This window comes from Phyllobates terribilis, unplaced genomic scaffold, assembly GCF_046119375.1.
Source record: "Phyllobates terribilis strain yellow unplaced genomic scaffold, ASM4611937v1 Scaffold_13__5_contigs__length_258822181, whole genome shotgun sequence".
In the NCBI taxonomy this organism is placed as follows: Eukaryota; Metazoa; Chordata; class Amphibia; order Anura; family Dendrobatidae; genus Phyllobates; species Phyllobates terribilis.
Genome location: NW_027362773.1, coordinates 20,242,526 through 20,314,614, shown reverse-complemented (window position 1 = coordinate 20,314,614; position 72,089 = coordinate 20,242,526).

Below are 72,089 nucleotides of genomic sequence, written 5' to 3'. Positions count from 1 at the left end.
TGAATAATGGCCCCTCCCAGGCTAGAAACACCAGCCGTCAGCCGCCCCAGAAATGGCACATCCATAGGATGCGCCAATTCTGGCACTTAGCCTCGCTCTTCCACGCTGCCCTGGTGCGGTGGCAGGGGGTAATAGTGGTGGGGTTCATGTCAGCGCCAGCTGCCATGAAGCCCAGGTTAGTAATGATGGCCGTCTATAAGACACCCCCATTACTAACCTACAAAGTGTTAAAAAGAAAAAACACACTACACCCAGAAAAAAATAATTTATTTGAAATAAAACACACCATTTTATTTAATTCTTAGTTTACTAAAAATAATAGTTACCTGTCCACGTTCCTGCGCTGATCTCCCATGCACAGCTGTCACATCTGGAAAAGGTGACAGCTGTGCATGGCTGCTGTAAGCTCACGCTGCCGGGAACACGTCCGCTCCCGGCAGCGGGAGCCACTGACTGAGGTCACCACAGTGCATTCAGTCAGCGCAGCTCCGGAGACCTCCTTTATGGCACTGCTGTACCGTGGGAATTTCTCAAGATACAGCAGGGCCGTAAAGGAGCTAACCGGAGCAGCGCTGCCTGAACTCCGGTGAACCCTTACGGCCCCGTCATTCTAGCGGCGGCAGCGGTTCAGAGCGGTCACATTCTATGTGGCTGCTCTGAACTGGAGATCTTCGTGGGACACTCGTGGACTACTCCGGAGGGGTAAGGATAAGGTTGTGGTTTATTATTTTATATTTAATTACAGGAGATCGATGGCTTCGGGGAATTAGGTGTCTAGGTGAGTATAGGTGTAGTTTTTTATTTTTTACTTTATTTTAGGTGGCGATCGGCGGGGACAGGTAATGTATGAACTAATTTCTTTTAGGTAACCACTGGCCACCAATGACATGTATCTAACATTTATTGGGGACACAGTAGGGCAATTTAAATAGCAGGATCAGGCTGATGGGAACTACTGCTCCCATCGAGCTGATCCTGCTGGCACGAGTGGACGGGGGACAGACATAGGCCGATGGGAGTAGTAGTGTCACATCGGCCTATGTCTGCCTGCACGCACAGACACCGCGCACACCCGCACAAACATCGCACAGACACCCCGCACACACACATCGAACACACACTCGCACACACACCCCGCACACACACCCCGCACACACACCCCGCACACACACCCCGCACACACACCCCGCACACACACCCGCACACACACCCCGCACACACACTAATCATGACGGGTCTGGGAGGTGAGGCTGATCTGTGCGGCCGTGGGAAAGTTCATGTGAGTTCATGCAGTCAAGCATGAACTCACATGAACCCTCTGAGGGCAACGCGGCGACTTCAAATGAACAGCTGATCGGCATCAGCTGATACCTCAGCTGTTCATTTGAAATAACCGGCGGGAAAGCGCAGCACAGAACGGGAAAGCCGGCGGTGAAGTCTTTTCACTGCCGGCTTCCCCGCCCGGGTCCTTCGCTCCTTGGTGCTGCGCTCCCCGCCCGGTCCTAATTTACGATTGGGATTGGAGGTGGCGAGGGGAGCGGAGGATCGGGGTGGGAGGCTACAGGGAAACAGTATGGGGCTGTGTGATTGTTTAAAAGACGGCGGCTTTTTACCGCGCGCCGGCTTTTAAACAATCAGGAGAATTCTCCCCCGCTGGGATGGCATTCTGATGACAGGCTGGATCGCGCTGCCATCCAACTTGTCATCCTTCACAGACACTGCAGAGCGCAGGCATTATGGGAACTTCCGATTCCGGTATTCGATATTGTAAAAGTATCGGAATTAAGTATCGGAATTCCGATACCGCGAATATCGGCCGATACCCGATATTACAGTATCGGAATGCTCAACACTACCGATGAGTCCTTCATATTTAGTCGTTTTCAGCCAATTGTCAGAATTTTTGAAAATTTCACTTTTTTGTGAAAATATCCACTAAATGAGGGAATAATATGTGTGAGGGTACCCCAGGAGAGTTCCAAATGTGTGTGGGTAGAAAATATATCCCACGAGGGTAAAATTGAAAAAAGATGAAAAACATTTTTTTTTGGACTTAGTCATTTTTCCGGCGTTTATCAGACTTTCATATAGGGGAAATGTCAGTGAGCATTCCGATTTCAGTTCCAGAGCGATTCGCCCGATGAGTCCTTCATATTTAGTCATTTTCAGCCAATTTTCAGAATTTTTGAAAATTTCACTTTTTTGTGAAAATATCCACTAAATGAGGGAATAATATGTGTGAGGGTACCCCAGGAGAGTTCCAAATGTGTGTGGGAAGAATATATATCCCACGGGGGTAAAATTGAAAAAAGTTTAAAAAAAATTTTTTTTAGACTTAGTCATTTTTCCGGCGTTTATCAAACTTTCAGATAGGGGAAATGTCAGTGAGCATTCCGATTTCAGTTCCAGAGCAATTTGCCTGATGAGTCCTTCATATTTTGTCGTTTTCAGCCAATTTTCAGAATTTTTGAAAATTTCACTTTTTTGTGAAAATATCCACTAAATGAGGGAATAATATGTGTGAGGGTACCCCAGGAGAGTTCCAAATGTGTGTGGGTAGAATATATATCCCACGGGGGTAAAATTGAAAAAAGATGAAAAAATTTTTTTTTTGGACTTAGTCATTTTTTCAGCGTTTATCAGACTTTCAGATAGGGGAAATGTCAGTGAGCGTTCCGATTTCAGTTCCAGAGCGATTCGCCCGATGAGTCCTTCATATTTAGTCGTTTTCAGCCAATTTTCTGAATATTTGAAAATTTCACTTTTTTGTGAAAATATCCACTAAATGAGGGAATAATATGTGTAAGGGTACCCCACGAGAGTTCCAAATGTGTGTGGGTAGAATATATATCCCACAGGGGTAAAATTGAAAAAAAGTTTTAAAAAAATTTTTTTTGGACTTAGTCATTTTTCCGGCGTTAATCAGACTTTCAATTAGGGCAAATGTCAGTGAGCGTTCCGATTTCAGTTCCAGAGCGATTTGCCCCATGAGTCCTTCATATTTAGTCGTTTTCAGCCAATTTTCTGAATATTTGAAAATTTCACTTTTTTGTGAAAATATCCACTAAATGAGGGAATAATATGTGTGAGGGTACCCCAGGAGAGTTCCAAATGTGTGTGGGTAGAATATATATCCCACGGGGGTAAAATTGAAAAAAGTTTAAAAAAAATTTTTTTTAGACTTGGTCATTTTTCCGGCATTTATCAGACTTTCAGATAGGGGAAATGTCAGTGAGCATGCCGATTTCAGTTCCAGAGCAATTCGCCCGATGAGTCCTTCATATTTAGTCGTTTTCAGCCAATTTTCAGAATTTTTGAAAATTTCACTTTTTTGTGAAAACATCCACTAAATGAGGGAATAATATGTGTGAGGGTACCCCAGGAGAGTTCCAAATGTGTGTGGGTAGAATATATATCCCACGGGGGTAAAATTGAAAAAAGATGAAAAAAAATTTTTTTTGGACTTAGTCATTTTTTCAGCGTTTATCAGACTTTCAGATAGGGGAAATGTCAGTGAGCGTTCCGATTTCAGTTCCAGAGCGATTCGCCCGATGAGTCCTTCATATTTAGTCGTTTTCAGCCAATTTTCTGAATATTTGAAAATTTCACTTTTTTGTGAAAATATCCACTAAATGAGGGAATAATATGTGTAAGGGTACCCCACGAGAGTTCCAAATGTGTGTGGGTAGAATATATATCCCACAGGGGTAAAATTGAAAAAAAGTTTTAAAAAAATTTTTTTTGGACTTAGTCATTTTTCCGGCGTTAATCAGACTTTCAATTAGGGCAAATGTCAGTGAGCGTTCCGATTTCAGTTCCAGAGCGATTTGCCCCATGAGTCCTTCATATTTAGTCGTTTTCAGCCAATTTTCTGAATATTTGAAAATTTCACTTTTTTGTGAAAATATCCACTAAATGAGGGAATAATATGTGTGAGGGTACCCCAGGAGAGTTCCAAATGTGTGTGGGTAGAATATATATCCCATGGGGGTAAAATTGAAAAAAGTTTAAAAATAATTTTTTTTGGACTTAGTCATTTTTCCGGCGTTAATCAGACTTTCAATTAGGGCAAATGTCAGTGAGCGTTCCGATTTCAGTTCCAGAGCGATTTGCCCGATGAGTCCTTCATATTTAGTCGTTTTCAGCCAATTTTCTGAATATTTGAAAATTTCACTTTTTTGTGAAAATATCCACTAAATGAGGGAATAATATGTGTGAGGGTACTCCAGGAGAGTTCCAAATGTGTGTGGGTAGAATATATATCCCACGGGGGTAAAATTGAAAAAAGATGAAAAACATTTTTTTTTGGACTTAGTCATTTTTTCAGCGTTTATCAGACTTTCAGATAAGGGAAATGTCAGTGAGCGTTCCGATTTCAGTTCCAGAGCGATTCGCCCGATGAGTCCTTCATATTTAGTCGTTTTCAGCCAATTTTCAGAATTTTTGAAAATTTCACTTTTTTGTGAAAATATCCACTAAATGAGGGAATAATATGTGTGAGGGTACCCCAGGAGAGTTCCAAATGTGTGTGGGTAGAATATATATCCCACGGGGGTAAAATTGAAAAAAGTTTACAAAAAATTTTTTTTAGACTTGGTCATTTTTCCGGCATTTATCAGACTTTCAGATAGGGGAAATGTCAGTGAGCATGCCGATTTCAGTTCCAGAGCAATTCGCCCGATGAGTCCTTCATATTTAGTCGTTTTCAGCCAATTTTCGAAAATTTCACTTTTTTGTGAAAATATCCACTAAATGAGGGAATAATATGTGTGAGGGTACCCCAGGAGAGTTCCAAATGTGTTTGGGTAGAATATATATCCCACGGGGGTAAAATTGAAAAAAGGTGAAAAAAATTTTTTTTTTGACTTTGTCATTTTTCCGGCGTTTATCAGACTTTCAGATAGGGGAAATGTCAGTGAGCGTTCCGATTTCAGTACCAGAGCAATTCGCTCGATGAGTCCTTCATATTTAGTCGTTTTCAGCCAATTTTCAGAATGTTTGAAAATTTCACTTTTTTGTGAAAATATCCACTAAATGAGGGAATAATATCTGTGAGGGTACCCCAGGAGAGTTCCAAATGTGTGTGGGTAGAATATATATCCCACGGGGTAAAATTGAAAAAAGGTGAAAAAATTTTTTTTTTTGACTTAGTGATTTTTCCGGCGTTTATCTGACTTTCAGATAGGGGAAATGTCAGTGAGCGTTCCGATTTCAGTTCCAGAGCGATTCACCCGATGAGTCCTTCATATTTAGTCGTTTTCAGCCAATTTTCGAAAATTTCACTTTTTTGTGAAAATATCCACTAAATGAGGGAATAATATGTGTGAGGGTACCCCAGGAGAGTTCCAAATGTGTGTGGGTAGAATATATATCCCACGGGGGTAAAATTGAAAAAAGGTGAAAAAAATTTTTTTTTTGACTTTGTCATTTTTCCGGCGTTTATCAGACTTTCAGATAGGGGAAATGTCAGTGAGCGTTCCGATTTCAGTACCAGAGCAATTCGCCCGATGAGTCCTTCATATTTAGTCGTTTTCAGCCAATTTTCTGAATTTTTGAAAATTTCACTTTTTTGTAAAAAAATATCCACTAAATGAGGGAATAATATGTGTGAGGGTACCCCAGGAGAGATCCAAATGTGTGTGGGTAGAATATATATCCCACGGGGGTAAAATTGAAAAAAGGTGAAAAATTTTTTTTTTTGGACTTAGTCATTTTTTCAGCGTTGATCAGACTTTCAGATAGGGTAAATGTCAGTGAGCATTCCAATTTCAGTTCCAGAGTGATTCGCTCGTTGAGTCCTTCATATTTAGTTGTTTTCAGCCAATTTTCAGAATTTTTGAAATTTTCACTTTTTTGTGAAAATATCCACGAAATGAGGGAATAATATGTGTGAGGGTACCCCGGGAGAGTTCCAAATGTGTGTGGGTAGAATATATATCCCACGGGGGTAAAATTGAAAAAAGGTGAAAAATTTTTTTTTTTGGACTTAGTCATTTTTTCAGCATTTATCAGACTTTCAGATAGGGTAAATGTCAGTGAGTGTTCCGATTTCAGTTCCAGAGCGATTCGCCCGATGAGTCCTTCATATTTAGTTGTTTTCAGCCAATTTTCTGAATTTTTGAAAATTTCACTATTTTGTGAAAATATCCACTAAATGAGGGAATAATATGTGTGAGGGTACCCCAGGAGAGTTCCAAATGTGTGTGGGTAGAATATATATCCCACGGGGGTAAAATTGAAAACAGGTGAAAAAATTTTTTTTTTGGACTTAGTCATTTTTTCAGCGTTTATCAGACTTTCAGATAGGGGAAATGTCAGTGAGCGTTCCGATTTCAGTTCCAGAGCGATTCGCCCGATGAGTCCTTCATATTTAGTTGTTTTCAGCCAATTTTCAGAATTTTTGAAAATGTCACTTTTTTGTGAAAATATCCACTAAATGAGGGAATAATATGTGTGAGGGTACCCCAGGAGAGTTCCATATGTTTGTGGGTAGAATATATATATCCATGGGGTTAAAATTGAAAAAAGGTGAAAAATTTTTTTGGGACTTAGTCATTTTTTCAGCGTTTATCAGACTTTCAGATAGGGGAAATGTCAGTGAGCATTCCGATTTAAGTTCCAGAGCAATTAGCCAGATGAGTCTTTCATATTTAGTCGTTTTCAGCCAATTTTCAGAATTTTTGAAAATTTCACTTTTTTGTGAAAATATCCACTAAATGAGGGAATAATATGTGTGAGGGTACCCCAGGAGAGTTCCAAATGTGTGTGGGTAGAATATATATCCCACGGGGGTAAAATTGAAAAAAGATGAAAAAAATTTTTTTTTGGACCTAGTCATTCTTTCAGCGTTTATCAGACTTTCAGATAGGGGAAATGTCAGTGAGCGTTCCGATTTCAGTTCCAGAGCGATTCGCCCGATGAGTCCTTCATATTTAGTCGTTTTCAGCCAATTTTCTGAATATTTGAAAATTTCACTTTTTTGTAAAAAAATATCCACTAAATGAGGGAATAATATGTGTGAGGGTACACCAGGAGAGTTCCAAATGTGTGTGGGTAGAATATATATCCCACGAGGGTAAAATTGAAAAAAGCTGAAAAAAATTTTTTTTGGAAATAGTCATTTTTTCAGCGTTTATCAGACTTTCAGATAGGGGAAATGTCAGTGAGCATTCCGATTTCAGTTCCAGAGCGATTCACCCGATGAGTCCTTCATATTTAGTCGTTTTCAGCCAATTTTCTGAATTTTTGAAAATTTCACTTTTTTGTAAAAAAATATCCACTAAATGAGGGAGTAATATGTGTGAGGGTACCCCAGGAGAGTTCCAAATGTGTGTGGGTAGAATATATATCCCACGGGGGTAAAATTGAAAAAAGTTGAAAAAAAATTTTTTTTAGACTTAGTCATTTTTCCGGCGTTAATCAGACTTTCAATTAGGGCAAATGTCAGTGAGCGTTCCGATTTCAGTTCCAGAGCGATTCGCCCAATGAGTCCTTCATACCTAGTCGTTTTCAGGCAATTTTCTGAATATTTAAAAATTTCACTTTTTTGTGAAAATATCCATTAAATGAGGGAATAATATGTGTGAGGGTACCCCAGGAGAGTTCCATATGTGTGTGGGTAGAATATATATCCCACGGGGGTAAAATTGAAAAAAGGTGAAAAATTTTTTTTTTTGGACTTAGTCATTTTTTCAGCGTTTATCAGACTTTCAGATAGGGTAAATGTCAGTGAGTGTTCCGATTTCAGTTCCAGAGCGATTCGCCCGATGAGTCCTTCATATTTAGTTGTTTTCAGCCAATTTTCTGAATTTTTGAAAATTTCACTATTTTGTGAAAATATCCACTAAATGAGGGAATAATATGTGTGAGGGTACCCCAGGAGAGTTCCAAATGTGTGTTGGGTAGAATATATATCCCACGGGGGTAAAATTGATAACAGGTGAAATAATATTTTTTTTCGACTTAGTCATTTTTTCAGCGTTTATCAGACTTTCAGATAGGGGAAATGTCAGTGAGCGTTCCGATTTCAGTTCCAGAGCGATTTGCCTGATGAGTCCTTCATATTTAGTCGTTTTCAGCCAATTTTCTGAATTTTTGAAAATTTCACTTTTTTGTGAAAATATCCACTAAATGAGGGAATAATATGTGTGTGGGTACCTCAGGAGAGTTCCAAATGTGTGTGGGTAGAATATATATCCCACGGGGGTAAAATTGAAAAAAGTTTAAAAAAAAATTTTTTTGGACTTAGTCATTTTTCCGGCGTTAATCAGACTTTCAATTAGGGCAAATGTCAGTGAGCGTTCCGATTTCAGTTCCAGAGTGATTTGCCCAATGATTCCTTCATATTTAGTCGTTTTCAGCCAATTTTCTGAATATTTGAAAATTTCACTTTTTTGTGAAAATATCCACTAAATGAGGGAATAATATGTGTGAGGGTACACCAGGAGAGTTCCAAATGTGTGTGGGTAGAATATATATCCCACGGGGGTAAAATTGAAAAAAGATGAAAAAAATTTTTTTTTGGACCTAGTCATTCTTTCAGCGTTTATCAGACTTTCAGATAGGGGAAATGTCAGTGAGCGTTCCGATTTCAGTTCCAGAGCGATTCGCCCGATGAGTCCTTCATATTTAGTCGTTTTCAGCCAATTTTCTGAATATTTGAAAATTTCACTTTTTTGTAAAAAAATATCCACTAAATGAGGGAATAATATGTGTGAGGGTACACCAGGAGAGTTCCAAATGTGTGTGGGTAGAATATATATCCCACGAGGGTAAAATTGAAAAAAGCTGAAAAAATTTTTTTTTGGAAATAGTCATTTTTTCAGCGTTTATCAGACTTTCAGATAGGGGAAATGTCAGTGAGCATTCCGATTTCAGTTCCAGAGCGATTCGCCCGATGAGTCCTTCATATTTAGTCGTTTTCAGCCAATTTTCTGAATTTTTGAAAATTTCACTTTTTTGTAAAAAAATATCCACTAAATGAGGGAGTAATATGTGTGAGGGTACCCCAGGAGAGTTCCAAATGTGTGTGGGTAGAATATATATCCCACGGGGGTAAAATTGAAAAAAGTTGAAAAAAAATTTTTTTTAGACTTAGTCATTTTTCCGGCGTTAATCAGACTTTCAATTAGGGCAAATGTCAGTGAGCGTTCCGATTTCAGTTCCAGAGCGATTCGCCCAATGAGTCCTTCATACCTAGTCGTTTTCAGGCAATTTTCTGAATATTTAAAAATTTCACTTTTTTGTGAAAATATCCATTAAATGAGGGAATAATATGTGTGAGGGTACCCCAGGAGAGTTCCATATGTGTGTGGGTAGAATATATATCCCACGGGGGTAAAATTGAAAAAAGGTGAAAAATTTTTTTTTTTGGACTTAGTCATTTTTTCAGCGTTTATCAGACTTTCAGATAGGGTAAATGTCAGTGAGTGTTCCGATTTCAGTTCCAGAGCGATTCGCCCGATGAGTCCTTCATATTTAGTTGTTTTCAGCCAATTTTCTGAATTTTTGAAAATTTCACTATTTTGTGAAAATATCCACTAAATGAGGGAATAATATGTGTGAGGGTACCCCAGGAGAGTTCCAAATGTGTGTTGGGTAGAATATATATCCCACGGGGGTAAAATTGATAACAGGTGAAATAATATTTTTTTTCGACTTAGTCATTTTTTCAGCGTTTATCAGACTTTCAGATAGGGGAAATGTCAGTGAGCGTTCCGATTTCAGTTCCAGAGCGATTTGCCTGATGAGTCCTTCATATTTAGTCGTTTTCAGCCAATTTTCTGAATTTTTGAAAATTTCACTTTTTTGTGAAAATATCCACTAAATGAGGGAATAATATGTGTGTGGGTACCTCAGGAGAGTTCCAAATGTGTGTGGGTAGAATATATATCCCACGGGGGTAAAATTGAAAAAAGTTTAAAAAAAAATTTTTTTGGACTTAGTCATTTTTCCGGCGTTAATCAGACTTTCAATTAGGGCAAATGTCAGTGAGCGTTCCGATTTCAGTTCCAGAGTGATTTGCCCAATGATTCCTTCATATTTAGTCGTTTTCAGCCAATTTTCTGAATATTTGAAAATTTCACTTTTTTGTGAAAATATCCACTAAATGAGGGAATAATATGTGTGAGGGTACACCAGGAGAGTTCCAAATGTGTGTGGGTAGAATATATATCCCACGGGGGTAAAATTGAAAAAAGATGAAAAAAATTTTTTTTTGGACTTAGTCATTTTTTCAGCGTTTATCAGACTTTCAGATAGGGGAAATGTCAGTGAGCGTTCCGATTTCAGTTCCAGAGCGATTCGCCCGATGAGTCCTTCATATTTAGTTGTTTTCAGCCAATTTTCAAAATTTTTGAAAATTTCACTTTTTTGTAAAAAAATATCCACTAAATGAGGGAGTAATATGTGTGAGGGTACCCCAGGAGAGTTCCAAATGTGTGTGGGTAGAATGTATATCCCACGGGGGTAAAATTGAAAAAAGTTGAAAAAAAATTTTTTTTAGACTTAGTCATTTTTCCGGCGTTAATCAGACTTTCAATTAGGGCAAATGTCAGTGAGCGTTCCGATTTCAGTTCCAGAGCGATTCGCCCGATGAGTCCTTCATATTTAGTCGTTTTCAGCCAATTTTCAGAATGTTTGAAAATTTCACATTTTTGTGAAAATATCCACTAAATGAGGGAATAATATCTGTGAGGGTACCCCAGGAGAGCTCCAAATGTGTGTGGGTAGAATATATATCCCACGGGGGTAAAATTGAAAAAAGGTTAAAACATTTTTTTTTTGGACTTAGTCATTTTTTCAGCGTTTATCAGACTTTCAGATAGGGTAAATGTCAGTGAGTGTTCCGATTTCAGTTCCAGAGCGATTCGCCCGATGAGTCCTTCATATTTAGTTGTTTTCAGACAATTTTCTGAATTTTTGAAAATTTCACTATTTTGTGAAAATATCCACTAAATGAGGGAATAATATGTGTGAGGGTTCTCCAGGAGAGTTCCAAATGTGTGTGGGTAGAATATATATCCCACGGGGGTAAAATTGAAAACAGGTGAAAAAATATTTTTTTTGGACTTAGTCATTTTTTCAGCGTTTATCAGACTTTCAGATAGGGGAAATGTCAGTGAGCGTTCCGATTTCAGTTCCAGAGCGATTTGTCTGATGAGTCCTTCATATTTAGTCGTTTTCAGCCAATTTTCTGAATTTTTGAAAATTTCACTTTTTTGTGAAAATATCCACTAAATGAGGGAATAATATGTGTGAGGGTACCCCAGGAGAGTTCCAAATGTTTGTGGGTAGAATATATATCCTACGGGGTAAAATTGAAAAAAGGTGAAAAAATTTTTTTTTGGACTTAGTCATTTTTTCAGCGTTTATCAGACTTTCAGATAGGGGAAATGTCAGTGAGCATTCCGATTTCAGTTCCAGAGCGATTCGCCCGATGAGTCCTTCATATTTAGTCGTTTTCAGCTAAATTTCTGAATTTTTGAAAATTTCACTTTTTTGTAAAAAAATATCCACTAAATGAGGGAATAATATGTGTGAGGGTACCCCAGGAGAGTTCCAAATGTGTGTGGGTAGAATATATATCCCACGGGGGTAAAATTGAAAAAAGTTTAAAAAAAATTTTTTTTGGACTTAGTCATTTTTCCGGCGTTAATCAGACTTTCAATTAGGGCAAATGTCAGTGAGCGTTCCGATTTCAGTTCCAGAGCGATTTGCCTGATGAGTCCTTCATATTTAGTCGTTTTCAGCCAATTTTCAGAATGTATGAAAATTTCACTTTTTTGTGAAAATATCCAGTAAATGAGGGAATAATATGTGTGAGGGTACACCAGGAGAGTTCCAAATGTGTGTGGGTAGAATATATATCCCACGGGGGTAAAATTGAAAAAAGATGAAAAAAATTTTTTTTTGGACTTAGTCATTTTTTCAGCGTTTATCAGACTTTCAGATAGGGGAAATGTCAGTGAGCATTCCGATTTCAGTTCCAGAGCGATTCGCCCGATGAGTCCTTCATATTTAGTCGTTTTCAGCCAATTTTCTGAATTTTTGAAAATTTCACTTTTTTGTAAAAAAATATCCACTAAATGAGGGAGTAATATGTGTGAGGGTACCCCAGGAGAGTTCCAAATGTGTGTGGGTAGAATATATATCCCACGGGGGTAAAATTGAAAAAAGGTGAAAATTTTTTTTGGGACTTAGTCATTTTTTCAGCGTTTATCAGACTTTCAGATAGGGGAAATGTCAGTGAGCGTTCCGATTTCAATTCCAGAGCGATTCGCTCGATGAGTCCTTCATAATTAGTTGTTTTCAGCCAATTTTCAGAATTTTTGAAAATTTCACTTTTTTGTGAAAATATCCAGTAAATGAGGGAGTAATATGTGTGAGGGTACCCCAGGAGAGTTCCAAATGTGTGTGGGTAGAATATATATCCCACGGGGGTAAAATTGAAAACAGGTGAAAAAATATTTTTTTTGGACTTAGTCATTTTTTCAGCGTTTATCAGACTTTCAGATAGGGGAAATGTCAGTGAGCGTTCCGATTTCAGTTCCAGAGCGATTTGCCTGATGAGTCCTTCATATTTAGTCGTTTTCAGCCAATTTTCTGAATTTTTGAAAATTTCACTTTTTTGTGAAAATATCCACTAAATGAGGGAATAATATGTGTGTGGGTACCCCAGGAGAGTTCCAAATGTGTGTGGGTAGAATATATATCCCACGGGGGTAAAATTGAAAAAAGTTTAAAAAAAATTTTTTTGGGACTTAGTCATTTTTCCGGCGTTAATCAGACTTTCAATTAGGGCAAATGTCAGTGAGCGTTCCGATTTCAGTTCCAGAGCGATTTGCCCGATGAGTCCTTCATATTTAGTCGTTTTCAGCCAATTTTCTGAATATTTGAAAATTTCACTTTTTTGTGACAATATCCACTAAATGAGGGAATAATATGTGTGAGGGTACCCCAGGAGAGTTCCAAATGTGTGTGGGTAGAATATATATCCCACGGGGGTAAAATTGAAAAAAGTTTAAAAAAAATTTTTTTTAGACTTAGTCATTTTTCCGGCGTTTATCAGACTTTCAGATAGGGGAAATGTCAGTGAGCATTCCGATTTCAGTTCCAGAGCGATTCGCCCGATGAGTCCTTCATATTTAGTCGCTTTCAGCCAATTTTCTGAATTTTTGAAAATGTCACTTTTTTGTGAAAATATCCACTAAATGAGGGAATAATATGTGTGAGGGTACCCCAGGAGAGTTCCATATGTGTGTGGGTAGAATATATATCCCACGGGGGTAAAATTGAAAAAAGGTGAAAAATTTTTTTGGGACTTAGTCATTTTTTCAGCGTTTATCAGACTTTCAGATAGGGTAAATGTCAGTGAGTGTTCCGATTTCAGTTCCAGAGCGATTCGCCCGATGAGTCCTTCATATTTAGTTGTTTTCAGCCAATTTTCTGAATTTTTGAAAATTTCACTATTTTGTGAAAATATCCACTAAATGAGGGAATAATATGTGTGAGGGTACCCCAGGAGAGTTCCAAATGTGTGTGGGTAGAATATATATCCCACGGGGGTAAAATTGAAAACAGGTGAAAAAATATTTTTTTTGTACTTAGTCATTTTTTCAGCGTTTATCAGACTTTCAGATAGGGAAAATGTCAGTGAGCGTTCCGATTTCAGTTCCAGAGCGATTTGCCTGATGAGTCCTTCATATTTAGTCGTTTTCAGTCAATTTTCTGAATTTTTGAAAATTTCACTTTTTTGTGAAAATATCCACTAAATGAGGGAGTAATATGTGTGAGGGTAGCCCAGGAGAGTTCCAAATGTGTGTGGGTAGAATATATATCCCACGGGGGTAAAATTGAAAAAAGTTGAAAAAAAATTTTTTTTAGACTTAGTCATTTTTCCGGCGTTAATCAGACTTTCAATTAGGGCAAATGTCAGTGAGCGTTCCGATGTCAGTTCCAGAGCGATTTGCCCGATGAGTCCTTCATATTTAGTCGTTTTCAGCCAATTTTCTGAATATTTGAAAATTTCACTTTTTTGTGAAAATATCCACTAAATGAGGGAATAATATGTGTGAGGGTACACCAGGAGAGTTCCAAATGTGTGTGGGTAGAATATATATCCCACGGGGGTAAAATTGAAAAAAGATGAAAAAAATTTTTTTTTGGACTTAGTCATTTTTTCAGTGTTTATCAGACTTTCAGATAGGGGAAATGTCAGTGAGCGTTCCGATTTCAGTTCCAGAGCGATTCGCCCGATGAGTCCTTCATATTTAGTCGTTTTCAGCCAATATTCAGAATTTTTGAAAATTTCACTTTTTTGTAAAAAAATATCCACTAAATGAGGGAGTAATATGTGTGAGGGTAGCCCAGGAGAGTTCCAAATGTGTGTGGGTAGAATATATATCCCACAGGGGTAAAATTGAAAAAAGGTTAAAACATTTTTTTTTTGGACTTAGTCATTTTTTCAGCGTTTATCAGACTTTCAGATAGGGGAAATGTCAGTGAGCGTTCCGATTTCAGTTCCAGAGCGATTTGCCTGATGAGTCCTTCATATTTAGTCGTTTTCAGCCAATTTTCAGAATGTTTGAAAATTTCACTTTTTTGTGAAAATATCCACTAAATAAGGGAATAATATGTGTGAGGGTACCCCAGGAGAGTTCCAAATGTGTGTGGGTAGAATATATATCCCACGGGGGTAAAATTGAAAAAAGGTGAAAATTTTTTTTGGGACTTAGTCATTTTTTCAGCGTTTATCAGACTTTCAGATAGGGGAAATGTCAGTGAGCGTTCCGATTGCAATTCCAGAGCGATTCGCTCGATGCGTCCTTCATATTTAGTTGTTTTCAGCCAATTTTCAGAATTTTTGAAAATTTCACTTTTTTGTGAAAATATCCACTAAATGAGGGAATAATATGTGTGAGGGTACCCCAGGAGAGTTCCATATGTGTGTGGGTAGAATATATATCCCACGGGGGTAAAATTGAAAAAAGGTGAAAAATTTTTTTGGGACTTAGATATTTTTTCAGCGTTTATCAGACTTTCAGATAGGGGAAATGTCAGTGAGCATTCCGATTTCAGTTCCAGAGCAATTAGCCCGATGAGTCCTTCATATTTAGTCGTTTTCAGTCACTTTTCAGAATTTTTGAAAATTTCACTTTTTTGTGAAAATATCCACGAAATGAGGGAATAATATGTGTGAGGGTACCCCAGGAGAGTTCCAAATGTTTGTGGGTAGAATATATATCCCACGGGGGTAAAATTGAAAACAGGTGAAAAAATATTTTTTTTGGACTTAGTCATTTTTTCAGCGTTTATCAGACTTTCAGATAGGGGAAATGTCAGTGAGTGTTTCGATTTCAGTTCCAGAGCGATTTACCTGATGAGTCCTTCATATTTAGTCGTTTTCAGCCAATTTTCTGAATTTTTGAAAATTTCACTTTTTTGTGAAAATATCCACTAAATGAGGGAATAATATGTGTGAGGGTACCCCAGGAGAGTTCCAAATGTGTGTGGGTAGAATATATATCCTACGGGGTAAAATTGAATAAAGGTGAAAAAAATTTTTTTTTTGACTTAGTCATTTTTCCGGCGTTTATCTGACTTTCAGATAGGGGAAATGTCAGTAAGCGTTCCGATTTCAGTTCCAGAGCGATTCGCCCGATGAGTCCTTCATATTTAGTTGTTTTCAGCCAATTTTCAGAATCTTTGAAAATGTCACTTTTTTGTGAAAATATCCACTAAATGAGGGAATAATATGTGTGAGGGTACCCCAGGAGAGTTCCATATGTTTGTGGGTAGAATATATATCCCATGGGGTTAAAATTGAAAAAAGGTGAAAAATTTTTTTGGGACTTAGTCATTTTTTCAACGTTTATCAGACTTTCAGATAGGGGAAATGTCAGTGAGCATTCCGATTTCAGTTCCAGAGCAATTAGCCCGATTAGTCTTTCATATTTAGTCGTTTTCAGCCAATTTTCAGAGTTTTTGAAAATTTCACTTTTTTGTGAAAATATCCACTAAATGAGGGATTAATATGTGTGAGGGTACCCCAGGAGAGTTCCAAATGTGTGTGGGTAGAATATATATCCCACGGGGGTAAAATTGAAAAAAGTTTAAAAAAAATTTTTTTTAGACTTAGTCATTTTTCCGGCGTTTATCAGACTTTCAGATAGGGGAAATGTCAGTGAGCGTTCCGATTTCAGTTCCAGAGCAATTCGCCCGATGAGTCCTTCATATTTAGTCGTTTTCAGCCAATTTTCAGAATGTTTGAAAATTTCACTTTTTTGTGAAAATATCCACTAAATGAGGGAATAATATCTGTGAGGGTACCCCAGGAGAGTTCCAAATGTGTGTGGGTAGAATATATATCCCACGGGGGTAAAATTGAAAAAAGGTTAAAACATTTTTTTTTTGGACTTAGTCATTTTTTCAGCGTTTATCAGACTTTCAGATAGGGGAAATGTCAGTGAGCATTCCGTTTTCAGTTCCAGAGCGATTTGCCTGATGAGTCCTTCATATTTAGTCGTTTTCAGCCAATTTTCAGAATGTTTGAAAATTTCACTTTTTTGTGAAAATATCCACTAAATAAGGGAATAATATGTGTGAGGGTACCCCAGGAGAGTTCCAAATGTGTGTGGGTAGAATATATATCCCACGGGGGTAAAATTGAAAAAAGATGAAAAATTATTTTTTTTGACTTAGTCATTTTTCCGGCGTTTATCAGACTTTCAGATAGGGGAAATGTCAGTGAGCATTCCGATTTCAGTTCCAGAGCAATTCGCCCGATGAGTCCTTCATATTTAGTCGTTTTCAGCCAATTTTCAGAATATTTGAAAATTTCACTTTTTTTGTGAAAATATCCACTAAATGAGGGAATAATATGTGTGAGGGTACACCAGGAGAGTTCCAAATGTGTGTGGGTAGAATATATATCCCACGGGGGTAAAATTGAAAAAAGATGAAAAAAATTTTTTTTTGGACTTAGTCATTTTTTCAGCGTTTATCAGACTTTCAGATAGGGGAAATGTCAGTGAGCATTCCGATTTCAGTTCCAGAGCGATTCGCCCGATGAGTCCTTCATATTTAGTCGTTTTCAGCCAATTTTCTGAATTTTTGAAAATGTCACTTTTTTGTGAAAATATCCACTAAATGAGGGAATAATATGTGTGAGGGTACCCCAGGAGAGTTCCATATGTGTGTGGGTAGAATATATATCCCACGGGGGTAAAATTGAAAAAAGGTGAAAAAATTTTTTGGGACTTAGTCATTTTTTCAGCGTTTATCAGACTATCAGATAGGGGAATGGTCAGTAAGCATTCCGATTTCAGTTCCAGAGCAATTAGCCCGATGAGTCCTGCATATTTAGTCGTTTTCAGCCACTTTTCAGAATTATTGAAAATTTCACTTTTTTGTGAAAATATCCACGAAATGAGGGAATAATATGTGTGAGGGTACCCCAGGAGAGTTCCAAATGTGTGTGGGTAGAATATATATCCCACGGGGGTAAAATTGAAAAAAGGTGAAAAATTTTTTTTTTTGGACTTAGTCATTTTTTCAGCGTTTATCAGACTTTCAGATAGGGTAAATGTCAGTGAGTGTTCCGATTTCAGTTCCAGAGCGATTCGCCCGATGAGTCCTTCATATTTAGTTGTTTTCAGCCAATTTTCTGAATTTTTGAAAATTTCACTATTTTGTGAAAATATCCACTAAATGAGGGAATAATATGTGTGAGGGTACCCCAGGAGAGTTCCAAATGTGTGTGGGTAGAATATATATCCCACGGGGGTAAAATTGAAAAAAGTTTAAAAAAAATTTTTTTTGGACTTAGTCATTTTTCCGGCGTTAATCAGACTTTCAATTAGGGCAAATGTCAGTGAGCGTTCCGATTTCAGTTCCTGAGCGATTTGCCCGATGAGTCCTTCATATTTAGTCGTTTTCAGCAAATTTTCTGAATATTTGAAAATTTCACTTTTTTGTGAAAATATCCACTAAATGAGGGAATAATATGTGTGAGGGTACACCAGGAGAGTTCCAAATGTGTGTGGGTAGAATATATATCCCACGGGGGTAAAATTGAAAAAAGATGAAAAAAATTTTTTTTTGGACTTAGTCATTTTTTCAGCGTTTATCAGACTTTCAGATAGGGGAAATGTCAGTGAGCATTCCGATTTCAGTTCCAGAGCGATTCGCCCGATGAGTCCTTCATATTTAGTCGTTTTCAGCCAATATTCAGAATTTTTGAAAATTTCACTTTTTTGTAAAAAAATATCCACTAAATGAGGGAGTAATATGTGTGAGGGTAGCCCAGGAGAGTTCCAAATGTGTGTGGGTAGAATATATATCCCACAGGGGTAAAATTGAAAAAAGGTTAAAACATTTTTTTTTTGGACTTAGTCATTTTTTCAGCGTTTATCAGACTTTCAGATAGGGGAAATGTCAGTGAGCGTTCCGATTTCAGTTCCAGAGCGATTTGCCTGATGAGTCCTTCATATTTAGTCGTTTTCAGCCAATTTTCAGAATGTTTGAAAATTTCACTTTTTTGTGAAAATATCCACTAAATAAGGGAATAATATGTGTGAGGGTACCCCAGGAGAGTTCCAAATGTGTGTGGGTAGAATATATATCCCACGGGGGTAAAATTGAAAAAAGGTGAAAATTTTTTTTGGGACTTAGTCATTTTTTCAGCGTTTATCAGACTTTCAGATAGGGGAAATGTCAGTGAGCGTTCCGATTGCAATTCCAGAGCGGAACGCTCGATGCGTCCTTCATATTTAGTTGTTTTCAGCCAATTTTCAGAATTTTTGAAAATTTCACTTTTTTGTGAAAATATCCACGAAATGAGGGAATAATATGTGTGAGGGTACCCCAGGAGAGTTCCAAATGTGTGTGGGTAGAATATATATCCCACGGGGGTAAAATTGAAAACAGGTGAAAAAATATTTTTTTTGGACTTAGTCATTTTTCCGGCGTTTATCTGACTTTCAGATAGGGGAAATGTCAGTAAGCGTTCCGATTTCAGTTCCAGAGCGATTCGCCCGATGAGTCCTTCATATTTAGTTGTTTTCAGCCAATTTTCAGAATCTTTGAAAATTTCACTTTTTTGTGAAAATATCCACTAAATGAGGGAATAATATGTGTGAGGGTACCCCAGGAGAGTTCCATATGTTTGTGGGTAGAATATATATCCCATGGGGTTAAAATTGAAAAAAGGTGAAAAATGTTTTTGGGACTTAGTCATTTTTTCAACGTTTATCAGACTTTCAGATAGGGGAAATGTCAGTGAGCATTCCGATTTCAGTTCCAGAGCAATTAGCCCGATTAGTCTTTCATATTTAGTCGTTTTCAGCCAATTTTCAGAGTTTTTGAAAATTTCACTTTTTTGTGAAAATATCCACTAAATGAGGGATTAATATGTGTGAGGGTACCCCAGGAGAGTTCCAAATGTGTGTGGGTAGAATATATATCCCACGGGGGTAAAATTGAAAAAAGGTGAAAAAATTTTTTGGGACTTAGTCATTTTTTCAGCGTTTATCAGACTATCAGATAGGGGAATGGTCAGTAAGCATTTCGATTTCAGTTCCAGAGCAATTAGCCCGATGAGTCCTGCATATTTAGTCGTTTTCAGCCACTTTTCAGAATTTTTGAAAATTTCACTTTTTTGTGAAAATATCCACGAAATGAGGGAATAATATGTGTGAGGGTACCCCAGGAGAGTTCCAAATGTGTGTGGGTAGAATATATATCCCACGGGGGTAAAATTGAAAAAAGGTGAAAAATTTTTTTTTTTGGACTTAGTCATTTTTTCAGCGTTTATCAGACTTTCAGATAGGGTAAATGTCAGTGAGTGTTCCGATTTCAGTTCCAGAGCGATTCGCCCGATGAGTCCTTCATATTTAGTTGTTTTCAGCCAATTTTCTGAATTTTTGAAAATTTCACTATTTTGTGAAAATATCCACTAAATGAGGGAATAATATGTGTGAGGGTACCCCAGGAGAGTTCCAAATGTGTGTGGGTAGAATATATATCCCACGGGGGTAAAATTGAAAAAAGTTTAAAAAAAATTTTTTTTGGACTTAGTCATTTTTCCGGCGTTAATCAGACTTTCAATTAGGGCAAAAGTCAGTGAGCGTTCCGATTTCAGTTCCTGAGCGATTTGCCCGATGAGTCCTTCATATTTAGTCGTTTTCAGCAAATTTTCTGAATATTTGAAAATTTCACTTTTTTGTGAAAATATCCACTAAATGAGGGAATAATATGTGTGAGGGTACACCAGGAGAGTTCCAAATGTGTGTGGGTAGAATATATATCCCACGGGGGTAAAATTGAAAAAAGATGAAAAAAATTTTTTTTTGGACTTAGTCATTTTTTCAGCGTTTATCAGACTTTCAGATAGGGGAAATGTCAGTGAGCATTCCGATTTCAGTTCCAGAGCGATTCGCCCGATGAGTCCTTCATATTTAGTCGTTTTCAGCCAATATTCAGAATTTTTGAAAATTTCACTTTTTTGTAAAAAAATATCCACTAAATGAGGGAGTAATATGTGTGAGGGTAGCCCAGGAGAGTTCCAAATGTGTGTGGGTAGAATATATATCCCACGGGGGTAAAATTGAAAAAAGTTGAAAAAAATTTTTTTTTAGACTTAGTCATTTTTCCGGCGTTAATCAGACTTTCAATTAGGGCAAATGTCAGTGAGCGTTCCGATTTCAGTTCCAGAGCAATTAGCCCGATGAGTCCTTCATATTTAGTCGTTTTCAGCCACTTTTCAGAATTTTTGAAAATTTCACTTTTTTGTGAAAATATCCACGAAATGAGGGAATAATATGTGTGAGGGTACCCCAGGAGAGTTCCAAATGTGTGTGGGTAGAATATATATCCCACGGGGGTAAAATTGAATAAAGGTGAAAAAAATTTTTTTTTTGACTTAGTCATTTTTCCGGCGTTTATCTGACTTTCAGATAGGGGAAATGTCAGTGAGCGTTCCGATTTCAGTTCCAGAGCGATTCGCCCGATGAGTCCTTCATATTTAGTTGTTTTCAGCCAATTTTCAGAATTTTTGAAAATTTCACTTTTTTGTGAAAATATCCACTAAATGAGGGAATAATATGTGTGAGGGTACCCCAGGAGAGTTCCATATGTTTGTGGGTAGAATATATATCCCATGGGGTTAAAATTGAAAAAAGGTGAAAAATTTTTTTAGGACTTAGTCATTTTTTCAGCGTTTATCAGACTTTCAGATAGGGGAAATGTCAGTGAGCATTCCGATTTCAGTTCCAGAGCAATTAGCCCGATTAGTCCTTCATATTTAGTCATTTTCAGCCAATTTTCAGAATTTTTGAAAATTTCACTTTTTTGTGAAAATATCCACTAAATGAGGGAATAATATGTGTGAGGGTACCCCAGGAGAGTTCCAAATGTGTGTGGGTAGAATATATATCCCACGGGGGTAAAATTGAAAAAAGTTTAAAAAAAAATTTTTTTAGACTTAGTCATTTTTCCGGCGTTTATCAGACTTTCAGATAGGGGAAATGTCAGTGAGCGTTCTGATTTCAGTTCCAGAGCAATTCGCCCGATGAGTCCTTCATATTTAGTCGTTTTCAGCCAATTTTCAGAATGTTTGAAAATTTCACTTTTTTGTGAAAATATCCACTAAATGAGGGAATAATATGTGTGAGGGTACCCCAGGAGAGTTCCAAATGTGTGTGGGTAGAATATATATCCCACGGGGGTAAAATTGAAAAAAGGTTAAAACATTAAAACATTTTTTTTTTGGACATAGTCATTTTTACAGTGTTTATCAGACTTTCAGATAGGGGAAATGACAGTGAGCGTTCCGATTTCAGTTCCAGAGCGATTTTCCTGATGAGTCCTTCATATTTAGTCGTTTTCAGCCAATTTTCACAATGTTTGAAAATTTCACTTTTTTGTGAAAATATCCACTAAATAAGGGAATAATATGTGTGAGGGTACCCCAGGAGAGTTCCAAATGTGTGTGGGTAGAATATATATCCCACGGGGGTAAAATTGAAAAAAGATGAAAAATTATTTTTTTTGACTTAGTCATTTTTCCGGCGTTTATCAGACTTTCAGATAGGGGAAATGTCAGTGAGCATTCCGATTTCAGTTCCAGAGCAATTCGCCCGATGAGTCCTTCATATTTAGTCGTTTTCAGCCAATTTTCAGAATTTTTGAAAATTTCACTTTTTTGTGAAAATATCCACTAAATGAGGGAATAATATGTGTGAGGGTACCCCAGGAGAGTTCCATATGTTTGTGGGTAGAATATATATCCCATGGGGTTAAAATTGAAAAAAGGTGAAAAATTTTTTTGGGACTTAGTCATTTTTTCAGCGTTTATCAGACTTTCAGATAGGGGAAATGTCAGTGAGCATTCCGATTTCAGTTCCAGAGCAATTAGCCCGATTAGTCCTTCATATTTAGTCATTTTCAGCCAATTTTCAGAATTTTTGAAAATTTCACTTTTTTGTGAAAATATCCACTAAATGAGGGAATAATATGTGTGAGGGTACCCCAGGAGAGTTCCAAATGTGTGTGGGTAGAATATATATCCCACGGGGGTAAAATTGAAAAAAGGTTAAAACATTAAAACATTTTTTTTTTGGACTTAGTCATTTTTACAGCGTTTATCAGACTTTCAGATAGGGGAAATGACAGTGAGCGTTCCGATTTCAGTTCCAGAGCGATTTTCCTGATGAGTCCTTCATATTTAGTCGTTTTCAGCCAATTTTCACAATGTTTGAAAATTTCACTTTTTTGTGAAAATATCCACTAAATAAGGGAATAATATGTGTGAGGGTACCCCAGGAGAGTTCCAAATGTGTGTGGGTAGAATATATATCCCACGGGGGTAAAATTGAAAAAAGATGAAAAATTATTTTTTTTGACTTAGTCATTTTTCCGGCGTTTATCAGACTTTCAGATAGGGGAAATGTCAGTGAGCATTCCGATTTCAGTTCCAGAGCAATTCTCCCGATGAGTCCTTCATATTTAGTCGTTTTCAGCCAATTTTCAGAATTTTTGAAAATTTCACTTTTTTGTGAAAATATCCACTAAATGAGGGAATAATATGTGTGAGGGTACCCCAGGAGAGTTCCATATGTTTGTGGGTAGAATATATATCCCATGGGGTTAAAATTGAAAAAAGGTGAAAAATTTTTTTGGGACTTAGTCATTTTTTCAGCGTTTATCAGACTTTCAGATAGGGGAAATGTCAGTGAGCATTCCGATTTCAGTTCCAGAGCAATTAGCCCGATTAGTCCTTCATATTTAGTCATTTTCAGCCAATTTTCAGAATTTTTGAAAATTTCACTTTTTTGTGAAAATATCCACTAAATGAGGGAATAATATGTGTGAGGGTACCCCAGGAGAGTTCCAAATGTGTGTGGGTAGAATATATATCCCACGGGGGTAAAATTGAAAAAAGTTTAAAAAAAAATTTTTTTAGACTTAGTCATTTTTCCGGCGTTTATCAGACTTTCAGATAGGGGAAATGTCAGTGAGCGTTCTGATTTCAGTTCCAGAGCAATTCGCCCGATGAGTCCTTCATATTTAGTCGTTTTCAGCCAATTTTCAGAATGTTTGAAAATTTCACTTTTTTGTGAAAATATCCACTAAATGAGGGAATAATATGTGTGAGGGTACCCCAGGAGAGTTCCAAATGTGTGTGGGTAGAATATATATCCCACGGGGGTAAAATTGAAAAAAGGTTAAAACATTAAAACATTTTTTTTTTGGACTTAGTCATTTTTACAGCGTTTATCAGACTTTCAGATAGGGGAAATGACAGTGAGCGTTCCGATTTCAGTTCCAGAGCGATTTTCCTGATGAGTCCTTCATATTTAGTCGTTTTCAGCCAATTTTCACAATGTTTGAAAATTTCACTTTTTTGTGAAAATATCCACTAAATAAGGGAATAATATGTGTGAGGGTACCCCAGGAGAGTTCCAAATGTGTGTGGGTAGAATATATATCCCACGGGGGTAAAATTGAAAAAAGATGAAAAATTATTTTTTTTGACTTAGTCATTTTTCCGGCGTTTATCAGACTTTCAGATAGGGGAAATGACAGTGAGCATTCCGATTTCAGTTCCAGAGCAATTCGCCCGATGAGTCCTTCATATTTAGTCGTTTTCAGCCAATTTTCAGAATTTTTGAAAATTTCACTTTTTTGTGAAAATATCCACTAAATGAGGGAATAATATGTGTGAGGGTACCCCAGGAGAGTTCCAAATGTGTGTGGGTAGAATATATACCCCACGGGGGTAAAATTGAAAAAAGGTGAAAAAATTTTTTTTTTGGACTTAGTCATTTTTTCAGCGTTTATCAGACTTTCAGATAGGGTAAATGTCCGTGAGTGTTCTTATTTCAGTTCCAGAGCGATTCGCCCGATGAGTCCTTCATATTTAGTTTTTTACAGCCAATTTTCTGAATTTTTGAAAATTTCACTATTTTGTGAAAATATCCACTAAATGAGGGAATAATATGTGTGAGGGTACCCCAGGAGAGTTCCAAATGTGTGTGGGTAGAATATATATCCCACGGGGGTAAAATTGAAAACAGGTGAAAAAATATTTTTTTTGGACTTAGTCATTTTTTCAGCGTTTATCAGACTTTCAGATAGGGGAAATGTCAGTGAGCGTTCCGATTTCAGTTCCAGAGCGATTCGCCCGATGAGTCCTTCATATTTAGTTGTTTTCAGCCAATTTTCAGAATTTTTGAAAATTTCACTTTTTTTGTGAAAATATCCACTAAATGAGGGAATAAGATGTGTGAGGGTACCCCAGGAGAGTTCCATATGTGTGTGGGTAGAATATATATCCCATGGGGTTAAAATTGAAAAAAGGTGAAAAAATTTTTTGGGACTTAGTCATTTTTTCAGCGTTTATCAGACTTTCAGATAGCGGAAATGTCAGTGAGCATTCCGATTTCAGTTCCAGAGCAATTAGCCCGATTAGTCCTTCATATTTAGTCGTTTTCAGCCAATTTTCAGAATTTTTGAAAATTTCACTTTTTTGTGAAAATATCCACTAAATGAGGGAATAATATGTGTGAGGGTACCCCAGGAGAGTTCCAAATGTGTGTGGGTAGAATATACATCCCACGGGGGTAAAATTGAAAAAAGATGAAAAAAATTTTTTTTTGGACCTAGTCATTTTTTCAGCGTTTATCAGACTTTCAGATAGGGGAAATGTCAGTGAGCATTCCGATTTCAGTTCCAGAGCGATTCGCCCGATGAGTCCTTCATATTTAGTCGTTTTCAGCCAATTTTCTGAATTTTTGAAAATTTCACTTTTTTGTAAAAAAATATCCACTAAATGAGGGAGTAATATGTGTGAGGGTACCCCTGGAGAGTTCCAAATGTGTGTGGGTAGAATATATATCCCACGGGGGTAAAATTGAAAAAAGTTTTAAAAAAATTTTTTTTAGACTTAGTCATTTTTCCGGCGTTAATCAGACTTTCAATTAGGGCAAATGTCAGTGAGCGTTCCGATTTCAGTTCCAGAGCGATTCGCCCGATGAGTCCTTAATATTTAGTCGTTTTCAGCCAATTTTCTGAATATTTAAAAATTTCACTTTTTTGTGAAAATATCCACTAAATGAGGGAATAATATGTGTGAGGGTACCCCAGGAGAGTTCCAAATGTGTGTGGGTAGAATATATATCCCACGGGGGTAAAATTGAAAAAAGTTTAGAAAAAAATTTTTTTAGACTTAGTCATTTTTCCGGCGTTTATCAGACTTTCAGATAGGGGAAATGTCAGTGAGCGTTCCGATTTCAGTTCCAGAGCAATTCGCCCGATGAGTCCTTCATATTTAGTAGTTTTCAGCCAATTTTCAGAATGTTTGAAAATTTCACTTTTTTGTGAAAATATCCACTAAATGAGGGAATAATATCTGTGAGGGTACCCCAGGAGAGTTCCAAATGTGTGTGGGTAGAATATATATCCCACGGGGGTAAAATTGAAAAAAGGTTAAAACATTTTTTTTTTGGACTTAGTCATTTTTTCAGCGTTTATCAGACTTTCAGATAGGGGAAATGACAGTGAGCGTTCCGATTTCAGTTCCAGAGCGATTTTCCTGATGAGTCCTTCATATTTAGTCGTTTTCAGCTAATTTTCAGAATGTTTGAAAATTTCACTTTTTTGTGAAAATATCCACTAAATAAGGGAATAATATGTGTGAGGGTACCCCAGGAGAGTTCCAAATGTGTGTGGGTAGAATATATATCCCACGGGGGTAAAATTGAAAAAAGATGATAAATTATTTTTTTTGACTTAGTCATTTTTCCGGCGTTTATCAGACTTTCAGATAGGGGAAATGTCAGTGAGCATTCCGATTTCAGTTCCAGAGCAATTCGCCCGATGAGTCCTTCATATTTAGTCGTTTTCAGCCAATTTTCAGAATTTTTGAAAATTTCACTTTTTTGTGAAAATATCCACTATAGGAGGGAATAATATGTGTGAGGGTACCCCAGGAGAGTTCCAAATGTGTGTGGGTAGAATATATATCCCATGGGGGTAAAATTGAAAAAAGGTGAAAAAATTTTTTTTTTGGACTTAGTCATTTTTTCAGCGTTTATCAGACTTTCAGATAGGGTAAATGTCCGTGAGTGTTCTTATTTCAGTTCCAGAGTGATTCGCCCGATGAGTCCTTCATATTTAGTTGTTTTCAGCCAATTTGCTGAATTTTTGAAAATTTCACTATTTTGTGAAAATATCCACTAAATGAGGGAATAATATGTGTGAGGGTACCCCAGGAGAGTTCCAAATGTGTGTGGGTAGAATATATATCCCACGGGGGTAAAATTGAAAAAAGATGAAAAAAATTTTTTTTTGGACTTAGTCATTTTTTCAGCGTTTATCAGACTTTCAGATAGGGGAAATGTCAGTGAGCGTTCCGATTTCAGTTCCAGAGCGATTCGCCTGATGAGTCGTTCATATTTAGTCGTTTTCAGCCAATTTTCTGAATTTTTGAAAATTTCACTTTTTTGTGAAAATATCCACTAAATGAGGGAATAATATGTGTGAGGGAACCCAGTAGAGTTCCAAATGTGTGTGGGTAGAATATATATCCCACGGGGGTAAAATTGAAAAAAGTTTAAAAAAAAATTTTTTTAGACTTAGTCATTTTTCCGGCGTTTATCAGACTTTCAGATAGGGGAAATGTCAGTGAGCGTTCTGATTTCAGTTCCAGAGCAATTCGCCCGATGAGTCCTTCATATTTAGTCGTTTTCAGCCAATTTTCAGAATGTTTGAAAATTTCACTTTTTTGTGAAAATATCCACTAAATGAGGGAATAATATGTGTGAGGGTACCCCAGGAGAGTTCCAAATGTGTGTGGGTAGAATATATATCCCACGGGGGTAAAATTGAAAAAAGGTTAAAACATTAAAACATTTTTTTTTTGGACTTAGTCATTTTTACAGCGTTTATCAGACTTTCAGATAGGGGAAATGACAGTGAGCATTCCGATTTCAGTTCCAGAGCGATTTTCCTGATGAGTCCTTCATATTTAGTCGTTTTCAGCCAATTTTCACAATGTTTGAAAATTTCACTTTTTTGTGAAAATATCCACTAAATAAGGGAATAATATGTGTGAGGGTACCCCAGGAGAGTTCCAAATGTGTGTGGGTAGAATATATATCCCACGGGGGTAAAATTGAAAAAAGATGAAAAATTATTTTTTTTGACTTAGTCATTTTTCCGGCGTTTATCAGACTTTCAGATAGGGGAAATGACAGTGAGCATTCCGATTTCAGTTCCAGAGCAATTCGCCCGATGAGTCCTTCATATTTAGTCGTTTTCAGCCAATTTTCAGAATTTTTGAAAATTTCACTTTTTTGTGAAAATATCCACTAAATGAGGGAATAATATGTGTGAGGGTACCCCAGGAGAGTTCCAAATGTGTGTGGGTAGAATATATACCCCACGGGGGTAAAATTGAAAAAAGGTGAAAAAATTTTTTTTTTGGACTTAGTCATTTTTTCAGCGTTTATCAGACTTTCAGATAGGGTAAATGTCCGTGAGTGTTCTTATTTCAGTTCCAGAGCGATTCGCCCGATGAGTCCTTCATATTTAGTTTTTTACAGCCAATTTTCTGAATTTTTGAAAATTTCACTATTTTGTGAAAATATCCACTAAATGAGGGAATAATATGTGTGAGGGTACCCCAGGAGAGTTCCAAATGTGTGTGGGTAGAATATATATCCCACGGGGGTAAAATTGAAAACAGGTGAAAAAATATTTTTTTTGGACTTAGTCATTTTTTCAGCGTTTATCAGACTTTCAGATAGGGGAAATGTCAGTGAGCGTTCCGATTTCAGTTCCAGAGCGATTCGCCCGATGAGTCCTTCATATTTAGTTGTTTTCAGCCAATTTTCAGAATTTTTGAAAATTTCACTTTTTTTGTGAAAATATCCACTAAATGAGGGAATAAGATGTGTGAGGGTACCCCAGGAGAGTTCCATATGTGTGTGGGTAGAATATATATCCCATGGGGTTAAAATTGAAAAAAGGTGAAAAAATTTTTTGGGACTTAGTCATTTTTTCAGCGTTTATCAGACTTTCAGATAGCGGAAATGTCAGTGAGCATTCCGATTTCAGTTCCAGAGCAATTAGCCCGATTAGTCCTTCATATTTAGTCGTTTTCAGCCAATTTTCAGAATTTTTGAAAATTTCACTTTTTTGTGAAAATATCCACTAAATGAGGGAATAATATGTGTGAGGGTACCCCAGGAGAGTTCCAAATGTGTGTGGGTAGAATATACATCCCACGGGGGTAAAATTGAAAAAAGATGAAAAAAATTTTTTTTTGGACCTAGTCATTTTTTCAGCGTTTATCAGACTTTCAGATAGGGGAAATGTCAGTGAGCATTCCGATTTCAGTTCCAGAGCGATTCGCCCGATGAGTCCTTCATATTTAGTCGTTTTCAGCCAATTTTCTGAATTTTTGAAAATTTCACTTTTTTGTAAAAAAATATCCACTAAATGAGGGAGTAATATGTGTGAGGGTACCCCTGGAGAGTTCCAAATGTGTGTGGGTAGAATATATATCCCACGGGGGTAAAATTGAAAAAAGTTTTAAAAAAATTTTTTTTAGACTTAGTCATTTTTCCGGCGTTAATCAGACTTTCAATTAGGGCAAATGTCAGTGAGCGTTCCGATTTCAGTTCCAGAGCGATTCGCCCGATGAGTCCTTAATATTTAGTCGTTTTCAGCCAATTTTCTGAATATTTAAAAATTTCACTTTTTTGTGAAAATATCCACTAAATGAGGGAATAATATGTGTGAGGGTACCCCAGGAGAGTTCCAAATGTGTGTGGGTAGAATATATATCCCACGGGGGTAAAATTGAAAAAAGTTTAGAAAAAAATTTTTTTAGACTTAGTCATTTTTCCGGCGTTTATCAGACTTTCAGATAGGGGAAATGTCAGTGAGCGTTCCGATTTCAGTTCCAGAGCAATTCGCCCGATGAGTCCTTCATATTTAGTAGTTTTCAGCCAATTTTCAGAATGTTTGAAAATTTCACTTTTTTGTGAAAATATCCACTAAATGAGGGAATAATATCTGTGAGGGTACCCCAGGAGAGTTCCAAATGTGTGTGGGTAGAATATATATCCCACGGGGGTAAAATTGAAAAAAGGTTAAAACATTTTTTTTTTGGACTTAGTCATTTTTTCAGCGTTTATCAGACTTTCAGATAGGGGAAATGACAGTGAGCGTTCCGATTTCAGTTCCAGAGCGATTTTCCTGATGAGTCCTTCATATTTAGTCGTTTTCAGCTAATTTTCAGAATGTTTGAAAATTTCACTTTTTTGTGAAAATATCCACTAAATAAGGGAATAATATGTGTGAGGGTACCCCAGGAGAGTTCCAAATGTGTGTGGGTAGAATATATATCCCACGGGGGTAAAATTGAAAAAAGATGATAAATTATTTTTTTTGACTTAGTCATTTTTCCGGCGTTTATCAGACTTTCAGATAGGGGAAATGTCAGTGAGCATTCCGATTTCAGTTCCAGAGCAATTCGCCCGATGAGTCCTTCATATTTAGTCGTTTTCAGCCAATTTTCAGAATTTTTGAAAATTTCACTTTTTTGTGAAAATATCCACTATAGGAGGGAATAATATGTGTGAGGGTACCCCAGGAGAGTTCCAAATGTGTGTGGGTAGAATATATATCCCATGGGGGTAAAATTGAAAAAAGGTGAAAAAATTTTTTTTTTGGACTTAGTCATTTTTTCAGCGTTTATCAGACTTTCAGATAGGGTAAATGTCCGTGAGTGTTCTTATTTCAGTTCCAGAGTGATTCGCCCGATGAGTCCTTCATATTTAGTTGTTTTCAGCCAATTTGCTGAATTTTTGAAAATTTCACTATTTTGTGAAAATATCCACTAAATGAGGGAATAATATGTGTGAGGGTACCCCAGGAGAGTTCCAAATGTGTGTGGGTAGAATATATATCCCACGGGGGTAAAATTGAAAAAAGATGAAAAAAATTTTTTTTTGGACTTAGTCATTTTTTCAGCGTTTATCAGACTTTCAGATAGGGGAAATGTCAGTGAGCGTTCCGATTTCAGTTCCAGAGCGATTCGCCTGATGAGTCGTTCATATTTAGTCGTTTTCAGCCAATTTTCTGAATTTTTGAAAATTTCACTTTTTTGTGAAAATATCCACTAAATGAGGGAATAATATGTGTGAGGGAACCCAGGAGAGTTCCAAATGTGTGTGGGTAGAATATATACCCCACGGGGGTAAAATTGAAAAAAGGTGAAAAAAATCTTTTTTTTGACTTAGTCATTTTTCCGACGTTTATCAGACTTTCAGATAGGGGAAATGTCAGTGAGCGTTCCGATTTCAGTTCCAGAGCAATTCGCCCGATGAGTCCTTCATATTTAGTCGTTTTCAGCCAATTTTCAGAATTTTTGAAAATTTCACTTTTTTGTGAAAATATCCACTAAATGAGGGAATAATATGTGTGAGGGTACCCCAGGAGAGTTGCAAATGTGTGTGGGTAGAATATATATCCCGCGGGGGTAAAATTGAATAAAGGTGAAAAATTTTTTTGGGACTCAGTCATTTTTTCAGCGTTTATCAGACTTTCAGATAGGGGAAATGTCAGTGAGCGTTCCGATTTCAGTTCCAGAGCGATTCGCTCGATGAGTCCTTCATATTTAGTCGTTTTCAGCCAATTTTCAGAATTTTTGAAAATTTCACTTTTTTGTGAAAATATCCACTAAATGTGGGAATAATATGTGTGAGGGTGTTAGAACCTTGCTCTTAGGTTTTTTCGTTTGCTGGTCACATGACCTTGTTGGCCTATTTAATCCTGCTCCGCCCTTCTGGCTTTGCTGGACTTCATTGTATATCTACTTTCTAGCTAGCCTGTGCTCTGTGTCTTGCTCTGTTAGTTTGCTTGGTCTACGGACCTCTATGTTCTATATATTTTGTTTGTTCGTCTGTCTGCTACTATTTCTGTTAGGAGGTGTCCCATATTCCTCCCAGTCCTTAGTACTTGTAGGGATTCCTTCCCCACATCTATAGGTCTCCGTACAGACTCGCTTAGGACTTTAGCAGGTCTGATCGCAGGATCAGGTCCCCTGTTACATCGTAGGGATTAAGCTGAGTTCTATCGCAGGGACAGATCTCCTCTCTTTCCTTAGCTCTGGTAGCAGAACATAACAGTAAGTCCAGCCTGCAAATATTCTAAGGAAAGATTTTTCTGTTCCATCATGGTGTCGGTTCAGGATTTGGCTCATCGCCTGCAGGGACTCTCTCTGGAGGTGGCTGAGCTCCGTCACCACGTGAGTAACTGTCCTGGTGCACATTTCTTGGAGCCTAAGGTATGTTTGCCGGATTTATTTTTTGGTGAACACCGAGAATTTTTTTCATTTAAAAATGCTTGCTTATTGTATTTTCGTTTGAGACCCAAGTCCTCTGGGGATGAATCCCAGCGCATAGGGTTCATAATGTCACTTTTGCGCAAAGAGCCTCAGGAGTGGGCCTTTTCTTTGCAACCTAGTGATACATGCTTCAGATCAGTGGATAGTTTTTTTTCTGCTTTGGGCCTATTATATGATGATCCTGACCGTGTCGCATCAGCTGAGACTGAGTTGAGACGTTTAAAACAGGGATCAGGTAATGTGGAAAAATATTGTACTCATTTCCGTCGGTGGTCTACTCAAACAGGGTGGAACGATTCTGCTCTGAAAAGTCTATTTCTTGCTGGGCTCAGTGAAAGGGTTAAAGACCTGCTAATTGCTTATCCTACACCTGAAGATTTGCAACAGGCTATGCAATTAGCTATACGGGTGGATAGAAGACTGCGTGCAAGGGTTAATGAGAGCAAATCCTCTGCTATGTCAGTTTCTGGTTATGAGAATGTATGTACTAACAGTGGTGAACCGATGGAGATTGGATCGGTGGCACCTCGCTCTCAAGAAAAAGACCGTCGATTTTTTGAGGGCTTGTGTTTCTATTGCGGAAAATCTGGTCATTTGATAAAAGCCTGTGAGCTTCGTATGAAGAAAGAAAAAAAAATGGTCAGTCACGCCCGTATTGCCTGTTTAAATTCCAAGGGTATATTTTTAGCTGCTTCCACGATTGCTCAGGAAAAAGTAATGGAATTTCGGGTGTTTGTTGATTGCGGGTCTACTCTGAATGTAATTGATGGGGGATTCTTGGAAAGACTCAATTTAAAACCCGAACCTTTGTCATCCCCCATTGCTGTGGTTTCTGTGGATGGTTCCCCTTTGAAGAATATTACTCTCAAGGTCAGTGAATTTCCTCTCACTATTAATGGTGTTCACCATGAGAAATTGGATTTGGTAGTGTTGAATAACTTGCCTTCTCCAGTAATATTGGGATTGCCCTGGTTAAAATTTCACAATCCTGTACTGGATTGGTCTACCAGTGAAATTAAATCCTGGAGCCATAAATGTTATGACAAGTGTTGTAACGGGCGTATTGCAGCTTTGGATAGGGGAGAATTGCCTGTTCCTATTCAGGATTTTTGGAGAGTTTTTTCTGAGAAGGAATCGCAGGTTTTGCCTCCCCATAGAGACTATGATTGCTCTATTGAATTTGTCCCTGGAGCGACTCTTCCTAAAAGTCGTTTATTTAACCTTACTATTCCTGAGAGGAAGGCTTTGGAGGAATACATACAGACAAGTTTGGCCGCCGGTCACATTAGGCCCTCTAAGTCTCCTGTGGCGGTTGGATTTTTTTTTGTAAAAAAAAAGGACGGCGGTTTACGTCCTTGTCTGGATTTTCGTGAGATTAACAAAATTACTGTACGCAATCCTCACCCACTGCCATTGATTCCTGATCTGTTTAACCAGTAAATGGGGGCCAAGTGGTTCTCTAAAATTGACCTTAAGGGGGCATACAATCTGTTGCGCATGAAGGAGGGTGACGAATGGAAGACTGCTTTTAACACTCCTGTGGGTCATTTTGAGAATCTGGTCATGCCTTTTGGTCTTACCAATGCTCCTGCATTTTTTCAGAATCTTATTAATGACATCCTTGGGCCTTTGATCGGCAAAAATGTGGTTGTGTATTTGGATGACATTTTGATTTATTCGCCGGATCTGGAGTCTCATTGGCGGAGCGTACGTGAGGTATTACAGTTATTAATGGACAATTCGCTTTTTGCTAAGCTGGAGAAATGTGAATTCGCTGTACAGAGAATTAGTTTTTTGGGTTACATTATCTCCAGCAAAGGTTTTGAGATGGACCCGGTTAAAGTTCAAGCTATACAGGAATGGCCTAGGCCTATTGGTTTGAAATCGATACAGAGGTTTTTAGGTTTCGCCAATTATTACAGAAAATTCATAAAAAAAATTTCTAGTATTGTCAAACCTCTGACCGATCTCACCAGGAAAGGTGCTGATGCGGTTCAGTGGTCTGCTGAGGCCATTGAAGCTTTTGTGTATCTCAAGGAGAGGTTCACCTCTGCTCCCATCCTTATGCAGCCTGATGTGACTAAGCCGTTTTTGGTTGAGGTTGATGCTTCCTCTGTGGAGGTTGGAGCAGTATTGTCTCAGGATAACGGGGATGGATTACATCCCTGTGCCTTTTTTTCAAAAAAATTTTCGGAGACTGAACTGAATTACGATATTGGTAATCGGGAATTATTGGCTATTAAGCTCGCATTTGAACACTGGCGCCACTTCTTGGAAGGTGCGGAATTTCCCGTTCAGGTTCTTACGGATCATAAAAATCTGATATATCTTGATGCTGCCAAGCGCCTGAATGCCCGTCAGGCTAGGTGGGCACTGTTTTTCTCGCGGTTTAATTTCTCCGTTACTTACATCCCTGGTACTAAGAATGTTAAGGCGGATGCCTTGTCTCGCAGTTTTTCTCCCATAGTCGGTGCTGAGAAAGAGGAGAACATTTTACAAGAAGGTGTTGTGATAGCTGCTTTAGACTCCGTTTTGGAAGATGAGATTCTTAAAGCACAGGAGAATGCCCCTTCTAACACTCCTCATGGGAGGTTGTTTGTGCCTGGGACCTTTAGGAGAGATTTGTTTGTTGAGTGTCACGAATCTCGGTTGGCAGGTCATCCCGGAATCTCTGAGACCAAGAGACTGGTGGGTCGCAGTTTTTGGTGGCCTGGATGGCAGAAGGAAGTCATTAAGTGGGTGCGCCAATGTACTATATGTGCTAGATCTAAGTCCTCACATACTCCTGCTGCGGGGTTGCTTTGTCCTTTGGAGGTCCCCAGTGCTCCTTGGACACATTTGGCTACGGACTTTATAACTGACCTTCCCCCCTCTGAGGGTTTTACTGTCATCTGGGTGGTCGTGGACCGTTTTAGCAAGATGTGTCACTTGGTTCCCTTCGTCAAACTGCCCTGCGCTAAAACTCTCGCTAAGGCCTTTGTCAAGGAAATTGTCAGACTTCATGGCGTTCCTACTGACATTGTTTCTGATAGGGGTCCTCAGTTCTTGGCTCGTTTTTGGCGTGCCTTTTGTGACAGGTTGGGAATTCATTTGTCGTTTTCGTCCGGATATCATCCTGAATCTAATGGCCAGACAGAAAGGAAAAACCAGGATGTTGAGCAGTTCTTGCGTTGTTTTGTGGCAGACAATCAAGAGGGGTGGTCTGAGTTTCTGCCACTTGCTGAATTTGCTCTGAACAATCATACATCTTCTTCTGCTGGTTGTTCGCCTTTTTTTGTTGTTCTGGGAGACATCCGTCGTTTGGGTCGTTCTCCAAGTTGGGATCTGCCGTGCCTGAGGAGGAGAATTTTTCCGGTGATTTGGAGAGAGTTTGGACGGATGTGCGTGGTAATCTTCAGGAGGCCAACAGAAAATCTAAAGACTACTTTGATAGGAAACGACAGGAGGTTTTGTTCGCTGTTGGTGACATGGTTTGGTTGTCCTCTAGGAATCTGCGGTTGAGGATTCCTTCTAAGAAATTGGGTCCCAAGTTTGTAGGGCCCTTTAAGGTGCTTCAAGTTGTCAACCAATCTGCTGTTAGGTTGGAGGTTCCTACCTCCTGGAGAATTAATCCGGTATTTCATGTCTCTCTGTTAAAAAAAGCTGTTGTGTCGGATGGTGACGCCTCTGCCTCTGTTCCTCCGGTGGTGGAGGACGGGGAATATGAAATTTCTCGCATCCTTGACTCTAGACGGTATAGAGGTAGTTTGCAGTATCTTGTGGCCTGGAAAGGTTTCGGACCCGAGGATAACTCTTGGGTGAGGTCAGATGATGTTTCCGCGTCCAGACTTATCAGAGCGTTTCACAGGAGATTTCCTGATAAGCCTGGTCCTAGGGGATCCGGAGGATCCTCTTAGAAGGGGGGGTACTGTTAGAACCTTGCTCTTAGGTTTTTTCCTTTGCTGGTCACATGACCTTGTTGGCCTATTTAATCCTGCTCCGCCCTTCTGGCTTTGCTGGACTTCATTGTATATCTACTTTCTAGCTAGCCTGTGCTCTGTGTCTTGCTCTGTTAGTTTGCTTGGTCTACGGACCTCTATGTTCTATATATTTTGTTTGTTCGTCTGTCTGCTACTATTTCTGTTAGGAGGTGTCCCATATTCCTCCCAGTCCTTAGTACTTGTAGGGATTCCTTCCCCACATCTATAGGTCTCCGTTCAGACTAGCTTAGGACTTTAGCAGGTCTGATCGCAGGATCAGGTCCCCTGTTACATCGTAGGGATTAAGCTGAGTTCTATCGCAGGGACAGATCTCCTCTCTTTCCTTAGCTCTGGTAGCAGAACATAACAGAGGGTACCCCAGGAGAGTTCCAAATGTGCGTGGGTAGAATATATATCCCACGGGGGTAAAATTGAAAAAAGGTGTAAAATTTTTTTTTTTGGACTTAGTCATTTTTCCGGCGTTTATCAGACTTTCAGATAGGGGAAATGTCAGTGAGCGTTCCGTTTTCAGTTCCAGAGCGATTCGCCCGATGAGTCCTTCATATTTGGTCGTTTTTAGCCAATTTTCTGAATTTTTGAAAATTTCACTTTTTTGTGAAAATATCCACTAACTGATGGAAAAATATCTGTGAAAGTACCCCAGGAGAGTTCCAAATGTGTGTGGGTAGAATATATATCCCACGGGGGTAAAATTGAAAAAAGGTGAAAAAAATTTTTTTTGGACTTAGTCATTTTTCCGGCGTATATCAGACTTTCAGATAGGGGAAATGTCAGTGAGCGTTCCGATTTCAGTTCCAGAGCCCAATGAGTACTTTATATTTAGTCGTTTTCAGCCAATTTTCTAAATTTTTGAAAATTTCACTTTTTTGTGAAAATATCCACTAAAAGAGGGAATAATATGTGTGAGGGTGCCCCAGGAGAGTTCCAAATGTGTGTGGGTAGAATATATATCTCACGGGGGTAAAATTGAAAAAAGGTGAAAAAATATTTTTTTTCCGGCGTTTATTAGGCTTTCAATTAGGGCAAATGTCAGTGAGCGTTCCGATTTCAGTTCCAGAGAGATTCGCCCGATGAGTCCTTCATATTTAGTCGTTTTCAGCCAATTTTCTAAATATTTGAAAATTTCACTTTTTTGTGAAAATATCCACTAAATGAGGGAATAATATGTGTGAGGGTACCCCAGGAGAGTTCCAAATGTGTGTGGGTAGAATATATATTCCACGGGGGTAAAATTGAAAAAATGTGAAAAAATTTTTATTTTAGACTTAGTCATTTTTCTGGTGTTTATCAGACTTTCTGATAGGGGAATTGTCAGTGAGCGTTCTGATTTCAGTTCCACAGCGATTCACCCGATGAGTCCTTCATATTTAGTCGTTTTCAGCCAATTTTCAGAATTTTTGAAAATTTCACTTTTTTGTGAAAATATCCACTAAATGAGGGAATAATATGTGTGAGGGTACCCCAGGAGAGTTCCAAATGTGTGTGGGTAGAATATATATCCCACAGGGGTAAAATTGAAAAAAGGTGAAAAAAAGTTTTTTTTAGACTAGTCATTTTTCCGGCGTTTATCAGACTTTCAGATAGGGGAAATGTCAGTGAGCCTTCCGATTTCAGTTCCAGAGCGATTAGCCCGATGAGTCCCTCATATTTAGTCGTTTTCAGCCAATTTTCTGAATTTTTGAAAATTTCACTTTTTTGTGAAAATATCCACTAACTGAGGCAATAATATCTGTGAGAGTACCCCAGGAGAGTTCCAAATGTGTGTGGGTAGAATATATATCCCACGGGGGTAAAATTGAAAAAAGGTGAAAAAAATTTTTTTTGGACTTAGTCATTTTTCCGGCGTTTATCAGACTTTCAGATAGGGGAAATGTCAGTGAGCCTTCCGATTTCAGTTCCAGAGCGATTAGCCTGATGAGTCCGTCATATTTAGTCGTTTTCAGCCAATTTTCTGAATTTTTGAAAATTTCACTTTTTTGGGAAAATATCCACTAAATGAGGGAATAATATGTGTGAGGGTACAACAGGAGAGTTCCAAATGTGTTTGGGTAGAATATATATCCCACGGGGGTAAAATTGAAAAAAGGTGAAAAAAAATTTTTTTTGGACTTAGTCATTTTTTCAGCGTTTATCAGACTTTCAGATAGGGGAAATGTCGTTGAGCGTTCCAATTTCTGTTCCAGAGCGATTCACCCGATGAGTCCTTCATATTTAGTCGTTTTCAGCCAATTTTCTGAATTTTTGAAAATTTCACTTTTTTGTGAAAATATCCACTAAATGAGGGAACAATATGTGTGAGGGTACCCCAGGAGAGTTCCAAATGTGTGTGGGTAGAATATATATCCCACGGGGGTAAAATTGAAAAAAGGTGAAAAAAAAATTTTTTTGGACTTAGTCATTTTTTCAGCGTTTATCAGACTTTCAGATAGGGTAAATGTCAGTGAGCGTTCCGATTTCAGTTCCAGAGCGATTCGCCCGATGAGTCCTTCATATTTAGTCGTTTTCAGCCAATTTTCTGAATTTTTGAAAATTTCACTTTTTTGTGAAAATATTCACTAAATGAGGGAATAATATGTGTGAGGGTACAACAGGAGAGTTCCAAATGTGTGTGGGTAGAATATATATCCCACGGGGGTAAAATTGAAAAAAGGTGAAAAATATTTTTTTTTGACTTTGTCATTTTTCAGGCGTTTATCAGACTTTCAGACAGGGGAAATGTCATTAAGCGTTCCAATTTCAGTTCCAGAGCAATTCGCCCGATGAATCCTTCATATTTAGTCGTCTTCAGCCAATTTTCTAAATATTTGAAAATTTCACTTTTTTGTGAAAATATCCACTAAATGAGGGAATAATATGTGTGAGGGTACCCCAGGAGAGTTCCAAATGTGTGTGGGTAGAATATATATTCCACAGGGGTAAAATTGAAAAAAGTTGAAAAAAAATTTATTTTAAACTTAGTCATTTTTCCGGTGTTTATCAGACTTTCAGATAGGGGAAATGTCAGTGAGCGTTCCGATTTCAGTTCCAGAGCGATTCGCCCAATGAGTCCTTCATATTTAGTCGTTTTCAGCCAATTTTCAGAATGTTTGAAAATTTCACTTTTTTGTGAAAATATCCACTAAATGAGGGAATAATATCTGTGAGGGTACCCCAGGAGAGTTCCAAATGTGTGTGGGTAGAATATATATCCCACGGGGGTAAAATTGAAAAAAGGTTAAAACATTTTTTTTTTGGACTTAGTCATTTTTTCAGCGTTTATCAGACTTTCAGATAGGGGAAATGTCAGTGAGCGTTCCGATTTCAGTTCCAGAGCGATTCGCCCGATGAGTCCTTCATATTTAGTCGTTTTCAGCCAATTTTCAGAATTTTTGAAAATTTCACTTTTTTGTAAAAAAATATCCACTAAATGAGGGAGTAATATGTGTGAGAGTACCCCAGGAGAGTTCCAAATGTGTTTGGGTAGAATATATATCCCACGGGGGTAAAATTGAAAAAAGTTGAAAAAAAAATTTTTTTAGACTTAGTCATTTTTCCGGCGTTAATCAGACTTTCAATTAGGGCAAATGTCAGTGAGCGTTCCGATTTCAGTTCCAGAGCGATTCGCCCGATGAGTCCTTCATATTTAGTCGTTTTCAGCCAATTTTCTGAATATTTAAAAATTTCACTTTTTTGTGAAAATATCCACTAAATGAGGGAATAATATGTGTGAGGGTACCCCAGGAGAGTTCCAAATGTGTGTGGGTAGAATATATATCCCACGGGGGTAAAATTGAAAAAAGGTTAAAACATTTTTTTTTTGGACTTAGTCATTTTTTCAGCGTTTATCAGACTTTCAGATAGGGGAAATGTCAGTGAGCATTCCGATTTCAGTTCCAGAGCGATTCGCCCAATGAGTCCTTCATATTTAGTCGTTTTCAGCCAATTTTCTGAATTTTTGAAAATTTCACTTTTTTGTAAAAAAATATCCACTAAATGAGGGAGTAATATGTGTGAGGGTACCCCAGGAGAGTTCCAAATGTGTGTGGGTAGAATATATATCCCACGGGGGTAAAATTGAAAAAAGGTGAAAATTTTTTTTGGGACTTAGTCATTTTTTCAGCGTTTATCAGACTTTCAGATAGGGGAAATGTCAGTGAGCGTTCCGATTTCAATTCCAGAGCGATTCGCCCGATGAGTCCTTCATATTTAGTTGTTTTCAGACAATTTTCAGAATTTTTGAAAATTTCACTTTTTTGTGAAAATATCCACGAAATGAGGGAATAATATGTGTGAGGGTACCCCAGGAGAGTTCCATATGTGTGTGGGCAGAATATATATCCCACGGGGGTAAAATTGAAAAAAGGTGAAAAAATTTTTTGGGACTTAGTCATTTTTTCAGCGTTTATCAGACTTTCAGATAGGGGAAATGTCAGTGAGCATTCCGATTTCAGTTCCAGAGCAATTAGCCCGATGAGTCCTTCATATTTAGTCGTTTTCAGCCACTTTTCAGAATTTTTGAAAATTTCACTTTTTTGTGAAAATATCCACTAAATGAGGGAATAATATCTGTGAGGGTACCCCAGGAGAGTTCCAAATGTGTGTGGGTAGAATATATATCCCACGGGGGTAAAATTGAAAAAAGATGAAAAATTATTTTTTTTGACTTAGTCATTTTTCCGGCGTTTATCAGACTTTCAGATAGGGGAAATGTCAGTGAGCATTCCGATTTCAGTTCCAGAGTAATTCGCCCGATGAGTCCGTCATATTTAGTCGTTTTCAGCCAATTTTCAGAATATTTGAAAATTTCACTTTTTTGTGAAAATATCCACTAAATGAGGGAATAATATGTGTGAGGGTACACCAGGAGAGTTCCAAATGTGTGTGGGTAGAATATATATCCCACGGGGGTAAAATTGAAAAAAGATGAAAAAAATTTTTTTTTGGACATAGTCATTTTTTCAGCGTTTATCAGACTTTCAGTTAGGGGAAATGTCAGTGAGTGTTCCGATTTCAGTTCCAGAGCGATTCGCCCGATGAGTCCTTCATATTTAGTCGTTTTCAGCCAATTTTCTGAATTTTTGAAAATTTCACTTTTTTGTGAAAATATCCACTAAATGAGGGAATAATATGTGTGAGGGTACCCCAGGAGAGTTCCAAATGTGTGTGGGTAGAATATATAGCCTACGGGGTAAAATTGAATAAAGGTGAAAATTTTTTTTTTTTTGACTTAGTCATTTTTTCAGCGTTTATCAGACTTTCAGATAGGGGAAATGTCAGTGAGCATTCCGATTTCAGTTCCAGAGCAATTAGCCCGATTAGTCCTTCATATTTAGTCGTTTTCAGCCAATTTTCAGAATTTTTGAAAATTTCACTTTTTTGTGAAAATATCCTCTAAATGAGGGAATAATATGTGTGAGGGTACCCCAGGAGAGTTCCAAACTTGTGTGGGTAGAATATATATCCCACGGTGGTAAAATTGAAAAAAGATGAAAAAAATTTTTTTTTGGACCTAGTCATTTTTTCAGCGTTTATCAGACTTTCAGATAGGGGAGATGTCAGTGAGCGTTCCGATTTCAGTTCCAGAGCGATTCGCCCGATGAGTCCTTCATATTTAGTCGTTTTCAGCCAATTTTCTGAATTTTTGAAAATTTCACTTTTTTGTAAAAAAATATCCACTAAATGAGGGAATAATATGTGTGAGGGTACCCCAGGAGAGTTCCAAATGTGTGTGGGTAGAATATATATCCCACGGGGGTAAAATTGAAAAAAGTTTAAAAAATTTTTTTTTTTCGACCTAGTCATTTTTCCGGCGTTAATCAGACTTTCAATTAGGGCAAATGTCAGTGAGCGTTCCGATTTCAGTTCCAGAGCGATTTGCCCGATGTGTCCTTCATATTTAGTCGTTTTCAGCCAATTTTATGAATATTTGAAAATTTCACTTTTTTGTGAAAATATCCACTAAATGAGGGAATAATATGTGTGAGGGTACACCAGGAGAGTTCCAAATGTGTGTGGGTAGAATATATATCCCACGGGGGTAAAATTGAAAGAAGGTTAAAACATTTTTTTTTTGGACTTAGTCATTTTTTCAGCGTTTATCAGACATTCAGATAGGGTAAATGTCAGTGAGTGTTCCGATTTCAGTTCCAGAGCGATTCGCCCGATGAGTCCTTCATATTTAGTTGTTTTCAGCCAATTTTCTGAATTTTTGAAAATTTCACTATTTTGTGAAAATATCCACTAAATGAGGGAATAATATGTGTGAGGGTACCCCAGGAGAGTTCCAAATGTGTGTGGGTAGAATATATATCCCACGGAGGTAAAATTGAAAAAAGATGAAAAAAATTTTTTTTTGACTTAGTCATTTTTCCGACGTTTATCAGACTTTCAGAGAGGGGAAATGTCAGTGAGCGTTCCGATTTCAGTTCCAGAGCGATTTGCCTGATGAGTCCTTCATATTTAGTCGTTTTCAGCCAATTTTCTGAATTTTTGAAAATTTCACTTTTTCGTGAAAATATCCACTAAATGAGGGAATAATATGTGTGAGGGTACCCAGGAGAGTTCCAAATGTGTGTGGGTAGAATATATATCCCACGGGGGTAAAATTGAAAAAAGACGAAAAACTTTTTTTTTTGACTTAGTCATTTTTCCGGCGTTTATCAGACTTTCAGATAGGGGAAATGTCAGTGAGCGTTCCGATTTCAGTTCCATAGCGATTTGCCTGATGAGTCCTTCATATTTAGTCGTTTTCAGCCAATTTTCTGAATTTTTGAAAATTTCACTTTTTCGTGAAAATATCCACTAAATGAGGGAATAATATGTGTGAGGGTACCCCAGGAGAGTTCCAAATGTGTGTGGGTAGAATATATATCCCACGGGGGTAAAATTGAAAAAAGATGAAAAAAATTTTTTTTTGACTTAGTTATTTTTCCGGCGTTTATCAGACTTTCAGATAGGGGAAATGTCAGTGAGCGTTCCGATTTCAGTTCCAGAGCCATTCGCTCGATGAGTCCTTCATATTTAGTCGTTTTCAGCCAATTTTCACAATTTTGAAAATTTCACTTTTTTGTGAAAATATCCACTAAATGAGGGAATAATATGTGTGAGGGTACCCCAGGAGAGTTCCAAATGTGTGTGGGTAGAATATGTATCCCACGGGGGTAAAATTGAAAAAAGATGAAAAATTTTTTTTTTTTACTTAGTCATTTTTCCGGCATTTATCAGACTTTCAGATAGGGGAAATGTCAGTGAGCGTTCCGATTTCAGTTCCAGAGCGATTCGCCCGATGAGTCCTTCATATTTAGTCGTTTTCAGCCAATTTTCAGAATTTTTGAAAATTTCACTTTTTTGTGAAAATATCCACTAAATGAGGGAATAATATGTGTGAGGGTACCCCAGGAGAGTTCCAAATGTGTGTGGGTAGAATATATATCCCACGGGGGTAAAATTGAAAAAAGTTGAAAAAATTTTTTTGTTGGACTTAGTCATTTTTCCGGCGTTTAGAAGACTTTCAGATAGGGGAAATGTCAGTGAGCGTTCCGATTTCAGTTCCAGAGCGATTCGCCCGATGAGTTCTTCATATTTAGTCGTTTTCAGCCAATTTTCAGAATTTTGAAAATTTCACTTTTTTGTAAAAATATCCACTAAATGAGGGAATAATATGAGTGAGGGTACCCCAGGAGAGTTCCAAATGTGTGTTGGTAGAAGATATATCCCACAGGGGTAAAATTGAAAAAAGTTTAAAAAATTTTTTTTTTTCGACTTAGTCATTTTTCCGGCGTTTATCAGACTTTCAAATAGGGGAAATGTCAGTGAGCATTCCGATTTCAGTTCCAGAGCGATTCGCCCGATGAGTCCTTCATATTTAGTCGTTTTCAGCCAATTTTCAGAATTTTTGAAAATTTCACTTTTTTGTGAAAATATCCACTAAATGAGGGAATAATATGTGTGAGGGTACCCCAGGAGAGTTCCAAATGTGTGTGGGTAGAATATATATCCCACGGGGGTAAAATTGAAAAAAGTTTAAAAAATTTTTTTTAGACTTAGTCATTTTTCCGTCGTCTATCAGACTTTCAGATAGGGGAAATGTCAGTGAGCGTTGCAATTTCAGTTCCAGAGCGATTCGCCCGATGAGTCCTTCATATTTAGTCGTTTTCGGCCAATTTTCTGAATTTTTGAAAATTTCATATTTTTGTGAAAATATCCACTAAATGAGGGAATAATATGTGTGAGGGTACCCCAATAGAGTTCCAAATGTGTGTGGGTAGAATATATCCCAAGGGGATAAAATTGAAAAAAGGTGAACAAAATTTTTTTTGGACTTAGTCATTTTTCCGGCGTTTATCAGACTTTCAGAGAGGAGAAATGTCAGTGAGCGTTCCGATTTCAGTTCCAGAGCGATTCACCGATCAGTCCTTCATATTTAGTTGTTTTCAGCCAATTTTCAGAATTTTGAAAATTTCACTTTTTTGTGAAAATATCCACTAAATGAGGGAATAATATGTGTGAGGGTACCCCAATAGAGTTCCAAATGTGTGTGGGTAGAATATATATCCCACGGGGGTAAAATTGAAAATAGATGAAAAATTTTTTTTTTTGACTTAGTCATTTTTCCGGCGTTTATCAGACTTTCAGATAGGGGAAATGTCAGTGAGCGTTCCGATTTAAGTTCCAGAGCGATTCGCCGATCAGTCCTTCATATTTAGTCGCTTTCAGCCAATTTTCTGAATTTTTGAAAATTTCACTTTTTTGTGAAAATATCCACTAAATGAGGGAATAATATGTGTGAGAGTACCGCAGGAGAGTTCCAAATGTGTGTGGGTAGAAGATATATCCCATGGAGGTAAAATTGAAAAAAGTTGAAAAATTTTTTTTTTTTCGACTTAGTCATTTTTTTGGCGTTTATCAGTCTTTCAAATAGGGGAAATGTCAGTGAGCATTCCGATTTCAGTTCCATAGCGATTCGCCCGATGAGTCCTTCATATTTAGTCGTTTTCAGCCAATTTTCTGAATTTTTGAAAATTTCACTTTTTCTTGAAAATATCCACTAAATGAGGGAATAATATGTGTGAGGGTACCCCAGGAGAGTTCCAAATGTGTGTGGGTAGAATATATATCCCACGGGGGTAAAATTGAAAAAAGATGAAAAAAAAATTTTTTTGACTTAGTCATTTTTCCGGCGTTTATCAGACTTTCAGATAGGGGAAATGTCAGTGAGCGTTCCGATTTCAGTTCCAGAGCGATTCGCCCGATGAGTCCTTCATATTTAGTCGTTTTCAGCCAATTTTCTGAATTTTTGAAAATTTCACTTTTTTGTGAAAATATCCACTAAATGAGGGAATAATATGTGTGAGGGTACCCCAATAGAGTTCCAAATGTGTGTGGGTAGAATATATATCCCACGGGGGTAAAATTGAAAAAAGATGAAAAAATATTTTTTTTGACTTAGTCATTTTTCCGGAGTTTATCAGACTTTCAGATAGGGGAAATGTCAGTGAGCGTTCCGATTTCAGTTCCAGAGCGATTCGCCCGATGAGTCCTTCATATTTAGTCGTTTTCAGCGAATTTTCAAAATTTTTGAAAATTTCACTTTTTTGGGAAAATATCAACTAAATGAGGGAATAATATGTGTGAGGGTACCCCAGGAGAGTTCCAAATGTGTGTGGGTAGAATATATATCCCACGGGGGTAAAATTGAAAAAAGTTGAAAAAAATTTTTTGTTGGACTTAGTCATTTTTCCGGTGTTTAGAAGACTTTCAGATAGGGGAAATGTCAGTGAGTATTCCAATTTCAGTTCCAGAGTGATTCGCCCGATGAGTCCTTCATATTTAGTCGTTTTCAGCCAAATTTCAGAATTTTGAAAATTTCACTTTTTTGTAAAAATATCCACTAAATGAGGGAATAATATGTGTGAGGGTACCCCAATAGAGTTCCAAATGTGTGTGGGTAGAATATATATCCCACGGGGGTAAAATTGAAAAAAGATGAAAAAATTTTTTTTTTGACTTAGTCATTTTTCCGGCATTTATCAGACTTTCAGATAGGGGAAATGTCAGTGAGCGTTCCGATTTAAGTTCCAGAGCGATTCGCCGGTCAGTCCTTCATATTTAGTCGCTTTCAGCCAATTTTCTGAATTTTTGAAAATTTCACTTTTTTGTGAAAATATCCACTAAATGAGGGAATAATATGTGTGAGGGTACCCCAGGAGAGTTCCAAATGTGTGTGGGTAGAAGATATATCCCATGGGGGTAAAATTGAAAAAAGTTGAAAAAATTTATTTTTTTCGACTTAGTCATTTTTCCGGCGTTTATCAGACTTTCAAATAGGGGAAATGTCAGTGAGCATTCCGATTTCAGTTCCAGAGCGATTCGCCCGATGAGTCCTTCATATTTAGTCGTTTTCAGCCAATTTTCTGAATTTTTGAAAATTTCACTTTTTCTTGAAAATATCCACTAAATGAGGGAATAATATGTGTGAGGGTACCCCAGGAGAGTTCCAAATGTGTGTGGGTAGAATATATATCCCACGGGGGTAAAATTGAAAAAAGATGAAAAAAAATTTTTTTTGACTTAGTCATTTTTCCGGCGTTTATCAGACTTTCAGATAGGGGAAATGTCAGTGAGCGTTCCGATTTCAGTTCCAGAGCGATTCGCCCGATGAGTCCTTCATATTTAGTCGTTTTCAGCCAATTTTCTGAATTTTTGAAAATTTCACTTTTTCTTGAAAATATCCACTAAATGAGGGAATAATATGTGTGAGGGTACCCCAGGAGAGTTCCAAATGTGTGTGGGTAGAATATATATCCCACGGGGGTAAAATTGAAAAAAGATGAAAAAAATTTTTTTTTGACTTAGTCATTTTTCCGGCGTTTATCAGACTTTCAGATAGGGGAAATGTCAGTGAGCGTTCCGATTTCAGTTCCAGAGCGATTCGCCCGATGAGTCCTTCATATTTAGTCGTTTTCAGCCAATTTTCTGAATTTTTGAAAATTTCACTTTTTTGTGAAAATATCCACTAAATGAGGGAATAATATGTGTGAGGGTACCCCAATAGAGTTCCAAATGTGTGTGGGTAGAATATATATCCCACGGGGGTAAAATTGAAAAAAGATGAAAAAATTTTTTTTTGGACTTAGTCATTTTTCCGGCGTTTATCAGACTTTCAGATAGGGGAAATGTCAGTGAGCGTTCCGATTTCAGTTCCAGAGCAATTCACCCGATGAGTCCTTCATATTTAGTCGTTTTCAGCCAATTTTCAGAATTTTGAAAATTTCACTTTTTTGTAAAAATATCCACAAAATGAGGGAATAATATATGTGAGGGTACCCCAGGAGAGTTCCAAATGTGTGTGGGTAGAAGATATATCCCATGGGGGTAAAATTGAAAAAAGTTGAAAAATGTTTTTTTTTTCGACTTAGTCATTTTTCCGGCGTTTATCAGACTTTCAGATAGGGGAAATGTCAGTGAGCATTCCGATTTCAGTTCCAGAGCGATTCGCCTGATGAGTCCTTCATATTTAGTCGTTTTCAGCCAATTTTCAGAATTTTTGAAAATTTCACTTTTTTGTGAAAAAATCCACTAAATGAGGGAATAATATGTGTGAGGGTACCCCAGGAGAGTTCCAAATGTGTGTGGGTAGAATATATATCCCACGGGGGTAAAATTGAAAAAAGGTGAAAAATTTTTTTTTTTGGACTTAGTCATTTTTTCAGCGTTTATCAGACTTTCAGATAGGGGAAATGTCAGTGAGCGTTCCAATTTCAGTTCCAGAGCAATTCGCCCGATGAGTCCTTCATATTTAGTCGTTTTCAGCCAATTTTCAGAATTTTGAAAATTTCACTTTTTTGTAAAAATATCCACTAAATGAGGGAATAATATATGTGTGAGGGTACCCCAGGAGAGTTCCAAATGTGTGTGGGTAGAAGATATATCCCATGGGGGTAAAATTGAAAAAAGTTGAAAAAAATTTTTTTTTTCGACTTCGTCATTTTTCTGGCGTTTATCAGACTTTCAAATAGGGAAAATGTCAGTGAGCATTCCGATTTCAGTTCCAGAGCGATTCGCCCGATGAGTCCTTCATATTTAGTCGTTTTCAGCCAATTTTCAGAATTTTTGAAAATTTCACTTTTTTGTGAAAATATCCACTAAATGAGGGAATAATATGTGTGAGGGTACCCCAGGAGAGTTCCAAATGTGTGTGGGTAGAATATATATCCCACGGGGGTAAAATTGAAAAAAGATGAAAAAAAATTTTTTTTTGACTTAGTCATTTTTTCAGCATTTATCAGACTTTCAGATAGGGGAAATGTCAGTGAGCGTTCCGATTTCAGTTCCAGAGCGATTCACCCCATGAGTCCTTCATATTTAGTCGTTTTCAGCCAATTTTCTGAATATTTGAAAATTTCACTTTTTTGTGAAAATATCCACTAAATGAGGGAATAATATGTGTGAGGGTACCCCAGGAGAGTTCCAAATGTGTGTGGGTAGAATATATATCCCACGGGGGTAAAATTGAAAAAAGATGAAAAAAATATTTTTTTGGATTAAGTCATTTTTTCAGCGTTTATCAGACTTTCAGATAGGGGAAATGTCAGTGAGCGCTCCGATTTCAGTTCCAGAGCGATTCGCCCGATGAGTCCTTCATATTTAGTCGTTTTCAGCCAATTTTCAGAATTTTTGAAAATTTCACTTTTTTGTGAAAATATCCACTAAATGAGGGAATAATATGTGAGAGGGTACCCCAGGAGAGTTCCAAATGTGTGTGGGTAGAATATATATCCCACGGGGGTAAAATTGAAAAAAGATGAAAAAATTTTTTTTTTGGATTAAGTCATTTTTTCAGCGTTTATCAGACTTTCAGATAGGGGAAATGTCAGTGAGCGTTCCAATTTCAGTTCCAGAGCGATTCGCCCGATGAGTCCTTCATATTTAGTCGTTTTCAGCCAATTTTCTGAATTTTTGAAAATTTCACTTTTTTGTAAAAAAATATCCACTAAATGAGGGAATAATATGTGTGAGGGTACCCCAGGAGAGTTCCAAATGTGTTTTGGGTAGAATATATATCCCACGGGGGTAAAATTGAAAAAAGTTGAAAAAAAAATTTTTTTAGACTTAGTAATTTTTCCCGCGTTTATCAGACTTTCAGATAGGCGAAATGTCAGTGAGTGTTCCGATTTCAGTTCCAGAGCGATTCTCCCGATGAGTCCTTCATATTTAGTCGTTTTCAGCCAATTTTCAGAATTTTTGAAAATTTCACTTTTTTGTGAAAATATCCACTAAATGAGGGAATAATATGTGTGAGGGTACCCCAGGAGAGTTCCAAATGTGTGTGGGTAGAATATATATCCCACGGGGGTAAAATTGAAAAAAGATGAAAAAAATTTTTTTTGGACTTAGTCATTTTTTCAGCATTTATCAGACTTTCAGATAGGGGAAATGTCAGTGAGCGTTCCGATTTCAGTTCCAAAGCGATTCGCCCCATGAGTCCTTCATATTTAGTCGTTTTCAGCCAATTTTCTGAATATTTGAAAATTTCACTTTTTTGTGAAAATATCCACTAAATGAGGGAATAATATGTGTGAGGGTACCCCAGGAGAGTTCCAAATGTGTGTGGGTAGAATATATATCCCACGGGGGTAAAATTGAAAAAAGTTTTAAAAAAATTTTTTTTGGACTTAGTCATTTTTCCGGCGTTAATCAGACTTTCAATTAGGGCAAATGTCAGTGAGCGTTCCGATTTCAGTTCCAGAGCGATTCGCCCGATGAGTCCTTCATATTTAGTCGTTCTCAGCCAATTTTCTGAATATTTGAAAATTTCACTTTTTTGTGAAAATATCCACTAAATGAGGGAATAATATGTGTGAGGGTACCCCAGGAGAGTTCCAAATGTGTGTGGGTAGAATATATATCCCACGGGGGTAAAATTGAAAAAAGATGAAAAAAATTTTTTTTTGGACTTAGTCATTTTTTCAGCGTTTCTCAGACTTTCAGATAGGGGAAATGTCAGTGAGCGTTCCGATTTCAGTTCCAGAGCAATTCGCTCGATGAGTCCTTCATAATTAGTCATTTTCAGCCAATTTTCAGAATTTTTGAAAATTTCACTTTTTTGTGAAAATATCCACTAAATGAGGGAATAATATGTGTGAGGGTACCCCAGGAGAGTTCCAAATTTGTGTGGGTAGAATATATATCCCACGGGGGTAAAATTGAAAAAAGATGAAAAAAATTTTTTTTTGGATTAAGTCATTTTTTCAGCGTTTATCAGACTTTCGGATAGGGGAAATGTCAGTGAGCGTTCCGGTTTCAGTTCCAGAGCGATTCGCCCGATGAGTCCTTCATATTTAGTCGTTCTCAGCCAATTTTCTGAATATTTGAAAATTTCACTTTTTTGTGAAAATATCCATTAAATGAGGGAATAATATGTGTGAGGGTACCCCAGGAGAGTTCCAAATGTGTGTGGGTAGAATATATATCCCACGGGGGTAAAATTGAAAAAAGATGAAAAAAATTTTTTTTTTGGACTTAGTCATTTTTTCAGCGTTTCTTAGACTTTCAGATAGGGGAAATGTCAGTGAGCGTTCCGATTTCAGTTCCAGAGCGATTCGCCCGATGAGTCCTTCATAATTAGTCGTTTTCAGCCAATTTTCAGAATTTTTGAAAATTTCACTTTTTTGTGAAAATATCCACTAAATGAGGGAATAATATGTGTGAGGGTACCCCAGGAGAGTTCCAAATTTGTGTGGGTAGAATATATATCCCACGGGGGTAAAATTGAAAAAAGATGAAAAATTTTTTTTTTTGGATTAAGTCATTTTTTCAGCGTTTATCAGACTTTCAGATAGGGGAAATGTCAGTGAACGTTCCGATTTCAGTTCCAGAGCGATTCGCCCGATGAGTCCTTCATATTTAGTCGTTTTCAGCCAATTTTCTGAATATTTGAAAATTTCACTTTTTTGTGAAAATATCCACTAAATGAGGGAATAATATGTGTGAGGGTACCCCAGGAGAGTTCCAAATGTGTGTGGGTAGAATACATATCCCACGGGGGTAAAATTGAAAAAAGATGAAAAAAATTTTTTTTTGGATTAAGTCATTTTTTCAGCGTTTATCAGACTTTCAGATAGGGGAAATGTCAGTGAGCGTTCCAATTTCAGTTCCAGAGCGATTCGCCCGATGAGTCCTTCATATTTAGTCGTTTTCAGCCAATTTTCTGAATTTTTGAAAATTTCACTTTTTTGTAAAAAAATATCCACTAAATGAGGGAATACTATGTGTGAGGGTACCCCAGGAGAGTTCCAAATGTGTGTTGGGTAGAATATATATCCCACGGGGGTAAAATTGAAAAAAGTTGAAAAAAAAATTTTTTTAGACTTAGTCATTTTTCCGGCGTTTATCAGACATTCAGATAGGGGAAATGTCAGTGAGCATTCCGATTTCAGTTCCAGAGCGATTCGCCCGATGAGTCCTTCATATTTAGTTGTTTTCAGCCAATTTTCAGAATATTTGAAAATTTCACTTTTTTGTGAAAATATCCACTAAATGAGGGAATAATATGTGTGAGGGTACCCCAGGAGAGTTCCAAATTTGTGTTGGGTAGAATATATATCCCACGGGGTAAAATTGAAAAAAGATGAAAAAAATTTTTTTTTGGATTAAGTCATTTTTTCAGCGTTTATCAGACTTTCAGATAGGGGAAATGTCAGTGAACGTTCCGATTTCAGTTCCAGAGCGATTTGCCCGATGAGTCCTTCATATTTAGTCGTTTTCAGCCAATTTTCTGAATATTTGAAAATTTCACTTTTTTGTGAAAATATCCACTAAATGAGGGAATAATATGTGTGAGGGTACCCCAGGAGAGTTCCAAATGTGTGTGGGTAGAATACATATCCCACGGGGGTAAAATTGAAAAAAGATGAAAAAAAATTTTTTTGGGATTAAGTCATTTTTTCAGCGTTTATCAGACTTTCAGATAGGGGAAATGTCAGTGAGCGTTCCAATTTCAGTTCCAGAGCGATTCGCCCGATGAGTCCTTCATATTTAGTCGTTTTCAGCCAATTTTCTGAATTTTTGAAAATTTCAATTTTTTGTAAAAAAATATCCACTAAATGAGGGAATAATATGTGTGAGGGTACCCCAGGAGAGTTCCAAATGTGTGTTGGGTAGAATATATATCCCACGGGGGTAAAATTTAAAAAAGTTGAAAAAAAAATTTTTTTAGACTTAGTCATTTTTCCGGCGTTTATCAGACTTTCAGATAGGGGAAATGTCAGTGAGCATTCCGATTTCAGTTCCAGAGCGATTCGCCCGATGAGTCCTTCATATTTAGTCGTTTTCAGCCAATTTTCAGAATATTTGAAAATTTCACTTTTTTGTGAAAATATCCACTAAATGAGGGAATAATATGTGTGAGGGTACCCCAGGAGAGTTCCAAATGTGTGTGGGTAGAATATATATCCCACGGGGGTAAAATTGAAAAAAGAGGAAAAAAATTTTTTTTTGGACTTAGTCATTTTTTCAGCGTTTCTTAGACTTTCAGATAGGGGAAATGTCAGTGAGCGTTCCGATTTCAGTTCCAGAGCAATTCGCCCGATGAGTCCTTCATAATTAGTCGTTTTCAGCCAATTTTCAGAATTTTTGAAAATTTCACTTTTTTGTGAAAATATCCACTAAATGAGGGAATAATATGTGTGAGGGTACCCCAGGAGAGTTCCAAATGTGTGTGGGTAGAATATATATCCCACGGGGGTAAAATTGAAAAAAGTTTTAAAAAAATTTTTTTTGGACTTAGTCATTTTTCCGGTGTTAATCAGACTTTCAATTAGGGCAAATGTCAGTGAGCGTTCCGATTTCAGTTCCAGAGCGATTCGCCCGATGAGTCCTTCATATTTAGTCGTTCTCAGCCAATTTTCTGAATATTTGAAAATTTCACTTTTTTGTGAAAATATCCACTAAATGAGGGAATAATATGTGTGATGGTACCCCAGGAGAGTTCCAAATGTGTGTGGGTAGAATATATATCCCACGGGGGTAAAATTGAAAAAAGATGAAAAAAATTTTTTTTTAGACTTAGTCATTTTTTCAGCGTTTCTCAGACTTTCAGATAGGGGAAATGTCAGTGAGCGTTCCGATTTCAGTTCCAGAGCGATTCGCTCGATGAGTCCTTCATAATTAGTCATTTTCAGCCAATTTTCAGAATTTTTGAAAATTTCACTTTTTTGTGAAAATATCCACTAAATGAGGGAATAATATGTGTGAGGGTAACCCAGGAGAGTTCCAAATTTGTGTGGGTAGAATATATATCCCACGGGGGTAAAATTGAAAAAAGATGAAAAAAATTTTTTTTTGGATTAAATCATTTTTTCAGCGTTTATCAGACTTTCAGATAGGGGAAATGTCAGTGAGCGTTCCGGTTTCAGTTCCAGAGCGATTCGCCCGATGAGTCCTTCATATTTAGTCGTTCTCAGCCAATTTTCTGAATATTTGAAAATTTCACTTTTTTGTGAAAATATCCACTAAATGAGGGAATAATATGTGTGAGGGTACCCCAGGAGAGTTCCAAATGTGTGTGGGTAGAATATATATCCCACGGGGGTAAAATTGAAAAAAGATGAAAAAAATTTTTTTTTGGACTTAGTCATTTTTTCAACGTTTCTCAGACTTTCAGATAGGGGAAATGTCAGTGAGCGTTCCGATTTCAGTTCCAGAGCGATTCGCCCGATGAGTCCTTCATAATTAGTCGTTTTCAGCCAATTTTCAGAATTTTTGAAAATTTCACTTTTTTGTGAAAATATCCACTAAATGAGGGAATAATATGTGTGAGGGTACCCCAGGAGAGTTCCAAATTTGTGTGGGTAGAATATATATCCCACGGGGGTAAAATTGAAAAAAGATGAAAAAAATTTTTTTTTGGATTAAGTCATTTTTTCAGCGTTTATCAGACTTTCAGATAGGGGAAATGTCAGTGAGCGGTCCGATTTCAGTTCCAGAGCGATTCGCCCGATGAGTCCTTCATATTTAGTAGTTCTCAGCCAATTTTCTGAATATTTGAAAATTTCACTTTTTTGTGAAAATATCCACTAAATGAGGGAATAATATGTGTGAGGGTACCCCAGGAGAGTTCCAAATGTGTGTGGGTAGAATACATATCCCACGGGGGTAAAATTGAAAAAAGATGAAAAAAAATTTTTTTGGGATTAAGTCATTTTTTCAGCGTTTATCAGACTTTCAGATAGGGGAAATGTCAGTGAGCGTTCCAATTTCAGTTCCAGAGCGATTCGCCCGATGAGTCCTTCATATTTAGTCGTTTTCAGCCAATTTTCTGAATTTTTGAAAATTTCAATTTTTTGTAAAAAAATATCCACTAAATGAGGGAATAATATGTGTGAGGGTACCCCAGGAGAGTTCCAAATGTGTGTTGGGTAGAATATATATCCCACGGGGGTAAAATTTAAAAAAGTTGAAAAAAAAATTTTTTTAGACTTAGTCATTTTTCCGGCGTTTATCAGACTTTCAGATAGGGGAAATGTCAGTGAGCATTCCGATTTCAGTTCCAGAGCGATTCGCCCGATGAGTCCTTCATATTTAGTCGTTTTCAGCCAATTTTCAGAATATTTGAAAATTTCACTTTTTTGTGAAAATATCCACTAAATGAGGGAATAATATGTGTGAGGGTACCCCAGGAGAGTTCCAAATGTGTGTGGGTAGAATATATATCCCACGGGGGTAAAATTGAAAAAAGAGGAAAAAAATTTTTTTTTGGACTTAGTCATTTTTTCAGCGTTTCTTAGACTTTCAGATAGGGGAAATGTCAGTGAGCGTTCCGATTTCAGTTCCAGAGCAATTCGCCCGATGAGTCCTTCATAATTAGTCGTTTTCAGCCAATTTTCAGAATTTTTGAAAATTTCACTTTTTTGTGAAAATATCCACTAAATGAGGGAATAATATGTGTGATGGTACCCCAGGAGAGTTCCAAATGTGTGTGGGTAGAATATATATCCCACGGGGGTAAAATTGAAAAAAGATGAAAAAAATTTTTTTTTAGACTTAGTCATTTTTTCAGCGTTTCTCAGACTTTCAGATAGGGGAAATGTCAGTGAGCGTTCCGATTTCAGTTCCAGAGCGATTCGCTCGATGAGTCCTTCATAATTAGTCATTTTCAGCCAATTTTCAGAATTTTTGAAAATTTCACTTTTTTGTGAAAATATCCACTAAATGAGGGAATAATATGTGTGAGGGTAACCCAGGAGAGTTCCAAATTTGTGTGGGTAGAATATATATCCCACGGGGGTAAAATTGAAAAAAGATGAAAAAAATTTTTTTTTGGATTAAATCATTTTTTCAGCGTTTATCAGACTTTCAGATAGGGGAAATGTCAGTGAGCGTTCCGGTTTCAGTTCCAGAGCGATTCGCCCGATGAGTCCTTCATATTTAGTCGTTCTCAGCCAATTTTCTGAATATTTGAAAATTTCACTTTTTTGTGAAAATATCCACTAAATGAGGGAATAATATGTGTGAGGGTACCCCAGGAGAGTTCCAAATGTGTGTGGGTAGAATATATATCCCACGGGGGTAAAATTGAAAAAAGATGAAAAAAATTTTTTTTTGGACTTAGTCATTTTTTCAACGTTTCTCAGACTTTCAGATAGGGGAAATGTCAGTGAGCGTTCCGATTTCAGTTCCAGAGCGATTCGCCCGATGAGTCCTTCATAATTAGTCGTTTTCAGCCAATTTTCAGAATTTTTGAAAATTTCACTTTTTTGTGAAAATATCCACTAAATGAGGGAATAATATGTGTGAGGGTACCCCAGGAGAGTTCCAAATTTGTGTGGGTAGAATATATATCCCACGGGGGTAAAATTGAAAAAAGATGAAAAAAATTTTTTTTTGGATTAAGTCATTTTTTCAGCGTTTATCAGACTTTCAGATAGGGGAAATGTCAGTGAGCGGTCCGATTTCAGTTCCAGAGCGATTCGCCCGATGAGTCCTTCATATTTAGTAGTTCTCAGCCAATTTTCTGAATATTTGAAAATTTCACTTTTTTGTGAAAATATCCACTAAATGAGGGAATAATATGTGTGAGGGTACCCCAGGAGAGTTCCAAATGTGTGTGGGTAGAATATATATCCCACGGGGGTAAAATTGAAAAAAGATGAAAAAAATTTTTTTTGGACTTAGTCATTTTTTCAGCGTTTCTTAGACTTTCAGATAGGGGAAATGTCAGTGAGCGTTCCGATTTCAGTTCCAGAGCGATTCGCCCGATGAGTCCTTCATAATTAGTCGTTTTCAGCCAATTTTCAGAATTTTTGAAAATTTCACTTTTTTGTGAAAATATCCACTAAATGAGGGAATAATATGTGTGAGGGTACCCCAGGAGAGTTCCAAATTTGTGTGGGTAGAATATATATCCCACGGGGGTAAAATTGAAAAAAGATGAAAAAAATTTTTTTTTGGATTAAGTCATTTTTTCAGCGTTTATCAGACTTTCAGATAGGGGAAATGTCAGTGAGCGTTCCGATTTCAGTTCCAGAGCGATTCGCCCGATGAGTCCTTCATAATTAGTCGTTTTCAGCCAATTTTCAGAATTTTTGAAAATTTCACTTTTTTGTGAAAATATCCACTAAATGAGGGAATAATATGTGTGAGGGTACCCCAGGAGAGTTCCAAATTTGTGTGGGTAGAATATATATCCCACGGGGGTAAAATTGAAAAAAGATGAAAAAAATTTTTTTTTGGATTAAGTCATTTTTTCAGCGTTTATCAGACTTTCAGATAGGGGAAATGTCAGTGAGCGTTCCGATTTCAGTTCCAGAGCGATTCGCCCGATGAGTCCTTCATAATTAGTCGTTTTCAGCCAATTTTCAGAATTTTTGAAAATTTCACTTTTTTGTGAAAATATCCACTAAATGAGGGAATAATATGTGTGAGGGTACCCCAGGAGAGTTCCAAATTTGTGTGGGTAGAATATATATCCCACGGGGGTAAAATTGAAAAAAGATGAAAAATTTTTTTTTTTGGATTAAGTCATTTTTTCAGCGTTTATCAGACTTTCAGATAGGGGAAATGTCAGTGAACGTTCCGATTTCAGTTCCAGAGCGATTCGCCCGATGAGTCCTTCATATTTAGTCGTTTTCAGCCAATTTTCTGAATATTTGAAAATTTCACTTTTGTGTGAAAATATCCACTAAATGAGGGAATAATATGTGTGAGGGTACCCCAGGAGAGTTCCAAATGTGTGTGGGTAGAATACATATCCCACGGGGGTAAAATTGAAAAAAGATGAAAAAAATTTTTTTTTGGATTAAGTCATTTTTTCAGCGTTTATCAGACTTTCAGATACGGGAAATGTCAGTGAGCGTTCCAATTTCAGTTCCAGAGCGATTCGCCCGATGAGTCCTTCATATTTAGTCGTTTTCAGCCAATTTTCTGAATTTTTGAAAATTTCACTTTTTTGTAAAAAAATATCCACTAAATGAGGGAATACTATGTGTGAGGGTACCCCAGGAGAGTTCCAAATGTGTGTTGGGTAGAATATATATCCCACGGGGGTAAAATTGAAAAAAGTTGAAAAAAAAATTTTTTTAGACTTAGTCATTTTTCCGGCGTTTATCAGACTTTCAGATAGGGGAAATGTCAGTGAGCATTCCGATTTCAGTTCCAGAGCGATTCGCCCGATGAGTCCTTCATATTTAGTTGTTTTCAGCCAATTTTCAGAATATTTGAAAATTTCACTTTTTTGTGAAAATATCCACTAAATGAGGGAATAATATGTGTGAGGGTACCCCAGGAGAGTTCCAAATGTGTGTTGGGTAGAATATATATCCCACGGGGGTAAAATTGAAAAAAGATGAAAAAAATTTTTTTTTGGATTAAGTCATTTTTTCAGCGTTTATCAGACTTTCAGATAGGGGAAATGTCAGTGAACGTTCCGATATCAGTTCCAGAGCGATTCGCCCGATGAGTCCTTCATATTTAGTCGTTTTCAGCCAATTTTCTGAATATTTGAAAATTTCACTTTTTTGTGAAAATATCCACTAAATGAGGGAATAATATGTGTGAGGGTACCCCAGGAGAGTTCCAAATGTGTGTGGGTAGAATATATATCCCACGGGGGTAAAATTGAAAAAAGATGAAAAAAATTTTTTGGGGGATTAAGTCATTTTTTCAGCGTTTATCAGACTTTCAGATAGGGGAAATGTCAGTGAGCGTTCCGATTTCAGTTCCAGAGCGATTCGCCCGATGAGTCCTTCATATTTAGTCATTTTCAGCCAATTTTCAGAATTTTTGAAAATTTCACTTTTTTGTGAAAATATCCACTAAATGAGGGAATAATATGTGTGAGGGTACCCCAGGAGAGTTCCAAATGTGTGTGGGTAGAATATATATCCCACGGGGGTAAAATTGAAAAAAGTTTAAAAAAAATTTTTTTTGGACTTAGTCATTTTTCCGGCGTTAATCAGACTTTCAATTAGGGCAAATGTCAGTGAGCGTTCCGATTTCAGTTCCAGAGCGATTCGCCCGATGAGTCCTTCATATTTAGTCGTTCTCAGCCAATTTTCTGAATATTTGAAAATTTCACTTTTTTGTGAAAATATCCACTAAATGAGGGAATAATATGTGTGAGGGTACCCCAGGAGAGTTCCAAATGTGTGTGGGTAGAATATATATCCCACGGGGGTAAAATTGAAAAAAGATGAAAAAAATTTTTTTTTGGATTAAATCATTTTTTCAGCGTTTATCAGACTTTCAGATAGGGGAAATGTCAGTGAGCGTTCCGGTTTCAGTTCCAGAGCGATTCGCCCGATGAGTCCTTCATATTTAGTCGTTCTCAGCCAATTTTCTGAATATTTGAAAATTTCACTTTTTTGTGAAAATATCCACTAAATGAGGGAATAATATGTGTGAGGGTACCCCAGGAGAGTTCCAAATGTGTGTGGGTAGAATATATATCCCACGGGGGTAAAATTGAAAAAAGATGAAAAAAATTTTTTTTTGGACTTAGTCATTTTTTCAACGTTTCTCAGACTTTCAGATAGGGGAAATGTCAGTGAGCGTTCCGATTTCAGTTCCAGAGCGATTCGCCCGATGAGTCCTTCATAATTAGTCGTTTTCAGCCAATTTTCAGAATTTTTGAAAATTTCACTTTTTTGTGAAAATATCCACTAAATGAGGGAATAATATGTGTGAGGGTACCCCAGGAGAGTTCCAAATTTGTGTGGGTAGAATATATATCCCACGGGGGTAAAATTGAAAAAAGATGAAAAAAATTTTTTTTTGGATTAAGTCATTTTTTCAGCGTTTATCAGACTTTCAGATAGGGGAAATGTCAGTGAGCGGTCCGATTTCAGTTCCAGAGCGATTCGCCCGATGAGTCCTTCATATTTAGTAGTTCTCAGCCAATTTTCTGAATATTTGAAAATTTCACTTTTTTGTGAAAATATCCACTAAATGAGGGAATAATATGTGTGAGGGTACCCCAGGAGAGTTCCAAATGTGTGTGGGTAGAATATATATCCCACGGGGGTAAAATTGAAAAAAGATGAAAAAAATTTTTTTTGGACTTAGTCATTTTTTCAGCGTTTCTTAGACTTTCAGATAGGGGAAATGTCAGTGAGCGTTCCGATTTCAGTTCCAGAGCGATTCGCCCGATGAGTCCTTCATAATTAGTCGTTTTCAGCCAATTTTCAGAATTTTTGAAAATTTCACTTTTTTGTGAAAATATCCACTAAATGAGGGAATAATATGTGTGAGGGTACCCCAGGAGAGTTCCAAATTTGTGTGGGTAGAATATATATCCCACGGGGGTAAAATTGAAAAAAGATGAAAAAAATTTTTTTTTGGATTAAGTCATTTTTTCAGCGTTTATCAGACTTTCAGATAGGGGAAATGTCAGTGAGCGTTCCGATTTCAGTTCCAGAGCGATTCGCCCGATGAGTCCTTCATAATTAGTCGTTTTCAGCCAATTTTCAGAATTTTTGAAAATTTCACTTTTTTGTGAAAATATCCACTAAATGAGGGAATAATATGTGTGAGGGTACCCCAGGAGAGTTCCAAATGTGTGTGGGTAGAATATATATCCCACGGGGGTAAAATTGAAAAAAGATGAAAAAAATTTTTTTTTGGATTAAGTCATTTTTTCAGCGTTTCTTAGACTTTCAGATAGGGGAAATGTCAGTGAGCGTTCCGATTTCAGTTCCAGGGCGATTCGCCCGATGAGTCCTTCATAATTAGTCGTTTTCAGCCAATTTTCAGAATTTTTGAAAATTTCACTTTTTTGTGAAAATATCCACTAAATGAGGGAATAATATGTGTGAGGGTACCCCAGGAGAGTTCCAAATTTGTGTGGGTAGAATATATATCCCACGGGGGTAAAATTGAAAAAAGATGAAAAATTTTTTTTTTTGGATTAAGTCATTTTTTCAGCGTTTATCAGACTTTCAGATAGGGGAAATGTCAGTGAACGTTCCGATTTCAGTTCCAGAGCGATTCGCCCGATGAGTCCTTCATATTTAGTCGTTTTCAGCCAATTTTCTGAATATTTGAAAATTTCACTTTTGTGTGAAAATATCCACTAAATGAGGGAATAATATGTGTGAGGGTACCCCAGGAGAGTTCCAAATGTGTGTGGGTAGAATACATATCCCACGGGGGTAAAATTGAAAAAAGATGAAAAAAATTTTTTTTTGGATTAAGTCATTTTTTCAGCGTTTATCAGACTTTCAGATACGGGAAATGTCAGTGAGCGTTCCAATTTCAGTTCCAGAGCGATTCGCCCGATGAGTCCTTCATATTTAGTCGTTTTCAGCCAATTTTCAGAATTTTTGAAAATTTCACTTTTTTGTAAAAAAATATCCACTAAATGAGGGAATACTATGTGTGAGGGTACCCCAGGAGAGTTCCAAATGTGTGTTGGGTAGAATATATATCCCACGGGGGTAAAATTGAAAAAAGTTGAAAAAAAAATTTTTTTAGACTTAGTCATTTTTCCGGCGTTTATCAGACTTTCAGATAGGGGAAATGTCAGTGAGCATTCCGATTTCAGTTCCAGAGCGATTCGCCCGATGAGTCCTTCATATTTAGTTGTTTTCAGCCAATTTTCAGAATATTTGAAAATTTCACTTTTTTGTGAAAATATCCACTAAATGAGGGAATAATATGTGTGAGGGTACCCCAGGAGAGTTCCAAATGTGTGTTGGGTAGAATATATATCCCACGGGGGTAAAATTGAAAAAAGATGAAAAAAATTTTTTTTTGGATTAAGTCATTTTTTCAGCGTTTATCAGACTTTCAGATAGGGGAAATGTCAGTGAACGTTCCGATTTCAGTTCCAGAGCGATTCGCCCGATGAGTCCTTCATATTTAGTCGTTTTCAGCCAATTTTCTGAATATTTGAAAATTTCACTTTTTTGTGAAAATATCCACTAAATGAGGGAATAATATGTGTGAGGGTACCCCAGGAGAGTTCCAAATGTGTGTGGGTAGAATATATATCCCACGGGGGTAAAATTGAAAAAAGATGAAAAAAATTTTTTGGGGGATTAAGTCATTTTTTCAGCGTTTATCAGACTTTCAGATAGGGGAAATGTCAGTGAGCGTTCCGATTTCAGTTCCAGAGCGATTCGCCCGATGAGTCCTTCATATTTAGTCATTTTCAGCCAATTTTCAGAATTTTTGAAAATTTCACTTTTTTGTGAAAATATCCACTAAATGAGGGAATAATATGTGTGAGGGTACCCCAGGAGAGTTCCAAATGTGTGTGGGTAGAATATATATCCCACGGGGGTAAAATTGAAAAAAGTTTAAAAAAAATTTTTTTTGGACTTAGTCATTTTTCCGGCGTTAATCAGACTTTCAATTAGGGCAAATGTCAGTGAGCGTTCCGATTTCAGTTCCAGAGCGATTCGCCCGATGAGTCCTTCATATTTAGTCGTTCTCAGCCAATTTTCTGAATATTTGAAAATTTCACTTTTTTGTGAAAATATCCACTAAATGAGGGAATAATATGTGTGAGGGTACCCCAGGAGAGTTCCAAATGTGTGTGGGTAGAATATATATCCCACGGGGGTAAAATTGAAAAAAGATGAAAAAAATTTTTTTTTGGACTTAGTCATTTTTTCAGCGTTTCTCAGACTTTCAGATAGGGGAAATGTCAGTGAGCGTTCCGATTTCAGTTCCAGAGCGATTCGCCTGATGAGTCCTTCATAATTAGTCGTTTTCAGCCAATTTTCAGAATTTTTTAAAATTTCACTTTTTTGTGAAAATATCCACTAAATGAGGGAATAATATGTGTGAGGGTACCCCAGGAGAGTTCCAAATTTGTGTGGGTAGAATATATATCCCACGGGGGTAAAATTGAAAAAAGATGAAAAAATTTTTTTTGGATTAAGTCATTTTTTCAGCGTTTATCAGACTTTCAGATAGGGGAAATGTCAGTGAGCGTTCCAATTTCAGTTCCAGAGCGATTCGCCCGATGAGTCCTTCATATTTAGTCGTTTTCAGCCAATTTTCTGAATATTTGAAAATTTCACTTTTTTGTGAAAATATCCACTAAATGAGGGAATAATATGTGTGAGGGTACCCCAGGAGAGTTCCAAATGTGTGTGGGTAGAATATATATCCCACGGGGGTAAAATTGAAAAAAGAGGAAAAAAATTTTTTTTTGGACTTAGTCATTTTTTCAGCATTTATCAGACTTTCAGATAGGGGAAATGTCTGTGAGCGTTCCGATTTCAGTTCCAGAGCGATTCGCCCGATGAGTCCTTCATATTTAGTCGTTTTCAGCCAATTTTCAGAATTTTTGAAAATTTCACTTTTTTGTAAAAATATCCACTAAATGAGGGAATAATATGTGTGAGGGTACCCCAGGAGAGTTCCAAATGTGTGTGGGTAGAATATATATCCCACGGGGGTAAAATTGAAAAAAGATGAAAAAAATTTTTTTTTGGACTTAGTCATTTTTTCAGCATTTATCAGACTTTCAGATAGGGGAAATGTCAGTGAGCATTCCGATTTCAGTTCCAGAGCGATTCGCCCGATGAGTAGTGTTGAGCGATACCTTCCGATATCAGGAAATATCGTATCGGATTGGATCGGGCCGATACCCAAAAAGTATCGGATATCGCCGATTCCGATACCGGAAACCAATGCAAGTCAATGGGACACAATTATCGTAATGAAAATAAACCCTTTCTTTCCTTGTAGGTTAATTCTACATGAAGTAAAACAACTAAGAATAATGTAGAATGACATGAAAAGCCGTCAATTCATCAGCGGCATTCACCGGTACCCGACAATTTACAACAGAAAGAATAGAGCTTCACACATAGATTAGGTAGAGAGAACCATGTCAGTCACATATATATGAAGTACAGTGCCAGTGTTGCTTACTGTACTTGTCATTTAGTGTAAAGGATTTATTTAAAAAAATATTAGTGTTTTCGTGCACCGTCTCTTTAAAAAAGCCGGCCGGCAATTCAGCAGCGGTACCCGACAATTTATAACAGACAGAATAGAGCTTCACACATAGATTAGATAGATAGAAACATGTCAGTCACATATATATGAAGTACTGTGACAGTGTTGCTTACTGTACTTTTCATTTAGTGTAAAGGATTTATTTAAAAAAATATTAGTGTTTTCGTGCACCGTCTCTTTAAGAAAGCCGGCCGGCAATTCAGCATCTGTACCCGACAATTTAGAATAGAAAGAATAGAGAATCACACATAGATTAGATAGATAGAAACATGTCAGTCACATATATATGAAGTACAGTGACAGTGTTGATTACTGTACTTGTCATTTAGTGTTAAAATAAAGGATTTATTTTAAAAAAAATTGGCGTGGGGTTCCCCTTAATTTTAGGCTCTAGCGGAGGTTAAGCAGACAGCTGGGGCAAATGTTTGAAGCCTGGGAAGGAGGTAATACCCACCGAGCTTCCCAGGCAACTAATATCAGCCCCCAGCTGAATACCTAGCCTTTACTAGCTATTAAAATAGGGGAACCCCCCCAAAAAAATAACGTGGTGTCCCCCCTAATTTAATAGCTAGCAAAGGCTAGGCAGACAGCTGGGGGCTGATTTTAATAGCCCAGGAAGGGTGCCATGAATATTGGCCCCCTCCCAGGCTAGAAACACCAGCCGTCAGCCGCCCCAGAAATGGCGCATCCATAAGATGCGCCAATTCTGGCACTTAGCCTCGCTCTTCCCACTGCCCTGTAGCGGTGGCAGTGGGGTAATAGGGCTGAGGTTGATGTCAGCTTATAATGCCAGATGACATCAAGCCCAGGTTAGTAATGGAGAGGCGTCTATAAGACACCCCCATTACTAACCCCATAGTCAAAGTTAAAGAAAAACACAAACACCCAGAATAAAGTCCTTTAATTGAAATAAAGACACAATTCTTTATTGTTCTAAATTAAACCATACTTACCATCACACCCATTCCAGCTGAAGCCAACGATCTCCTGCAATAAAAGAAAAATAATAAAGCAACATCATCCTTACCTTTTGATGGTTCCCAGGACAGCTCCAGCTCTGCTACATCGAGATGACAGGCTGGACCGCAGCAGAACGCTGCCATCCAGCCTGTCATCCCGCAGACACTGAGAAGCGCAGGCTTGCTTGCGCTTCTCAGTGTCTCTCTGTGACGTCATCCAGATGAGCCGAGTTCATGTCCAATGAACTCAGCTCACCTCATGCACGTCACTGACAGCGTGGGAAAATTCTCCTGCACTCAGCGCTTCAGCGTGAGAATTCTCCCACGCTGTCAGTGACATACATGAGGTGAGGTCATGTCCAATGAACTCAGCTCACCTCATGCACGTCACTGACAGCGTGGGAAAATTCTCACGCTGAAGTGCTGAGTGCAGGAGAATTTTCCCACGCTGTCAGTGACGTGCATGAGGTGAGCTGAGTTCATTGGACATGACCTCGGCTCATCTTTATGCCGTCACAGCCAGACACTGAGGAGTGGAAGTATGCCTGCGCTTCTCAGTGTCTGCGGGATGACAGGCTGGATGGCAGCGTTCTCCTGCGGTCCAGCCTGTCATCTCGATGTAGCAGAGCTGAAGCTGTCGTGGGAGCCATGGAAAGGTAAGGATGAGGTTGCTTTATTATTTTACTTTTATTGTAGGAGATCGTTGGCTTCAGCTAGAATGGGCGTGACGGTAAGTATGGTTTAATTTAGAACAATAAAGAATTGTGTGTTTATTTCAATTAAAGGACTTTATTCTGGGTGTTGCGTTTTTTTAAATACTTTACTAGAAATTCATGGTGGTCATGTCTAATATTGGCGTGACCCCATGAATTTCGGGCTTAGGGCCAGCTGATAATGCCAAGCTGGCCTTAACCCCTTTATTACCCAGTGAGCCACCGCACCAGGGCCCTGGATGAGTTGGGTACAGCGCCAGAAGATGGCGCTTCTATGAACGCGCCATTTTCTGGGGCGGCTGCGGACTACAATTTGCAGCAGGGGTGGCCCAGAAAGCTTGGGTCTCCCTGCGCTGTGGATTCCAGCCCCCAGCTGCCTAGTTGTACCTGGCTGGGCACAAAAATAGGGCGAAGCCCCACGCATTTTTTTTTTAAATTATTTTATGAATTTCATGGAATAATTAAGAAAAAAAGGGCTTCCCTATATTGTTGTGTCCAACCAGGTACAAATAGGCAGCTGGTGGTTGGGGGCAGCCCATTCCTGCCTGCTGTACCTGGCTGGACACAAATATAGTGCGAAGCCCCACGTCAATTTTTTTTTAATTATTTCATGAAATAATTTTTTTAAAAAAGGGCTTCCCTATATTGTTGTGTCCGGCCAGGTACAAATAGGCAGCTGGTGGTTGGGGGCAGCCTGTTCCTGCCTGCTGTACCTGGCTGGACACAAATATAGGGCGAAGCCCCACATCAATTTTTTTTAAAATAAATCCTTTATTTTAACACTAAATGACATTTGAGGAGTTAATAAAGATGCAGTCCCTAAATTATTATTTATTTTTTAATTAATTTTTCCCAAAACTTTTGACGTGGGCTTCGCCATATTTTTGCATGCCAGCCAGGTACAGCATCCAGATTCTTTGAACGCGTCATTTTCCGGGGTGGCTGTGGACTGCAATTTTCAGCGGGGGGGGCAGAAAGCTTGGGCCTCCCTGCGCTGCAGATTCCATCCCCCAGCTGCCTAGTTGTACCTGGCTGGACACAAAAATAGGGAGAAGCTTCACGTATTTTTTTTTTAAATTATTTAATGAAATTCATGAAATAATTAAGAAAAAAAGGGCTTCCCTATATTGTTGTGTCCAAACAGGTACAAATAGGCAGCTGGTGGTTGGGGGCAGCCCGTTCCTGCCTGCTGTACCTGGCTGGACACAAATATAGTGCGAAGCCCCACGTCAATTTTTTTTAAATCATTTCAGGAAATTCATGAAATAATTAAAAAAAATTGTTGTGGGGCTTCGCCCTATATTTGTGTCCAGTCAGGTACAGCAGGCAGGAATGGGCTGCCCCCAACCACTAGCTGCCTATTTGTACCTAGCCGGACACAACAATATAGGGAAGCCCTTTTTTTCTTAATTATTCCATGAATTTCATGAATTTAAAAAAAAAAATACGTGGAGCTTCGCCCTATTTTTGTGTCCAGCCAGGTACAACTAGGCAGCTGGGGGCTGGAATCTGCAGCGCAGGGAGGCCCAAGCTTTCTGGGCCCCACCCGCTACAAATTGCAGTCCGCAGCCGCCCCGGAAAATGGCGCATTCATAGAAGCGCCATCTTCTGGCGCTGTACCCAACTCATCCAGGGCCCTGGTGCGGTGGCTCACTGGGTAATAAAGGGGTTAAGGCCAGCTTGGCATTATCAGCTGGCCCTAAGCCCGAAATTCATGGGGTCACGCCAATATTAGACATGACCACCATGAATTTCTAGTAAAGTATTTAAAAAAAACACAAACACCCAGAAAAAAGTCCTTTAATTGAAATAAACACACAATTCTTTATTGTTCTAAATTAAACCATACTTACAGTCACGCCCATTCCAGCTGAAGCCAACGATCTCCTGCAATAAAAGTAAAATAATAAAGCAACATCATCCTTACCTTTCCATGGCTCCCACGACGGCTCCAGCTCTGCTACATCGAGATGACAGGCTGGAATGCAGCAGAACGCTGCCATCCAGCCTATCATCCCGCAGACACTGAGAAGCGCAGGCATGCTTGCGCTCCTCAGTGTCTGGCTGTGACGGCATCCAGATGAGCCAAGGTCATGTCCAATGAACTCGGCGCACCTCATGCACTTCACTGACAGCGTGGGAAAATTATCACGCTGAAGCGCTGAGTGCAGGAGAATTTTCCCACACTGTCAGTGACATGCATGAGGTGAGCTGAGTTCATTGGACATGACCTCACCTCATGTATGTCACTGACAGCGTGAGAGAAGTCTCACGCTGAAGCGTTGAGTGCAGGAGAATTCTCCCACGCTGTCAGTGACGTGCATGAGGTGAGCTGAAATAATTAAAAAAAAAAAACCGTGGAGCTTCTCCCTATTTTTGTGTCCAGCCAGGTACAACTAGGCAGCTGGGGGATGGAATCTGCAGCGCAGGGAGGCCCAAGCTTTCTGCCCCCCCCCCCACTGAAAATTGCAGTCCGCAGCCGCCCTGGAAAATGGCGCGTTCATAGAAGCTGGATGCTGTACCTGGCTGGCATACAAAAATATGGCGAAGCCCACGTCAAAAGTTTTGGGAAAAATTAATTAAAAAATAAACAATAATTTAGGGACTGCATCTTTATTAACTCCTCAAATGTCATTTAGTGTTAAAATAAAGGATTTATTTAAAAAAAAAATGGCGTGGGATCCCCCATAATTTTAGTCTCTAGCGGAGGTTAAGCAGACGGCTGGGGCAGATGTTTGAAGCCTGGGAAGGGGGTAAAACCCACGGAGCTTCCCAGGCTACTAATATCAGCCCCCAGCTGAATACCTAGCCTTTACTAGCTATTAAAATGGGGGACCCCCCCCCAAAAAATGATGTGGTGTCCCCCCTATTTTAATAGTTAGCAAAGGCTAGGCAGACAGCTGGGAGCTGATATTAATAGCCCAGGAAGGGTGCCATGAATAATGGCCCCCTCCCAGGCTAGAAACACCAGCCGTCAGCCGCCCCAGAAATGGCGCATCCATAGGATGCGCCAATTCTGGCACTTAGCCTCGCTCTTCCACGCTGCCCTGGTGTGATGGCAGGGGGTAATAGTGGTGGGGTTCATGTCAGCGCCAGCTGCCATGAAGCCCAGGTTAGTAATGATGGCCGTCTATAAGACACCCTCATTACTAACCTACAAAGTGTTAAAAAGAAAAAACACACTACACCCAGAAAAAAATAATTTATTTGAAATAAAACACACCATTTTATTTAATTCTTAGTTTACTAAAAATAATAGTTACCTGTCCACGTTCCTGCGCTGATCTCCCATGCACAGCTGTCACATCTGGAGAAGGTGACAGCTGTGCATGGCTGCTGTAAGCTCACGCTGCCGGGAACACGTCCGCTCCCGGCAGCGGGAGCCACTGACTGAGGTCACCGGAGTGCATTCAGTCAGCGCAGCTCCGGAGACCTCCTTTACGGCACTGCTGTACCGTGGGAATTTCTCACGATACAGCAGGGCCGTAAAGGAGCTAACCGGAGCAGCGCTGCCTGAACTCCGGTGAACCCTTACGGCCCCGTCATTCTAGTGGTGGCAGCGGTTCAGAGCGGTCACATTCTATGTGGCTGCTCTGAACTGGAGATCTTCGTGGGACACTCGTGGACTACTCCGGAGGGGTAAGGATAAGGTTGTGGTTTATTATTTTATATTTTATTACAGGAGATCGATGGCTTCAGGGAATTAGGTGTCTAGGTGAGTATAGGTGTAGTTTTTTATTTTTTACTTTATTTTAGGTGGCGATCGGGGGGGACAGGTAATGTATGAACTAATTTCTTTTAGGTAACCACTGGCCACCAATGACATGTATCTAACATTTATTGGGGACACAGTAGGGCAATTTAAATAGCAGGATCAGGCTGATGGGAACTACTGCTCCCATCGAGCTGATCCTGCTGGCACGAGTGGACGGGGGACAGACATAGGCCGATGGGAGTAGTAGTGTCACATCGGCCTATGTCTGCCTGCACGCACAGACACCGCGCACACCCGCACAAACATCGCACAGACACCCCGCACACACACACCGCACACACACCCGCACACACACCCCGCACACACACCCCGCACACACACCCCGCACACACACCCCGCACACACACACTGCACACACACCCGCACACACACTAATCATGACGGGTCTGGGAGGTGAGGCTGACCTGTGCGGCCGTGGGAAAGTTCATGTGAGTTCATGCAGTCAAGCATGAACTCACATGAACCCTCTGAGGGCAACGCGGCGACTTCAAATGAACAGCTGATCGGCATCAGCTGATACCTCAGCTGTTCATTTGAAATAACCGGCGGGAAAGCGCAGCACAGAACGGGAAAGCCGGCGGTGAAGTCTTTTCACTACCGGCTTCCCCGCCCGGGTCCTTTGCTCCTTGGTGCTGCGCTCCCCGCCCGGTCCTAATTTACGATTGGGATTGGAGGTGGAGAGGGGAGCGGAGGATTGGGGTGGGAGGCTGCGGGGAAGCAGTATGTGGCTGTGTGATTGTTTAAAAGCCGGCGGCTTTTTACCGCGCGCCGGCTTTTAAACAATCAGGAGAATTCTCCCCCGCTGGGATGGCATTCTGATGACAGGCTGGATCGCGCTGCCATCCAACTTGTCATCCTTCACAGACACTGCAGAGCGCAGGCATTATGGGAACTTCCGATTCCGGTATTCGATATTGTAAAAGTATCGGAATTAAGTATCGGAATTCCGATACCGCGAATATCAGCCGATACCCGATATTACAGTATCGGAATGCTCAACACTACCGATGAGTCCTTCATATTTAGTCGTTTTCAGCCAATTTTCTGAATATTTTAAAATTTCACTTTTTTGTGAAAATATCCACTAAATGAGGGAATAATATGTGTGAGGGTACCCCAGGAGAGTTCCAAATGTGTGTGGGTAGAATATATATCCCACGGGGGTAAAATTGAAAAAAGATGAAAAAAAATTTTTTTTAGACTTAGTCATTTTTCCGGCGTTTATCAGACTTTCAGATAGGGGAAATGTCAGTGAGCGTTCCGATTTCAGTTCCAGAGCGATTCGCCCGATGAGTCCTTCATATTTAGTCGTTTTCAGCCAATTTTCTGAATTTTTGTAAATTTCACTTTTTTGTGAAAATATCCACTAAATGAGGGAATAATATGTGTGAGGGTACCCCAGGAGAGTTCCAAATGTGTGTGGGTAGAATATATATCCCACGGGGGTAAAATTGAAAAAAGGTGAAAAATTTTTTTTTTTTGAATTAGTCATTTTTTCAGCGTTTATCAGACTTTCAGATAGGGGAAATGTCAGTGAGAGTTCCAATTTCAGTTCCAGAGCGATTCGCCCGATGAGTCCTTCATATTTAGTCGTTTTCAGCCAATTTTCTGAATTTTTGAAAATTTCACTTTTTTTGTGAAAATATCCACTAAATGAGGGAATAATATGTGTGAGGGTACCCCAGCAGAGTTACAAATGTGTGTGGGTAGAATATATATCCCACGGGGGTAAAATTGAAAAAAGTTGAAAAAAAATTTTTGTTAGACTTAGTCATTTTTCCGGCGTTTAGAAGACTTTCAGATAGGGGAAATGTCAGTGAGCGTTCCGATTTCAGTTCCAGAGCGATTCGCCCGATGAGTACTTCATATTTAGTCGTTTTCAGCCAATTTTCTGAATTTTTGAAAATTTCACTTTTTTGTGAAAATATCCACTAAATGAGGGAATAATATGTGTGAGGGTACCCCAGGAGAGTTCCAAATGTGTGTGGGTAGAATATATATCCCACGGGGGTAAAATTGAAAAAAGGTGAAAAATTTTTTTTTTTTGACTTAGTCATTTTTTCAGCGTTTATCAGACTTTCAGATAGGGGAAATGTCAGTGAGCGTTCCGATTTCAGTTCCAGAGCGATTCGCCCGATGAGTCCTTCATATATAGTCGTTTTCAGCCAATTTTCAGAATTTTTGAAAATTTCACTTTTTTGTGAAAATATCCACTAAATGACGGAATAATATGTGTGAGGGTACCCCAGGAGAGTTCCAAATGTGTGTGGGTAGAATATATATCCCACGGGGGTAAAATTGAAAAAAGGTGAAAAAAAATTTTTTTTGGACTTAGTCATTTTTTCAGCGTTTATCAGACTTTCAGATAGGGGAAATGTCAGTGAGCATTCCAATTTCAGTTCCAGAGCGATTCGCCCGATGAGTCCTTCATATTTAGTCGTTTTCAGCCAATTTTCTGAATTTTTGAAAATTTCACTTTTTTGTGAAAATATCCACTAAATGAGGGAATAATATGTGTGAGGGTACCCCAGGAGAGTTCCAAATGTGTGTGGGTAGAATATATATCCCACGGGGGTAAAATTGAAAAAAGGTGAAAAAATTTTTTTTGGGACTTAGTCATTTTTCCGCCATTTATCAGACTTTCAGATAGGGGAAATGTCAGTGAGCGTTCCGATTTCAGTTCCAGAGCGATTCGCCCAATGAGTCCTTCATATTTAGTCATTTTCAGCCAATTTTCAGAATTTTTGAAAATTTCACTTTTTTGTGAAAATATCCGCTAAATGAGGGAATAATATGTGTGAGGGTACCCCAGGAGAGTTCCAAATGTGTGTGGGTAGAATAAATATCCCACGGGGGTAAAATTCAAAAATGTTTAAAAATTTTTTTTAGACTTAGTCATTTTTCCGGCGTTTATCAGACTTTCAGATAGGGGAAATGTCAGTGAGAGTTCCACTTTCAGTTCCAGAGCGATTCGCCCGATGAGTCCTTCATATTTAGACGTTTTCAGCCAATTTTCTGAATTTTTGAAAATTTCACTTTTTTGTGAAAATATCCACTAAATGAGGGAATATGTGTGAGGGTACCCCAGGAGAGTTCCAAATGTGTGTGGGTAGAATATATATCCCACGGGGGTAAAATTGAAAAAAGATGAAAAAATTTTTTTTTTCGACTTAGTCATTTTTTCAGCGTTTATCAGACTTTCAGATAGGGGAAATGTCAGTGGGCGTTCCGATTTCAGTTCCAGAGCGATTTGCCCGATGAGTCCTTCATATTTAGTCGTTTTCAGCCAATTTTCTGAAT